We start from the raw sequence: 71,415 nt of genomic DNA on the forward strand, positions 1-71,415 counted from the left end.
CCAAGAAAGATGCCAAGCGGATTTATTTTACCAAGTGGATCATCATGGCCTTCCCATATTGGTCCATTTGATTGACCTTTATTATAATTATGTATTTATTTTATTTTCCGTTGCTACAAACGGGACAGACATGACTGGGGGATAGGACAGGGAGAAAGAATGAAAGAAAGAGAGGGAGAGAAAGAAAACCAGAGGGGAGAAGAGATGGTGAGAAAGGGGGGAAGAAAGAAAGAAAAACATACAAAACACCTGGATCACCTGTATGGAGAAAAAAAAACAGAAGAGAAAGCAAACAAAAAAAGAGCAACATAATAAATACAGCACCATCACAATAAACTAGCTAGCAGTAGATAACAGCAGATACTAAATATTAAACGAGATTGTGCAGCACGTGTGTACACCTGTGTGTACACCTGTGTGGATCAGCATGCTTGTATTCCAAAGGTTTCTCCATGTAACGATCTGCTAGGGAGTGTGGGGAGCCATAGCCCCGTCCCCCAGGGCATGAAGCAGGTATGGAGGAGATCCAGGCCCCAGATATCCAGAGGCCCCAGAGTACAAGGACCCGAGGAGGACCACCAAAAGGGGGGGAACCGTGCCACCCTCCTGGGAAGAGCTGAGTAGAGCCCCAAACGAGAGGTCACCCAGCAGCTACGGAGCAGAGGCCAGAGGGGGTTGCAGTGGCGTGCCCGCGGGCTCTGCCGGCAGCCAGCTGTGCCAGAGAGGACCGAGCTTCAGGCCCAGAGGCCAGAGGCCTGAGGGCATCCCATCCCCCGGAAGGGGCCCAGCCAGGCCACAGGCGCCAGGCCCCGCCAATCGGCCACCAGGAGTGAGCCGGTACATACATGAGCGCCCAGCCCCAGTCGACAAGGACCACCAACACACCAACGTCTGAGGGCATCAGCGGCCAGCAGGGAGTGTGGTGAGGGGAGATAGGCCTCCATACTTTGGAGGGCCTGAGATGTACCCAGAGAGGTTGAGTCTAAGACCCAACCTGACATATAGACACAGACGAACAGGCGCACGCGGACCCAAACGTGCATTCCTTCCCCATATACACAACCAAATACTCGGCACTCACCCAACGTGTAGACAGACACAAATAGACACTGCATCCTTGCAATTCTTTGGTCACTCTCATTTGGGTCTTGAAGTATTTGGAGTAAAAGAGGAAGACTTGTCTGCAAAAACTTACCAAGTGCAGCACAAGCCAGAACTAGAGGAATTTTGTCTTCAAAGTAGAAGTCTTGTAAATCATGTTGGTTGCAAAGGTAAGGCACAACTTTTACTCTGAAGGCGAATGTTCTTGGTTTCCAGTTTGTGTCATGTTTGCAAATTCTTCAATGTCAAAGATTTGCAGCCTCTTTGCGACCAATTTCACCCAGCAACAGCTTACAGCAACCTCCAGGAACCACTCATCAAACGGTTGAGGACCACACACTACCTAGCAACCAGAGTTTGCCAGGTAGGTCTTTAGGTTTGTGTAACTGTTAATGGGTACATCCAATAAGTAAGATCTGCAGTCACTCCTTTTCCTTTACATCAATTCCACTTTGCAGTGCTTTCAAATTCAGTTCTGCAATCATCACCCTGTCCACCGGGAAAAATCTTCATTCCCTAACCAACTGGCGAGTGGCTGCTGGAGGCTGCTGGAGGCTGCTGGAGGCTGTTGCTGAGTGAAATCAGTCGCAAAGAGTCTGCAAATCTGAAAATCCTGTGTACATTACATCGGCTGCCTTTTGCTTGAATGTAGCAATGGTAATATGTGTCGTCCTTGTATAAATAAAATACAGATACTTTTTTTTAAAGAACATGCTGCACAAAAACTCTCCTCGTGTTTCCTTTAGCATAGTTTTTACCAAATTCTCCTAGCGACTGCAATCAACCACTCATCAACTGGTCGATTTGACCTTTGGTTGCCAATCAGTCTCCAATTGCTCTCTAGACTTGTGTGGGGCCTAACCGAGAATGCCAGTTGCCCAGATGTAGTGACTTGTGACACCAAAAGACAAAAAGAAACCGAAGCTTCAAAATGAGCAATCCAGAAACCAGTGAGTGACATCACAGTGGCTACATCTGTCATTTAGATCAAGTTTATGATGATAAATTTTGGTCATAGACATATCTTGACTATATATTTCTGCACACACATTCACAATTTATCTAATTATGTCTTGTGCCTCGGTGCTCTGCGACCTGCACAGTCGTTCTATATTACATATTTCTTCAAATGGGATCAAATCCACAGAGTTTCATATCTGCCTGTTCGCCGCTCTGTGTTTGCTTGTCATGTACTGGATGAGCCCAGGAGGTTTAGCACTGTGGTATAACTCGTGTACACTGCTCATGTCTCTTTCCTGAGATAGCAATATTACAGTGAGCACACAGCACCCTCCTCACTCTCCTTTGTGCTCCCTTATCTATTTCTTCTCTATTGCTTTCATTCATCCTCTCTATCTTTCTCTCGCTCGTTTCAGTCGTTCCTCTTTTCCCTCTGCTCCATCTCAAATGATTCGACTTGTATCTGTCTGCACCTCTCTTTCTCTCAGTTCTTTCCTCCCTCCTTTACCTCCCTCCCTCTCCTAGACAGTTGACTGGTATGGCGACACCAGACTGCATGTATTTTTAGCGCCGCCACAGATGGGGCCATGGCAGCATGTCAGAGACCAGAATGTTCTTTATCTCAGCTGTCAGGCCGTTCTCCGGGATTGAAATGGATCCCAACCACTTAGAGAGGGAAAAGGGGAGAAAGGAGGACTACTAGCTTTCCCTCCTCTGTTTGTACCACTCCTCAAATTGAGGGTTTTAGTCATGTCTTTTGCTATGGTTAAATAACTTCTGCTGCATGGGGAAGGTGCGAATGGAAGGCGGTGAAAGGAAATACTCTCAGCTGCTGTGTCAGCCCCTTTGTGGGAGCTGTATCCAAACCTATGATCGAGAGGAGGTGAAATTGCGGGTCAAAAAAAGATTTATCACAAAGGCGGGCTCACTGAAAGGACCGAGTGCAGCAGATATCACCGCCAGGCTTTGTGATAAAAAGATGTTTTCCAACAGACTGAGTGGAAAGAAGATCCAGCTTTGCTAGTGTCCTATAATCACACAGCTGTGTTTGTTACTGTGTGCTCTTAAAAGGTAAAATAAATGTCTAAAGCAAGCTTTGTGCATCTCTGCATTAACACAGTACACCCCCTGGCATAGCAGTGATTGCGTATAGTAGAATTTAATTCACCCATAGCCTCTAGCCGCAGTGCTGGACAACAGAGAACAGGAAGCGCCCCTTTGTGTCTCTGAAGATCTTTGTTTTTTCCTCTCTTTTGGAGAGCGAGTAGAGGAATACGCTGCAGGCTACAGCCGGGGGTCAAGTGGTTGACTTTGTGCATCACAGTTTGGAGTCTGCAGAGACTCTCCTCTGGCAGCGTTCACTCACTGTAGCAGCAGGCCGGCCGTCCACGTGAATATAAAGGAGTGGCGGGAAACCGAGAGAGGCAGTGAGAGAGGGAGGTGATGGGTGACCGGGTAAATCAATCAGAAATGATCCAAAGTTGAGTTTGTCGGGCTGTCACGTTGTGTCGAGGTCACTTGGATTGTATTCAGCAGCTGTGAACAAAGAGCTAAGGTATTACTTCTAGCATGTCTCAGTAAAATAGACATACTAGACAAAAAACACACTATTTAAAAGTGTTTTGCCTCCAAGTCCTAGACAAATAGCAATAAGTGTATACTGCTTGTCTTGTCAAGTATATGTAAAGCATAAACATTAAATGCACTACACTACCAAAAGTATTCAGTCACTCATCCAAGTCATTTATTTCAGGTGTTCCAATCACTTCCATGGCCACAGGTGTATAAAAGCACCTCGGCATGCAGACTGCTTCTACAAACATTTATGAAAGAATGGGTCGCTCTCAAGATCTCAGTGAAATCCAGCGTGGTCCATGAAAGGATGCCACCTGTGCAACAAGTCCAGTTCCAACATGAATGCAAACCTGTGCACAAAACACAGTCCATAAAGACATGGATGAGCGAGGTTTGGGTGGGAGAACTTGACAGGCCTGCACAGAATCCCGAGCTCAACCCAAGAGAAAACCTTTGGTATGAATTAGAGTGCAGACTGCCAGGCTTTCTCATTAACATTCATGTTTGGGATGAGCCCTCACGAGCCATGTGTCTCCTTGCAATAGGGAACTTGACTCAAGTTGTTGTATTCTGGTTATATTCCTGTACTAAAGCAAGGTTCCTGAGTGTCAGTGTCACTTTGCAGTAAAACTGTTGCCCTGCAGCAGCGAGACTCCACTTAACAGGACTTTGCTCAGAAGAGTTAACTGACTAAACTGAAAGCTATTTTCGGAGGCTCTCTTATTCACATGGGGTCACCACACCAGGTAGCTCCATATGTTTGATTAGGCAGATTCTTACGCCCCACAAAGGATTTGTCTCTCCTATGATCAAACCAGGGACATTTCACTTGTTAGGTCTTGTTGATCATGTAAACTACTACATTGACCTAAAAAAAAGCCTAAATTTTACCTTTTAATTTGCTGCTAAAGTTTTTACCAACATTTACAGTATTCTCTATTTATAAAAACTGTTATTTGTTGTAAAGAGGTTTCTTCTATTTTTATATAAAACAGCAGTTTGTTATTTGCTCCTCATTTAGCTCCTCTCTACTTTATGCTAATTTAGCTAATGTTAGCATGCTAATTCACTAAACTTATTTGGTAAATAAGTACTTAATGCACCAACTAGCCAATATAGGAATCTAAGAAGAATGCCCAAACTTCCTGTATAAAAAGTATAGTCTGTTTACCTGCATGAAGCTAAATCCTGCTGAAACAAGCCTCAGCCTACAAGCAGAAAAAAAAACAGCTTCTGCTACTAAAATCCTGTCCCTTAGCTAAAGATGCTGCATTACTCATATACAGCTATCTGCTTACAGGGATCAAAATCACAGTGAGCATCCTACAAAGCTGATGTTGGCAGTTGCTTGCTGAACACTGAAGTCTTTGGAAAAGGAGATAACAGCTTTGACTACACATACAAATACACAATAATCAACGTATTGCTGGTTTTGTTCTTTTTTTAAATGACATTTTCCGCCAATGAGAACTAATATAAAGTTCCATCATCTTTATCCTTGAAAAATCTTGCTCACAGCAATAATGTTAGCATTATGATAGAGTAAAATTAGGTTTAAGTGCCTGATTTGGTCTCAGCTCGAATGTTATTCTGGCCTAGAAACAGAAACAAATGATCAATCTCACATCTATTTAATGTTTTCCTCCACGAAACCATTTCTCCTGGCAGCACAGTGGGAGGGAGACTCGGTTCAATAATGTGTCTTTCATCGCGAAGCTCTAATCAAGCCCCAAGGTCTCCTTCTGAATCTTGTCGCATTTCGGAACCTCATTTCCATTCCTTGTCCCCGAAGGCAAGGTAAAACAGTCCCGAGGTATATGGGCAAAGGCTCTGTACTTTGTACTGCATGAGTAGCCTTCACCTGCAGCCCGGTCAATTGATATGGAAATGACTGGGAGAGCCAAGTTTCTCTAACTGAAAGGAAATAATGGAGCATACACAGACATAAAAAGCAGAGCGGTAAACAGAAAAACAAAAGAATGACAGTGATGACTGAAGCAAATCGGAAGCTAATCTAATCGTCAGCTTCATTTGCACTTTTCAAAGACAAGGTCACACGAGTCATCAAGATGGGGGGTGGGGAAGGACAACAAACAATCCTGCTCATAAGCGACTCGGGGAAAAAAATGTTACATCAAGTTAAGATGAGTGCTAAAAACTCTGCAATTCAAGGCTTGCAAAACTTTGATGTTATCTTGAAAGCATTTGCATCATAATCAAAAAACATCAAATAGGCTGACAATTTAGTCACAAAGGACTGTTGGTACGAACATTCGCCTGTACTCTTGCGGGAACCTATTGAAGTAAGACTAGCATAGCTGGTTTATAGTTTAATTAGGATTCAGTTTTGATGTATTTTAAAGTCTTAAACCCGAGAACGATCAAAGCCCTTCAGAGGATGCATCCCATTGCAATCTCTAATATTTTCGTGCCATAACAATGTCCTCTTCTCACAAAAAGAAGACTGCAGATCTGGGGGCAACTTCTATCTCTGCAATAAGTCAGAATATGCTAGGAAGCTCAGCAGAATGCCAATCAATATCACTTCCCTGTGACTACAGTAATTATCATCACCATCCACAGGAATAATACCCTGTGGTTTGAGCTCTGCAGAAGGTCAAGAGCAGATTGGTGGCACATGATGTTTCCATGGTAGCAGTTTGTGTGACCTGCGCTCCACCTCGTGCCCATGCATTTAGGGATTTCTATTTATATTGGAAGTCATTAGACTCACCGGTGTGGCACTTTTATCAGAAAATTACAAAAAAGGTGACAAGATTAGCTGAGGCAGGTTCACTGACGTAGCAATTACCATAAAGATCTGATGATGGGCTGAAAGGCCTGGGATTAGACACCTGTGTGACAGTCACTCTAAACTCCTAAATAAGGTTGTTGGTGCAGTTTTCTGACTGCGGAAACACTGATGTTTATCAGGCCATAAATCACCACTTAATTTATGGTGAAGTTAAACTGTATCTAATGGCACTGGGACACAGCTTAACAGAGGTAATTAAAACTAAAAGTGAGGAGTGGAAGTAGGCTGCACAACTCACTGTATCATTTTCCTTTAATAAACGCACCATGGCATGTTAGATCCTCCTAGGATTATGGTACATTTAAACTGCACAAGAACTCCAGGGATCTCAGTGTGTCCAGTTAGGAAGTGCACAGTGTTGTGAACCAATTTCAGCAGCTTTGGTGCAAATGAATCTGACAGCTGGTGCACTGGACAGGCAACAACACAACCCCCAGAAGGGTAATGGTGTTACAGGAAGAGACCATTTCTCCCTCCTTATTCCTCCTGATTCATCTTTTTCTAGTTCTGCTTATTGACTATGTGCACGTTAGCATATGCTACTTCCGGTGCGGAAACTCCTGTGGGAAGCTTTGTTTCCGATGTCCTATTCACGCCCTGTTTACGGTCCAAAACAAGTTAAGCAAATGAATGAATCAAGCGGCGACTTACATTTCTATAGATGTCTTGGGCATTTACCCAATATATCTGTAAATGATGTTCATCGACTTGTCAATATTTTTTCCCCGCGCCTCAGAGCAAAAGAGGAAAGGGATTCAAATGTTATATTTCTCAGCTGTCTCTCGTTTATCGCAGGTGTTATGTTCTAAAAATAACCAGCGATAGGTGAAATCAAGTAGCCAATTTTATTTTTTGACAGTGCAAAACGTTTCGTGGACATCGTGGACATACAGTACTGCACTTCAGAGTCACACTGCCAGTGATCGATGCAGCGATTCTGTACTGTACAGGAGAGACGTCACGGAGGAGATCGTCTGCAGCGATCAGGACGCAGGACACAATGTGATGTAAAAAAAAAAGCCTGCAAACTTGCACTAAAAAAGCTGCGAAACAGCGAGGTGAAAGGTGAACCGCGTTATTAGCGAGGGACCACTGTAATTTTGAAGGTAAGTCACAACATACCCTTCATAAATACTAATGTATAGAAACCCTTACCAGCAATCATTCATTTTTTGTGTGGCTTTTTTTCACGGTTTGTTAACATGCTGTGTAGGTGTGTACTTGACTAGCTGATCTCGACATAACGGGGAAACATCTGGTTTGACTATTCTTCACCTGTAGTTTGAATGCTGAACATTTGCCTGTTTAAATCATAAGACCAGTCACTATACAGAGATGTGCTTCTGAATGTGAGCGATGTGTCTTCTGCTGCAGTAATGCAGTTCTGCTTGTGTTGAGTGATGTAAACAACTGATCGATCTAAACTCTTTAAACGTCAAAACTGATCATTAGATTTTTTATGACACAACAGTGGTGAGTGTTCCCACCTTCTGCTCTTTGTAGCTTAACGCGATCTTTCCGTTTTTGAGTTTTAGACATGATTTTGGAGTATATATATAGCAGTAGCGATTGACCGCAAAGTAAAGCTACCGGAAATGTACAACCCCACATCCGGTCTCAAACCAGGAAGTTAGCATTTTCTCGTGCACAGGGTCAATTGCTAGTGTCCTTGTTAGTGTTGGTAGTCCTGTTTTAGACTGTTTAAAAAGTAGGACATTTTCAATGAATCAACAAAAATCTTTTTTATATTTACTGGACAGTCTAGGCAATGAGCAACCAGAGGCTTTCTCCTTCTTTTTTTTGTAATTTTACACATTTATTTCTTACAATTTAAGCCCAAAGAGTCATGCTGACAGAGTAGATCAGCTTTATCAGTCGAAAAACTGAGAAACTGAGTTGAAACTGCACTTCTTTTTCGTATATTAAGATATCTCCGGGATTAGATGTGTACTTAACCTCATGTACACTAACAGAAAGGGGAGTTTCTGGCACACTTCAGATCAAACTGTGCCGTGTAGGTGGCTCACGCCACGATACAAAATGAGTTTGACGTCCCTGAGTTTCTGCGCTGCAGTACCACGCCTGCCGCAGGAGGTGTCAGTAGTGAGCAAAGCAGTGCGGATGTACCGTCAGCTAAAAGTGAAGACAAAGAAGAGTAAACACCAACAGTGCAGCGCTTGCAAAGGTACCAAGGTGCAAATTTCTATTTTATATTTTCACCCTGTCATAATTTTAAGTTATAAAGTCGTTCATTACTTTATAACAACATAACCATGCAGCTAGCGGCTAATGTTAGCAGCTAGCTTCAGCTGCGTAATCAGAAGCAGCGTAGTTGAGCTTAGCTGTCATGAGTTGGTGTGTGGGGGTGTGGAGCTCTGCCCAGCAGGCTCGATGCTCCGTGTTGTTTTATATTCTATGTTACGGGATCGATAATTTTCTATTTTTAGTCTTGCTTCTATTACACGGTCTTCGTCTGTGCTTCTTGCGGCTTTTATATTGCCTCTTTTCCCTGCAGATTATTTTCTGACCCAGATAAAATAAAAAACAGCGCAGCAGCAGTAACAAGGCTCTGAAAATGGACACAAGAGCCTTGAAGAATCCCTACCCCGACTATGATGGGAGCCTCGCATCCACACAGGCGTTTTTTGACTTTCAGGGAAAGGTAATGCATTAAAAAAGAAGTGTGTTAGCATGTCTTTCATGTCCACCATGATATTTACAGTTTTTGTTTTGTATTTTTTTTTAACCCTTAGCTCACACCAGAGTTTGCCCAGCGGCTGAGCAGCAAGATCAGCGAGCTGTTAGGTGTCATGGAGAATGGGCTTAGGTCTGCTGATCCCAGAGACTGCACTGCTTACACTGGCTGGGCAGGTGATGATAGCATTACACAGCTGGGATAAATAAGTCAAGTAGCAGGGAAATGCACGTAACTGTGCACATGCTGTGAGACTGTTCTGTCGTTTACCTGGTATGCAGCTTTACTTCAGTTAGACCTTCTTTTTTTATGTGGACTACTTATGAACATGAATTAGTGTGTAATTATGTCTTCCAACAGACTGATACCTTCTTCTAAACTTAATTAATTAATTAATAATACATAAGGGCGAGTGCCGTGGTGCCATTTAGCATAACCTTTAACCTCCACTAACTTAACTCCACTAACTGCATGTATTTGGACTGTGGGCAGTCTTGTCTTTTGACCACGCATACACAGGGAGAACATCCAAACTCCACACAGAAAGTCCCCGGCCAGATGGTGGATTCAAACCCTGGACCTTCTTGCTAAGCCAACATTAAGCCAGCTAATGTTAGGCTTGAGTGTCCTAAAAATCGTACTTTGTCTCCAATAAACAGTAGTTTTATAAGAGTTGTTTAAGTGTCCAGGTACAACAATGTTAGAGCTGCTTCAAAGAACATTTTGGTAAGGCTTGCTAACAGAGGCTAACAGCAGCAAAAACAGCAGTGCTTGGAAAAGTTCAGGATATCCTCAAGAACTCACCTCAGTATCACTGTCATCAGACAGAAGGGGGCTTAAAGGACTCATCGACTCATATTAGACTTTTACAGCCTCTTTCAGAGTAAATAAAGGTGGACACTTCTTCTTCGTCTTGAATAGCATTGACAGCTGAGGTAAACAGTACAAATACATTAGGTACAAATAAATGGCAGCCAGAGTTGTTTGTCCTAAAGCAGCGATGGTAGCTAGGATTATGCAATTGAAATGGGAGGGCTAAGAAAACAGAACTCAGTTGACTGAAATCTACTGGCATCTAATTGCAAGATACAGTATACCTTTAAATTAAGAAAAATATCTGGGGCGCTTTCAAACTTTCAACATTGTGTCTTAAAAGGCATCGCCCTGCTCTATCTGCACCTCCACGATGTGTTCAGGGAGCCCTCGTTCCTTCACAAAGCTCTCGAGCATGTCACCCAGAGCCTCAAGTGCTTGACCCGGCGCCATGACGTCACCTTCCTGTGTGGGGATGCGGGGCCGCTGGCCGTGGCTGCTGTCGTCTTCTATCGCCTTCAGAGAGTGCAAGAGAGCGACGAGTGCATCAACAGGTCAGCCTCATATAAGTCGGTATAAGTAATGAATTTAGGTGTACATTAAAGTGTACTACGTAACCACCACTGTGTCTGCAGCAGTCTTCTCCTTTCTTGGAAGGTTTCTCTTTAGGAAAATGTGTTTTGATGCCAGATTTCTTCTCCTGTTTGACAGGTGATAGTTTTCCTGGCCCAAAAAAATGTCAAATGCGCTAAAGAAAATACTGAAAAAGGCTTTTTATTTTATGGATTTGCTGTGTAACGTCACTCCACTGTTACAGAAATGCTCTCTAGCACTCACATTTGCAGCATTGTTTTCCTGCAAAACCTCACCTCCTGTGAAAGACTTCTCCTTGAGAGTCTTCTGTTACAGGTTAGAGGCACGTCTGCCTCTGTGGGGATCTCCTCCATGATGTTGTGAAACACATAGAACACCAGTCTGAGCCTGTGAGCAGCAAAAAGAAACATTTTGTCCCTGTTAATAATTTAGACCCCCACCCCGCCCCCCCGTAGCCATTAAAATATGCAGTTTGTATAGCCTACATCATTTTGTTGCGTGCCAGCATGTTTTCTTCAATACAACTGCACTTAGTATTATTGAGGCTATTACAGCTTTATTAAGTATCTGCAGTATGAATCAAATGCACTCGAATGGAGCCGATTGGACCAGTTTAATTTCCAGCTTAATGGTCCGGATCTAGTTCATTTAACTGCCGGAGCTGGAATCGCATTTATGATATAATTAATTGTACACGCTTATAGGTCGTCATAAATAGAAGGTCTATTTTAAGATGTGGTTCAGTGGTGCAAAAAATCTGTCACAAACTTCCTGTGCCTCTCCACCAGGCTGATGCAGTACCACCAGACGGTGGTGAAGGGTTCGGGCGGGCTGCCAGACGAGCTGCTGTATGGGCGGGTGGGCTACCTCTACTCACTGGTCTTCATCAACCAGCAGCTTGGAAAAGACAGGATTCCAGATGGATACATCCAACAGGTGATTCAGAAACAGTGCGCTCAGTCCAAAGTTTTTTTATTTTATTGTATTTTCTTTGTGAGAGCGACAGTTGCCATAGAAACCGCTAGGTTTAAACCATTTTCTCTCATTTATCTCCACTAATTTATATTTTTGCTTCCTTCCTCAGATCACCCAGGCTGTGCTGGAATCGGGTGAGCACCTCAGTAGGAAGTTCCGGGTCCAGAACCAGAGCCCCCTGATGTACGAGTGGTACCAGGAGCAGTATGTGGGGGCCGCCCACGGCCTGGCTGGCATCTACTACTTCCTCATGCAGGTAGAACAGGATCCTGGTTTTAGATGCAAGTGGAGTAGTCTTGTGCTTGTGCAGGCCATATGGGAAATAATTTTCTGTGGTTTTGCAGTAATTCGGTGTACTTTGTGGTTGTGTATAATGCACTTTCATTCGAAGGGATCTATGGCTGCACCAAGAACTCTGAAAGCTGAAGTTATTAAATTTTCAGTTCTAAGAATCAAAGAAAACATATAAATCCCTCTCCTCGTTTAAGAAGCCAGCCTGCAAATATTTGTTATGCCATCTAAAAAGTTAATTATGCTAGCTCCAAAGTTAACTTTCTAATAAGTGCTCTTGTGCAGCAGCTAATCTGTCTGTTTCTAGGGTACCTCGCGCTCTACCAAAGTTGCCACCTGTCACCTTTTTTTTCCTCCGCTGAACTTGATCTAACCCCTCCTTCACAGCCTGGCTTTGTCTTCTCGGAGGAGCTCGTGCACAGGCTGGTGAAACCCAGCGTCGACCACGTCTGCCGTCTTAAGTTCCCCTCGGGAAACTACCCTCCCTGCATGGGGGACGATCGAGACCTGCTGGTGCACTGGTGCCACGGATCTCCGGGGGTCGTGTACATGCTCCTGCAGGCCTACAAGGTAAAGACTGAGAGCTTGAAAATTTGATTACTCATTTGCAGAAAGAAACACAGAGTCTGTTCAGTCTGTTTGTGTACCAGGTCCTACATGAAACTGCATTTAGTTAGTCTGTTCACTGGAACAGTGTTAAGCAGAAAAGTCAGCAGTTGGCTAAAAGTAAAGCATAAAAGTGCAGTTGTATGGATGTGTTAGCTGTAAGTATGAATTTGAAGATTAAACTGCATTAATATTTTTGTTAACTGTCCATAAAATTAAATAGTTAAACAGTTAAAATGCATAACTGTGCAAAAGTCTTGAGCCACCTTTCAGTTCATTATATTTTGCTCCTTGTCAGCACAAGGTTGCTAGGAAATCATTTCCAGATTTCCTAGCAACATATAAAGAAATGAGGGGTGGCTCAAGACTTTTGTACAGTACTTTAGCTAGGTGAACTGGTGGATAAGCAGTTCAAACCAGTCACTAAACATTGTGGGCAGCTGTTAACTGGAATAGTCACTAAAAGCTGTGGGTAAAGGGTTGAAATAAGTTGTTACTTATGGATGGTTATAAACAGTTAGCTAAGCCTAACTGACAAATTAAAGGGTTTCTGTGGGTACTTGGACAATAAAGGTTAAAAACCACTGTCTGAGAAACACAGGGGTCATCCAAAGACTCATAGTGCCATCTTGTGGTGAAGTAGAGTCATGTTTTAATCTCATAAAATTCTCCCTTTTCCGTCTAAATTGAATAATATTGCCAATGAATGACATTTAAAGGACAAACAGTCCTCACAGAACAGTTTATTTGTAGTATTTCTTAACTTATCGTGCTACATGAGACAGAGGGTATTGTTTATACTGTGCTGCTGAGGTTCTCTTTTTAACTTGGAGGTTTTTTTTAATTCAGATCTCACAGAAATCAAGATCTCTTTAATGCTTATCACAGTTAAGATGATGACATGTCCCTCATTCCAGGCTTTCAGAGTTCCTCAGTACCTGGGCGACGCTCTGCAGTGCGGGGAGGTGGTGTGGTGGTACGGCCTGCTGAAAAAGGGCTACGGCCTGTGCCACGGCGTGGCTGGTAACGCCTACACCTTCTTGGCGTTGTACCGGCATACGCAGGATCCAAAGCACCTGTACAGAGCCTGCATGGTGAGAGGACATAAAAGCTCTTTAATAATGTAATCACTCCTGGGCTGCAGCGGCCATTCGACTGATCAAATAACTGCAAATATTAATTGCGTCGCACCAGCAGTGCATCCATCATAATTAGTGTCCAAAGGCTTGATTAATGCCTCCACTGTCTGACGCTGTAGAGTTATGACTAGGGGTTCCTCATAAGAATAGGACGTTTTTTATCCCTGAAATTTTAATGTGTTTGTAGAAAGCCACGAGAAATCGTTTTATAATTCCATTTTTGAGTCTCTGTCGCATCCTCCCTCGACGCTCAACGACTTTGATGTGAGACGCAAAAGTCATATTGAACTTCAGTTCAAAGCTTAACCAATCAGAACGTAGTTGGTCACTCGCCAGCCCTAAAATTGAAAATTATTCCAGAAACGATGGGCATGTGAGAGGCAGGGCCTTTTATGTTTATTGACAGCAGGTCGGTCGCTGTCTGTGCGAGTTGGCGTCAAAGCGTGGCTCGCTAGCCGCTAGCGAGCTGGTCTTGGATGCGCTCCAGATGGCGAGAGTTCCACGTGTGCTTTCATTAATATGAATCTATTCATAGATGGAAATAGACTCTTCAGATGTGTTCCTGCCTCCAAGCACAACATTGTGGTCGTAATCCGATACATCGACAGATGCTCGGATTTCACGGAGAAGGGCCCGATTTTTAGGACTTGTTGTCATTTGCTCGCTGTTCTCCGGAGACGGATCAGCGGTCCAGTGTCATTACTGTTGTAACATTACTTTCTCTTTCGCTGCAGTTTGCAGACTGGTGTATGAACTACGGCAAACATGGATGTCGGACACCAGACACTCCCTTCTCTCTCTTTGAAGGTAATGCATAATGGCAGATCCAACCTCCCAAAAATATCATGTTATGCATTTTTTTAAGTTTTTGTTACATGTGTCACAGATTACAAGGTAAACTAAGCACTACATTTTTAGTGATGCCATTTTTCTGGGTTTGGTACATTGTTAGATATTTAAGACTTGCTGTTGCCAGGTTGCAGGCATGGCTTACATTGTAGTAAGAATTACAAGTGCAAATAAATGAGTCATGCTGTGAGATTACAGGAGTAGTGCAGTGGAAATTGAATAAGATTATTTTGAAAGGAGCTAAATTGGCTTCTGTGGTAAGAAATATAATCACAGCCAGCTGCTTCACACATCTTCATCTGTCCCTCATACATAAATGCACAATGTACTGCCAGAAGTATTCACTCGTCTGCCTTCACACACACATGAACTTGAGCGACATCCCATTCTTAACCCATCGGGTTTAATATGATGTCAGATCATGCTTTCGCAGCTATAACAGTTTCAACTCTTCCTGGAAGTCTTTCCACAGGTTTAGGGGTGTTTATGGGAATTACTGACCGTTCTTCCAGAAGCACATTTGTGAGGTCAGACACTGATGTTGGACGAGATGGCCTGGCTCACAGTCTCTGCTCTAATTCATCCCAAAGCTGTTCTGTCGGGTTAAGGTCAGCACTCTGTGAAGGCCAGTCAACTTCTTCCACACCAAACGTGCACATCCATGTCTTTATGGACCTTGCTTTGTTCACTGGTGTGCAGTCACGTTGGAACAGGAAGGGTCCATCCCCAAATTGTTCCCACAAAGTTAGGAGCATGACATGGTCAAAATGTCTTTGTAGTCTGAAGCATTAAGATTTCTTTTTATGGGAACCAAGGGGCCAAGCTCAACTTCTGAAAGACAAGCCCACACCTTGGTCCCCCCTCCACCAAACTTTACACTTGGCACAGTGAAGTTCATGGAGTACCATTCCCCTGGCAACCGCCCAACCAAGAGTGGATGGAGAAGTGTGATTCGTCACTCCAGAGAACACGTCTCAGTGTTGAAACCAATTCCATAAAGCTCTCTCCATACTGTTCTTAAACTAATCAGAAGCCACATGAAGTTTGGAGGTCTGTAGCGATTGACTGTGCAAAAAGTTGGTGACCTGCGCACCATCCACTTCAACGCACTCTACCATCTACCACTCTATGGCTGAGTTGCCAGCATTCCCAATTGCTTCCATTTTGCTATAATCCCACTAACAGCTAACTGTGGAATATTTAGTAGTGAGGAACTTTCACGACTGGACTTGTTGCACACATGCCATCTTATCACAGTACCACTCTGGAAGTCACTGAGCTGCTAGAAGCAGTCTGCAGGCCCAGGTGTTTGATTTTATACACCTGTTGCCATGGAAACTTTTGGAACACCTGATTTTGAATGGGTGAGTGAATACTTTCTGCAGTGCAGTGTTAAAGCAGCCAGGGTTGCAGGTTTAACAAAAAGGGTACAAATATCAGCTTTCTAATAATTACATCAACCAAACTGATTCTCTGTTACTAAGTGAATGTAGAAAACTGATAAGCTGCCTTATCAAAGTCAGTTTTTAGTGATAGTGGATGTATCCACTGCAATATTAAATTATGAGATAATGCTATAGCTATATTTGTGTACAACACACAGACGAATGTGTTTTTACTAGAGAAACATGTAAATAAAATACCAGAATCTTCAGTCTTTGGATTTCTGTCCCAACAGCAGAAATGTGGTGAAGAGGTTCAGTTCAGTCTCTAGCAACAGCAGTCAGCTCCAGCTGTCTGGGTAGTCTGTTTTAGAGACGATTCAAAGTCCTGCTTTGGTAATCATTCAAATATAACTGTATTAAAAAAAAACCCAGAATGACTCATAAGTAAAGTATATAATTCATCTGATAAGTGATACATGCATGAAACCACAGCTAGCTGACTGGGGAGGCCAGATTATTGGTCGTGTATCTACGGAAACTAAACTAACTAAACAGTGTCCCTTCTTCTTATCAGGCATGGCAGGCACCATCTACTTCCTGGCTGACCTTCTGCATCCAATGAGCGCCCGCTTCCCGGCCTTTGAGGTGTAGAAAGTGTCCGCGGGTAATGATCCCAGACCCACACTGGAAATCATTGAATAAGAAGACCCACACCGCTCTGCTCTGTGTCACACATGGGCACCGCAGTCATGACGGCTGGCTTTTAATTCAACATTTGGACATTGTGCCATGTTTTTCCTGCTTTTCCCACCTGGAAACGTCATGTGTTATTAACAATACATTTCCTGTAATGTTTTGGAAACGTGTCAAGGTTGTGAGCTTCCCTAGCATGCCCCAGCAACTCCTGCTCTGTGAACTAAAAGGAAGGGAACTAATTTTAAAATGAAAACGTGGGAAAGCTGACTGTAATTTTTTTTAGCACTTAGCTGTATATATCTGTCTGCTGTCTGTAAGTTTAAATGCTTTTGTTTTCTATTGTCTTACTTGTTTTGGGTGTAGAAATGTCTGGTGCAATGCTCCGTTGCATTGCACCAGACATAACACAGCTGCCTAGTTTGTCGATGTTGTGCAGCGGTGAAGAAAAAGCACAGAGGGGCAGCAGAGAGCCACAAAGTTCACTCAGTGGTGACTTCATTAGCAGTGTATTTATATCTCATCAGATGTTTTTTTTTTTCATTATCATTTGGTGTATGCAAGCAAAGTTTGGGTTTAAACTGGCTTTAAGTGATAAATATTGTATTGCAATGAGTTGAATTTTCTCTTTTTCTTCCTCTGTGGGACCATTAGCTCATCTAATCCAGTCTTTTCCATATAAGGCTCATGTGCCAAGCTGAAAACCAAGCAGCAACACAATGCCATCTCTCTTTTTTAAGCTCCCTGCCAGAGCTTCTTTATGACCCAAGGCCAGCTTGGTAGGAGGAGGTGGTGAAGGGGGAGGTGGCTACTGTACCAGGGAGTCTTGAGACCCCAGTCTCCGCAGAGCAAACGCAGCGTAGGAGAAACTCAACACCACCAGTGGGAATGAGAGTAAAAATAGAGCTCATCTGTCCAGGAGGGGAGTGGTCTCCAAAGGCATGTGCTTCACTGTGGTTCACGCGCTCCTACAAGTGTCCTCCAACGTGTCCGTTCTGATGCTCAGCAGCTGATTGCTTTGTGTTACATAGACGATGACAACTTAGGCAGCCTAGCAGCACTATAAGTGTCTTAAGGACAAAAATGTTTTTGGAAATCTGTTGTATTCTTACAACTGGGTGTACTTAAGGAAGATCATAAGCATGTAGTAATATGACAAAAGTCTTGTTCCATCCCTCATTTCTTGGTGTTTAAGGCAAAAACAGAGTTTGCAAAATTCTATCGATCTTGAAAGTCAATATTTGGTATGACCACCTTTCTTCCTCAGCACAGTCTGAACTCTCTTAGTCAGCTTTCTTGTTATTTCTTTTAAGTCGTCTTCAGGAATAGTTCTCCAGGCTTCTTGAAGGACATTCAAAGCTCTTCTTTGGATGTTTAAGGACAGGACTTTTAAATCTTGTCCATCTGTAGTTGATTTTTCAGGCCTGACACTTCTGCTTTGATCCTCGAGTCCAGTTTCCTCAAATCTTTTAAGGATATCCTGCACACCATATGCACTGGAGACCTATTGCTCAACACCAACTGACAGCAAGAAAGTCTCGCTCCTTGGAAGCAAAGTATTATAAATGACTTTTGCACAGTACTGTAGCTGGTATTTATACATAATTGGCATGATATTTTTCATTAATAAGTTTATATTAATGAAACACGCAGGCATATATAGTCTCCCTCGCCTCAACCAATCTGCCCTGAGCCTTCTACAACACTCAGTGTTAACAAACAGGGATCACTGCTTCTAGGCTGTTACCCACATGGAGTCACATGTATGTGACAGCAGAGATGAGCATATATTTAACCTAAAGCATGAAAAAAAAAAACCCAAACAGATTTCTTCTATGAAATTCACAGCTTTCTAAATTTTCAGAACATTTTATATTTGAAATAATAGTTTGTATCAATGGTACTGTCAAGCTGACAAGTAGACTGTCATAAAAACAATACTATACCAGAAAGACTACTGACGATACAGACCCTGAGGCAGAAACCAAGCCAGCAATAAACACACCAGTGATCACTGACATGATTTGAACCAATGAACATGACTATAAAATGACCTGTGAACACCAGAGATTCCTTGTTGTTTGGACCTATGTGTTATTCCAAATAGAAAAAGAACTGCCAGAGGAACTGAACAATCTAAATTAAGGATGGAAAAAGGATACAAGAAGAATGGCGACTGACAGAAAGTCAGTCGAAGCACAGCTGCAGCAATAATTGTGCTAACCAGCAACTGACCTCCTAAAATGACACCATGGGCAGTGCATTACTTGCACAGTCTAGCTCTGAGAAAGCTAGCGCTTCAGATTTGGCACAGGGTTTATAAATGGAAATGGCTCACAACACATAGCATAATGCCATCCTCTATGGACAGCACCCTAAGTGAAGAAACACTGCTGGCTCTTTAAAGGAAAACTCCAAGATTGAATTTTGCTAAAGAATTCCGAAAGAAGGCTTCTGAAAGTTGGGTGCACGCGGTCCACAGACGATTACCATGTGAAAGGTTTTGGGAAGACTGGTAGATTGTGTATATACCAAAATACTGGTTGACGGGATGGCTCCCAGTCTGTAGAGGCCTAACAGAACAATGAGGAAACTGCCAGAATCCCACTACAACCTGTCCTAGTATGTTGTCAGACTTGAATCCAATAATCGCCTTTTTAAAGAGAAAAGCAGAGCAGCTGAAATCAAAGAATATCAGGACTCTGTCAATACTGGCGTCCCTCCAAACAGACAGCAATGAACAAATTATTTTAAAAAATGAAAGATTCGTATGAATCTGACAGCCTCTAACCAATCAAAGACTCCTGTTATCTCTGTTTTCCCTGTCTTGTCTCTATTTCTGCCTCCTTTTCTCAATAGGTTTTTTTTGTTGTTGCATTCTTTGTGCCTGTTTCATGTAGCTGCTATGATGCTATATTACCTACTATCCAACTGTTTACTTTTAGGGTCTGGTCACTATCTCCTACCTTCATTTGTGGTTCTGCCCTGTGATACCAAACTAATTATCTAATTCAAACCAAGAGTCAAATTCTACCCAAAAAAACTTACATTTTTAAAAATTTCTGCGACTCTGAACTGATTGGATGGATGGATGGATGGATGGATGGATGGATGGATGGATGGATGGATGGATGGATGGATGGATGGATGGATGGATGGACGGACGGACGGACGGACGGACGGACGGACGGACGGACGGACGGATGTCAGCACAACTTAGAGTTGGGAGGATGGATGGATTGATTCAATTAGATTTATTATTTATCCTTTCAGAAATTTGTGCTTCGGGGCGACTGTCAGACAAATAACCACAACAACAATATCACAGTTACAGACATTAAAGACATCTATGTCATCCCACATCATAACAAATATCACCTGGATGTGTTCAGCAGAGTTGTACAAGGTATAAACGACCTTGGGGCGCGAGGTCCTCACAAAGCTGGTGTACTGCTGTCTTGACTATGATGACTGTGTGTTACGTCTCTGTGAATGTCTCGCCCCGTCCCATCACTCATGACTCCCAAAGTTGGCACATACTATGCTGTTGCTGACCTCTTACTGCCCATGTTTACAAGCCTACTGAGTTTGTTCTTATAAACTACAGAGAGTGGAAACACCAGACAATAAAAGAAAAAGTTAAAATGCTTTATACAGATAAACGATTAAAAAGAACCTCTATGCATTTATGAATCTAAACTGTTGGGTAATAATTGTATATGAGGATTAGTTACTATTACTTACATAAAGTAAGGATAACCTTGTTGCTTTTGAAATTGTGATTTGTAATAGGTGGGCTATAAATAACTTGAAAAATGAAACTGCACTTGGAGAATCGCAGGTAATGATTTGTGATTTTTTTCCAGTTTTTTAAATTAAGTTTGTTACATCAAAAAATGTATCGAGAAATTCATTTATTAAGATTAATCTTATTGGTTCTTTCTGCTTCGCTGTCAGCACCATGGAGAGCTCTGCTGAAGATGGAAATGAAATTGACTTTTAAAAGCGTAATTTATTGTGCTATGAATGTAGTTCTTAATAACATAACCTACATTATGTAAGCTTAACTTTGCTCCAGTGTATTTGCCTATTTATTAATGGACAAACTGATAAATTTTTAGTTAGTTGAAGCCAGCAAATCTGCACATTATGAACTTATTTGTTACTTGTCCTATTCTGAGGGTAGCGCTGTGAGAGCAGATCTTTTTAAGGTCTTTAGAATTGTTATAAAACCTGTTGTTTTCAGGTTATCTGCCACTCAGTGTCAATGTTTTTAACATATGCCAGAATGGAGTGAACTTTTCAAATGATTTTTTGCCCGTTTCTGTTATTTAACCATAAGAGGAGGAGCGGTGGGGCTGTTTAAAAATACCACCCTGTAAATGAGCTCCTCACACCTGGAGCCCTCCTCAAGTGAGCCTCAAGGAAGCTGAGTTTTCTGCATTTTCACTCACCAGCTGTACATCTCTTTCCAGAGGAGAGAAGTCTAAGTGTCAATGCTGCCGAAAGCATTTCGGTTGAAATTGTAATGCATTCACAGACTCTTTGAAATCTTGCAACCGTTCTTTCAGCCTTCTAAAAATAGCCGTGTCCCCTTCTAAAGGCCTACTCCCACTGCTCCGAGGGCGTACAGCTCTCCTTTCCGTTTGCCCTAAGAAAGTTAAAGATGTTCCAATGTGTCATCTGATCTGCCCATTAGCATATGTGACATCACATGCCCGGAATAAATAAGAGGGGTGCTTTGACCATGGCTAAGGACCACACTGTCTTGGGACTTCAGCTTCTCATCTCCTCCAGCTCCTGCTCTCCAAAATGGTGTGTACGAACTTCTGTTTTGGACCTTTTGGGTGGGGCATTGCTGATGGAGTTACCTTTTTTTCCTTTTAATTGGTTTGGATATGAGCTCGATAATGACCCCAAAACTGAGACTTTTGCTAGTGAGGCAAAATGAAGACTGGCACCCAGGACTAGAGTCTTGGAATGCATTCACATGTCTATGTTTAATGTCTAAAAAGGCTTGTATTCTAATGCAAAGAGGCCGTTTTAGAGTTTCAGCATCCGTCATGTGTTCAGAATCCTTTGGACAGTTACATAAGCCGGATATACTCATTTTGTTTTTCTTTATTTCTCTGTTTTCTGTGTGTTTGTGTATTTGTTAATGTGCCTTTTTAAATGTGACAGACTGAGTTCACACCGGACCAGATTGAGGGTAAGTGAAGAAAAAGAAAAAGAGAAATTTTGCCTCATATATGAAGGCACCAACTTCTCAATCAATGTGCTGGTAGGTATTTACGTCTAGCTTTTGCAATTGTCACACGAACCAAACTCTCAGACTAGCTCCAGGCTTACTTAGATGAACTTTTAATCTGATTAAAGTGCTAGGAAAGTGGAAGCAGAGGATGAAGAGCGCCATGCCATTCTACCAACGTCTCCAGCTGTCGGGAAAGATTTCAGACATGTCTATTCTCAGCCTTGTCTTGCAAGTCGCCATTGTCCTTATTCAGGAGGGGCGTTAATCCTTAGGTCAGGGTTTAAGATGCAGTGCTGGTGGCATCAGCTTACACAAGAATCTGAATCACCCCATACCTTTTTTGTTTAACTGCCGAAAGACATGTCCTCTATAAACATGCCCTACGGGATATATTGGGGTCCCCATTTGGACATGGATACTTTTGTGTAGTTAAAACTCTTCCAGGTGTGTATCCTAGACCTGCAGGCAAACCTTTAACACGTTTTCAATCAGGCTTATTTGTTTAGTGCTGCTTCTGCACATTCTGGTACAGCTATACTATATGTCTAACATTAAGTTCCTTTCCAAGTTACGGTGTTAATTACAGCCCAGTCAGCATTCTTGGGACTGCACGGGGGGCCATGTCGCTATGTCTCTAAATGGCCTGCGTTTCTCTGTCAGGGTGTATCAGTTTGCACGCAATGTTGCTGTAAATGCAAGTGGAGGCAGGAATGTAGAAGGACGGGGTGGGTCGAGTGTGGTGGAAGGGTACAACTGCTGTTCAGAAGCCACACGAACACATTAATCTGTCAAAAAGGTCACTTTGAGTTCCTGGTGGGATTCACAGACATAGCCAACCATTGTCTGGGCCCCCAGTTGGTGCCTTCCTCTTCACAGCTGTCCCTCTCAATTAGCTGAGAACAATGACAGAATTATGTGGCTTTTACTGTCTTTAATCTTCCTCTACATTGTGGCACTGTGCAACTGACATAGACGACTAGTAGTAACACTGTAATAGATAGAGTAGGAAACCCAAAGGGGATGGATCTAACACAGCAAAGAAAACATGGATGTCATGCCATATTATAAAAATAATATCAATTATACCATTTGGATGGAACAAAAAAAAAAACTCTGGCAGACTTTTTTGTTTTAATTCTTCCTTATTGTTGAAGCCTTAACTATAAGTCCTGATGAACTTGTACTCAACTTTGTTTCTCTCCTCCTGGCCAGACTTCAAGGAGGCTTTTGGTCTCTTTGACAGAGTTGGTGACAGCCAGGTGGCCTACAACCAGGTGGCTGACATCATGCGTGCTCTGGGCCAGAATCCCACCAACGGGGCCGTTAATAAGATTCTGGGCAACCCAACTGCTGACGGTGAGACATAAACTGTTTTTTCTAACACAAAAGAGCAGTCTGTGTCATGGTATGTGTAATAATTTGGTGTGCTTTCAACAGACTTGGCCAACAAGAGGCTCAACTTCGACGCTTTCTTGCCTATGCTGAAGGAGGTCGACGCTCAACCCAAGGGAACCTATGATGACTACGTTGAGGGTCTGCGCGTCTTCGACAAGGAGGGCAATGGCACAGTCATGGGTGCTGAGCTGCGTATTGTGCTGTCCACTCTGGGTGAGCCTCCTAAATTTAGAAGCACACACATATAGTTTGCTTAGCATGCAATAGTGAGTGAAATGGAAAACATATCCCTGACATGGATCGTTGTGCATCCACAGGAGAGAAGATGAGCGAGCCAGAGATTGATGCCCTTATGGCCGGCCAGGAGGACGAGAACGGCAGTGTGCACTATGAGGGTAAGACCGGACTTCAAACCATTCCACTTCCTTTTTTTTTTTTGAATTTCCAGGAAGCTAAATATTTGAACTTCTTCCTGCAGCTTTCGTCAAGCACATCATGTCTGTGTAAGAGGCCAGCAGCGAGAGTGCTGAAGAAACTGTAGCTCGCCTACAGACAGCCCCACAGTGTTCGTGACATCTACACTGTTTCAAAGACCAACCACGGAAAGACAAGGACTATGTACAAGGGATGTTGAAGCACGCCCATTTTTTCGTTTTGTTTATTTTGTTTTCTTTTCCATTTCGTCTCTCACCCTCCTCTCTTGGGACATCGCCATCACCTCTCCATTGTAGACCTCCATCACTCGGCCTCTACTTCCCCCTACTGGGGCGCGTCTCCACTCACCACATGGGGTGAGGAACGGGGGAAAAGGGGTGACCACTCATCAAGTGAGGGTAGATCCCTCCATTCCCACCGCCACCTCATTCAGTCACGCCATCACTGGCCCAGCAATGCCAAAGGTGCTGGAGAATGGTTGTGGTCAGAGCGCCAGAGCTCCCTCCTTCCCTGAAAAGTTGTATTTATTTTCACTCTCTTCATTTGAGAATAAACTTTTCCAACGTACATCCCATCTGGGTTGATTCTTGATCTTTCATTGCCCACGTGCTTTGTAGACTGCAAGCCGCAGGTCTCAGATTGAAGAAATTTATGTAAAAAAGTTGATGCTTAACAAAAGGCTATGAATAAGATAGAGCCAAAAAAGAAAGCATAAATTATTAAATACATTTAAAAAGGAAAAGGGTCAGAAAGTGAATTAAGAACTGAAGAATTAGCTTTAAGTATAGCCAAGTAACTATAAACAATAAAATTGTTAAATATACATAATGAAACAATAATGGACACCGATATGTAGCTAAAATAATCAGTTTGTAAATAATTCTGCAAAAATGTATATTAGCTAAAATTATGGAATAACAATACAACAGTCTAATTGTTCAGCTGTTCAATTTTTTAACAATTAGGGTACAGTGAGCAAAGAATGATTAAACAGCTAAAAATCTATCCTAGATATACTGGGGTGATCGCTGTAATACGGTAGCTAGCTAAAATTATGAAAAAGCTATGGGATACTTCCATGTAGCTAGCAGTTCTATTGTTAGCTAACATTATAGTTGAAACACATAACAGTTTAGACAGTTAAAAAATTTAGCTAAATAAATTGGATTTCAATAGTAGTTATACTATAGCAGCTAGCTACTGAATTGGAAACAAAAACTAGAATTTACATTACTAGCTAACAGTACAAGCAAAATTGTTAGCAATATATAATAAAACATAATTTTAGTCCTTTAAAATGACAAAGTCAAAAAGACAGAATGAAGAATAATAAAATACTGTCTACCAGCTACTTTAAAAAAAAAAACACAAATTCTAATTTTATTGGCACTTATTTAAGGTTAGTTTGGTTAATCTAAATGTAGATTACTTACCAAACACACATACAATATATGAGATTTTAAATTGAAATTTTACAAAAATAAATTTCTGTCATATTGGTTCTCTCTAAAAATGAGATATTCCTAGATATCTACATATTGAAAGATATTCATACAATTTATTTAATATTCAAATGAATGTTACACAGAAAGTAACGGTTATGGACTGTAACAGTTAAAACTGAGACATCAGCTGGATTTGATCCAAAGTGGTTCCTTCATTTGTTTTTACGTTCAAAGGACCCAGCCAGCACGAAAAATCATAGAGTCCATGTAGGTCCAACACTAAAAGTGGACATAAAACATTAAAAATCAGACAAAGGGAGAGAAAAAAACAAAGTGGGGGAAAAAAATGAACCATAACATTGTGTGTGTGTGTGTGTGTGTGTGTGTGTGTGTGTGTGTGTGTAAAACTGAATAAATTACTCACAAAAGAACAGAAACACAAAATGCTCCCCCAAAACAGAAATTTTGATATATTAAAGTTAAAGTGCTCTGTTTTTGCCGATGCCTTTTAAAGATTGCTACATATAATTTGCAGTGTTTAAATAAGAAGCCATTCAGCCATTGTTGACTTTTGCCCCACTAAATTTTTTTTTCTTTATTATAGTAAAAATTACTGTTGATTTATTTTGCAATATTCATGCTATAACAGAATGATCATTAATATTTGTTTGTATGTCCCTATGACATCAGCCTAATTTGAGTCAAAGAGTAAATGTTCTTTTCTATCTCTCTATATTGCACCATGTGACAGGAAAAATGGAACAATTTACATTGCAAATTTGTCCAATGTAGTTGTTGTACATTCACTGAAAAACCTTTCCAGTGACTGTAAAATGAAACTTCATGAGAGCTGAATGAGATTTTCTCCACTTTTTAAGAGGAAGAGTCGTTTTGAAACAGTAACAATTTTGTCTGTGAAGGCTCAGTCATCCAGCAACAATTTTCCTTTTTAATGTCAAAGAGCATACTGAGAACATACTGGTACTGCAGAAGATCAATAAAGCTCAATAAACCACCAGATTTCACTCGTTTGTTTTTGGTTTCTTAAAGCAGCCCACTTGTCTGGACCATTTTTTGTTGGGCAAAAAAGTGTGAATCATCTAGTTAAACTGAAATAACATAAAAAGTGTGTGATTATTGAATGAAACATCTCCATTCTGGACTGTGCATTAGATGTTTTCTAATGTTAACAATCCGTCAGGATGTACAGTGCCTCTGGTGCTTGTGTTTCAGTGCAGCAAGACAAGTTTTAACCTGTGTGAGTCCTGCCCCCGTGTGGTGTGATGTAGTAGTAAAGGTGCATACATGAAGCTGCAGATAGTGTTTTTGTTTTTTGCATTTGGGTTTAATTAGAAAAAAAGAAAAAAAAGCTTCCATACTGTGTTATGACTGGCGGGAGCCTTTTTTATCCTTTATGTTTTCTCAGACAAAAGACATACATCAACACTTTTTTGGCCTATAATTTTTTACTTAACTTTATGCTTAAAATTGCCTTTAAAATTATAAATACTGCAGGGAGTGTTTTGTAACTCCAACCAATAGGTGGAAATGCTGAGCAAACACACTTGCTTACACTTCAATAGAAGAAGAAACCTACCCATAAATGATGAGTTGGAGGTCTCACTCTGCTACTGTTTTAATGGACGAAACTGTTGGTTTGTATTTGTTAATAATTCACTGATTAATTGATTCGAAGATGTTGACAAACAGAATAATCTGATCTTGTGTTTTCGGACTAAGACATATGTTTGCATGTCTCTGCGGTTACTGCGAGGTAAAAATGCGCTATTAAAGTTGTTTCTAGTCAGCTGGAGGCGCATCTGTCGATATCAGCGTGAAGAAATGCATTAGAGCTGTGAGCGGAACATTTACGCAGTTTTGGGAAATAGTTTTATTTTGTATGATTATATCTATATTTATCTATATATTTAAGGTGTCGCGGATAAATACAACAAAAATAAAATTATACGTCCAAGACAAAAACTGTGGTATTTTGTAAATACACGCGAATAACGCGAATTCACTGTGTAATTGTGTAACTTTATTAGCAGCGTCCTCCTGTCCATCTCTGCCCAGGTTTTGCGCTGCACTCTGACATCATCATGCCCTACATCGTCAACTACGGCAGCAAGGAACAGATTAAACACTTCATCCCAAAGATGACCGCTGGGAAATGTATCGCTGCCATCGCCATGACTGAGCCAGGAGCAGGCAGGTCAGGACTAAAGCACAAATATAACATCAAGAAATCAGCACACATAATGTCAGGTAGCTGCAGCGACTCAGCTCCTCTATTTCATGCCCTCCTCCAAACGGCTTTCACAAAGGGCAGAAGCTGGAGAAGTTTGGCCTGAAAGCCCAGGTCCTCATCTGCATCTCTGAATGGTTTTCTTGGCATCTTTTTTTTATTTATCAGGGATAGAATGAGGCAGTGGTAATGACTAGTTTACTGGGTTTACTAGTTTACTAAGTTTTGACTAGTTTACTGCTTAATAGTGTTCGTTTCGTGCTCGTTTCATTACATCCTCTCACTTCTGGTTCTTTCAAAGGACACAGCTGAGTTATTCTTCGAGGATGTGCGCCTCCCTGCTGATGCCCTCTTTTGAGAACTTAACAAAGGTTTCTATTACCTGATGAATGAACTCCCTCAGGTGAACACAACATTTATGCCATGTTCATATCAGTAACACTTAATGCCTCCTCTGCAGAAGGACCAGCTCTCTGTACCTTTGACGTGTGTAGAGATCCAGCCTGATTTCACCCAGATGCAACAATTAGCAGAAAGAGCTCTTCCTTACTTTTATTTTTCCTTGGTGTCTTATCATTCATATATGCAACTTCCCAGTCCCCCCAGGTCCTCAGCTTCTGGATTGCTGTCTGCTCTCCTGGCTGGCTCGCCAATTATATTCTGGCAAAAACAGGACTACTTTTAGTCCCTGATAATAAGAGTTAGTTATTGATGTAAACGGAGGAATAAACACATGTGGGGCATCAGCTTTCACAGGAATATACACACCAACGTGACTTTATTAAACTCTCACAGATGCGCTGCAACATGACACGACATGTCCTTTCAAAATAAAATCCCAACAGATGACAATGACGGCATACCTATTAACTAGTCCAACAATACGACCAAGACCAAGATAAATAAAAATGACGAGTGCTGGCTCTGCATAGTTTGTTTACCTGACAGCATTGTTTGGTATGTTTGTCACAAAGATCAACCAGCTGAACTGGGTAGAGAATCAATGAGAAAATAAGTAACCACACAAGAAATGTTGAAGTAATCTGTTTATGTTTTGTGTGTCTGAAAGATGAAAAAGAGAGAAAAAAATAGCTTTAAGCAGCTATAAACATAAAATTAAGAAATTTATTTTAAAAAATTATTATTCTGCTCAAATAATATTTGTTAAAATTATGGAATAATGTTTCAAAACAGATGATTAGGATCCAGTGAAAAAAGACTGATTGAACAATTAAATGTACCTAGCTATATAGCTAGCCAAACTATGTTAAAGCTCCTCATTGGGAAACTATGTGCATTTTATTATCAGTTACTGTGGGACTGTTTGAACTAGGTCAACCAAATTTTGATATATTAAACTTAAACGGATCTATTTTTGCCTGTGTGCTTTAAAGATCACTCCATATCTTTCACAGTGTTTAAATGAGAAGCTGGTGTTAGAGATGCTATTTTATCTCTTTATTATATTTTACCATGTGACAGGAAGAATGCAATAAACAAATAAAGCCAAATAAACCACCAGATTTCCATCATTTGGTTTGTCTTTGGTTTCTTATAGCAGCTGATGCGCTTGCCTGGAACATTTTTGTTGGACACAAAGTGTGAATCACCTTGTTACTCTGAAATAACACAAAAAATCATGCAATTATTTAATTAAAACCCATCTGCTGTTGGCGTGCTTTTTTGGCCTATAAATGTCAGAAAATTGCCTTAAACTCTAAATTACTGCAATGAGTGTGTTCACAATAGGATAACCCCCACCAATAGGTGGAAATGCTGAGCAACAAATCAACAGAAGACAAAAGTTAGCGGTTTCATTCTGCTGGTGTTTTTATGGTAGGGTGACCATATTTTGATTTCCAAAAAAGAGGACACTTGGCCCAGTCATGAATAATTTTAATAATACCGTTTGCTTAAAGAAAACATGAACATATTTAAATGATGTCTTCTCGGTGCAGTTAATGAATGGTGAAATAAAAAATGTCATACAGGCTTTTACAAGTCAACAAGTGCAAAAAAAGAGGACAGCTGGTCACCCTATTTTATGGACTAAACAAATCGTTTGTATTTGTGATATTAACGTAGTTTAAAGGCAAATTCCCGCTTTATTTGGACTCAATCATAAGCGAGACCCACCTCACATAACAACAGTACGTCTCAGGCGTTCACATTTAAAGTCACCCATGAAACAAACCGAGTGATGCTGGATCTTATTGATTTATTGCAAAAGGAATCTGGAAGTAAAAGTTTTCAGGCCTTGTTTCAGTTTTTAAAAGAGGGGAAATTGTTTGGAAGGATTTGGGGGTTGTTTGTTTTGAGCGACGTTCCAGCCCACACACCATACCAGTTGGTGGCGGTAATGCACCTTTCAGTTGTTTGCCAACCGCCAATAAAAATGTAGAAGAAGAAGAAGACGACGAAGAAGAAGAGAGTGACGCCTCTTAGTCTCGCTCAAACGATCTTTTCTCTGTTCGTCTTTTTCCTGTGAAGTTGTACTTTGATTCGAATATGTTGGCGAACAGAATAATCGGAACTTGTGTTTTCGGACTGAGAAATGTGTCTGGAAGAGGACGGCCGCTCTCTGCAGTTTCTGCGAGGTAAAAATGCGCAGTTAAAGCTGTTTCTGGTGAGCTGGAGCCGCATCTGTCGATATCAGCGCAAAGAAATGCATTCAAAGCTGTGAGCGGAACATTTACGCTATTTTAGGAAATAGTTTTACTTTGCATGAGATACATACGCAACTATAAAAAATATTTTAGTTATATTTTTTATAGTTGCGGAGCATTCTTATAGTACAGAAAAAGGTCGGACTGTATTATGTGTGTGTGCGGTTACCTTTGACACACTTTATGGTGACCTGTTGTTTACATGGAGACCTTTAATGTGAAAATATCCAGAATCTCAAAATTTAGTGAACGTTTTAAAATTACAGCAGTCTAAAAATGAAGATACACGAGTTTGGCCATTTTTATCTAAATAAAACATGTTATGGTTGAGAGTTGTTGTTGTTTTAAGTCAAAATTAAATCGTATTGAAGTCTCCACACATTGAAGTGTGCCTAAAGGTAGTTTGAAAGCTTCCCATATTAAATAAACTGTCTGTGTGCTGAAGAGATGTCAACTGAAGCTGATCGGACAGGCTGTACTTCCATGTAATTCCATGTAAAGTTGGTGTAACCTTTATTTAAGGCGTCATTAAGAAATCATTCTTATTTACAGCAGCAACGAGGGAAGAAAAGCAAAGCAGAGGTAGTTAAAGTGTAAAATCTCACCAGTAGATGTCAGTGGGTTGTAGATTGTAGTCAACGCAGTTTGTTTTCTTACCTCTTCCAATTCAAGTCAATAACCTTGGGTGTGGTGGCCACTATAAGACAACCATATTGTAGTAAGCTAAGCGCTCATTTTTGTACACTCTATATTTTAAAATATTTGAATAATGTTAACACTTAGCAATTTATTTACATCAATTAATTATTTTGGAGGATTTCAAATTTTTACCTACAAGTCACCTCAAAAACTGACCGTTATTCATCTGTACTGTGAAGTGTGTACATGTCAGATTTCACTGGAGGAGTCTGTAAAACTTTGTGAAACGAGTCAGATAACAACCCGCGGCATTTCCACCCTCAAGAGACAAAAAAGGGGAACGAGGGCCGGCGTCCAGGTGAAACGGAGAAGGTACCGGAGGCTAGCTGCTTGGCTGTGGGGTGACTCTCGGTGCTTGCGACCAGTTCCTCTCCTGTCGTTTGCTGGGGATGTTACGGCGCCTGGGACCCGAGCCCCATGGCTCGAAAGCAGTTTGCTCACTCTGTGTCCGTCATCCATTTTCCGTTTTGCTGGTGACAGCTACGTCTGCTCATCGATCAAGGTTTTTCCCAACTCTGGAGTCGCCGCCCTGCCCGGCAGGTCCACAGGTTTGCACAGGTGTTTAATTCAAGTACCGCTGCAGTCAGCTGTAGATTCCGCAGATAAACCGTCATCAGTTCAGTTCGCCCTGCTAAACGTTCGCTCTATAACGAACAAATCATTTATTCTAAATGATCTTTTTATTAAAAAGTCTCTAGATTTTATGTGTCTGACTGAGACGTGGCAGCAAAATAAGGATTATGTCCACTTGAATGAAATCTGCCCGTCTGGCTGTTCTGTCATTGGAACTCCGCGTCTTTTAGGACGTGGTGGAGGACTTGCTGCTGTTTACCAGGACAGACTCATATGCAAACTGATGACCTCGGACTTCTTTTCTTCATTTGAGTCACAGATGATGAAGGTCGGTTCTCTGAAAACTTTTTAAAGTATTTTAATCTATCGACCTCCTGGACCTGCTGGGGTCTTTCTAACTGAATTTAACGACCTTCTGACATCGATCATTAAACTGGAGAAGGTTGTAATATTGGGAGACTTAAACCTTCATATGGATGACGCTTCCTGTAACACTGCTGCTGAGCTCATCACTATCACTGAGTCTTTTAACTTTAAGCAGCATGTTTCTGGCCCCACACATACAAAGGGCCACATTCTTGATCTTGTTTTCTCCCTGGGTTTAAATATACATGATGTATGTGTGGAAGATGTCCATGTGAGTGACCATAGTTGTATATTCTTTAATTTGTCATTTTACGTGGATCCTTCACCTCCTAAATTGATGATCCAAAGGCGGATTATAAACCAGGATGCTGCTAGAAGGTTTTCTGCCATGTTTGTCCCTTGCATGGCTCAAAATGATATGGATTCACTTATTTTGTCTTTTAACAATCAATGTAAATCTATTTTAGATACGGTGGCACCTCTGAAACTAAATGTTGTCCATTCTTCAAATTTCTGTCCTTGGATAAATGAAAATATTCGAAATTTTAGGAGATATTGTCGCAAATTGGAACGTTTATGGAAGGCTTCCAAGCTTGAGGTCCATAGGGTACATCTCAAGGAATCAATTTTCTCACTTAACGACATGATAAAAAATGCCAGAACTGAATATTTTGCTAATCTAATAGCTTCAAAAAAGAAAAATCCCAGAGTATTGTTTGATAAAATTAAAAACATTGTCTCTCCTGATATTCCTCATGTACCAGTCTATACTAAATCTGATTGTAATGACTTTTTAAACTATTTTGTTAATAAGGTCGCTGCTGTCAGGTCTAATATCTCGCCATCATCCTCTCAGTATCACACTGACACGTTGCTTACCTCTGATACCTGGTCCTCTTTTACTCCTGTTACCTTACAGGACATCAGTGCTCTGCTTGGTCGAATGAAACTGACCTCAAGCCACCTTGATGTACTTCCTCCATCATTTTTCATTAGTGTGTTTGACTCTATTGGCCCCTGTATTCTGGAAATAATTAATACTTCTCTTTATACTGGCTCAGTTCCCAGCTATTTTAAACAAGCTATTGTTGAACCAATATTAAAGAAACCAAATTTGGACCCATCTCTTCCAAGCAGTTACAGGCCAATATCAAAATTACCATTGGTGTCAAAGATCTTGGAAAAAACAGTTGCAGAACAACTTAACAACTTTTTGGAAAAGAACAATGTTCTGGACATTTTCCAGTCTGGTTTCCGCAAATTGCACTCTACTGAAACCGCTTTGCTTAAAGTGTCTAGTGACATTCTGATGGCAGCTGACTCTGGAGAGTACACCGTTCTGGTTATGTTGGATCTCAGCTCTGCTTTTGATACTGTTGATCACAACATCATGATAAATAGGCTGAAGGACTTGTTTGGGATTACTGGTGTTGTTTTAAAATGGTTTATGTCGTATCTATCTGAACGATCCTTTACTGTCTGTATAAATCATTTGCTGTCGGAAACATCAGTTCTGCCTTCTGGGGTACCTCAAGGATCTGTTTTAGGTCCTATTCTCTTTTTGCTGTATATACTCCCTCTAGGCCACATTATCAGACGTTACAATAATATTTCTTATCATCTCTATGCTGATGACATTCAGTTGTACTGTTCTTTCAAAGCTTCTGAGTTGTATAAATTGTCTTGTTTAAATAATTGTCTGTCAGAAATCAAACAATGGTTAAATGACAATTTCCTTCAGTTAAATGCAGATAAAACAGAAACTTTGATTATTGCACCTGATCGCATGCTCTCAGAAATTAGGCAGCATATCAGTTTTTTAGACCCTTCATTTCAGTCGAGTCTCAGAAACTTAGGTGTTATATTTGACAGTTCAATGTCTCTTGAGAAACACTCTAAACAACTTGTCCGGAACTGTTTTTATCATCTAAGAAACATTTCTAAATTCAGACTACTGGTGTCAAAGGCAGAACTTGAGATGATTATTCATGCTTTTATTTCTTCTCGTTTGGATTATTGTAACGGTCTTTTTACGTGTCTCAACAAATCAGCTCTGGATCGCCTTCAGTCTGTACAGAATGCAGCGGCAAGACTTTTAACTGGTACAAATAAGAGGTCACACATTACTCCAGTTTTGGCTTCTCTTCATTGGTTGCCTGTAAATTTTAGGGTTCATTTTAAAATTTTAGTTGTAACTTTTAGAGCTCTACACGGTGAAGCTCCCCAGTATATCTCTGACCTGTTGAAACCTCATGCTTCATCCCGAGCACTTAGGTCTTCAGGTCAGAGGCTACTGGTGGTCCCACGTACTAGGTTTAAAACACGTGGGGATCGGGCTTTTCGGGCACTGGCACCTAGGCTGTGGAACTCTGCCGTTGTCTTTACGCTGTCTAGACTCTACTGACTCCTTTAAAAAGCAGCTGAAGACATTTTTATACAAACGGGCTTTTAATTAATTTTAACTTGTATGTCTGATCTTATTGTAAAGCACTTTGTGATTTTTATCTGTGAAATGTGCTATATAAATAAATTTTACTTACTTACTTACTTATAAAAGTCGATGCGGCAGTAAAGGTCACTTCTGACCACTGACAGTGATACTGAGATGATTTTATTAAGGATATGTTTAACATTTCTGTCAATAAACACAGCGTTTTTTCCCCAACGTATGCTGGCGTTAGCTGACGTGAGTGAAACGTTCTTTTAAGTGGATCTAAAGTTGTTGGGTGCTTAGCGAATAAACTCTCATGTATGGAAATGTAATCAAACTGTTTATCAGAGGGAAAGCGTGATTGTTAGGATGCTTGAGTCTATCATTAGCATGTTAGCTTATAACAGACCTTCCCAAAGTGTGGGGCCCGCCCCCTAGGGGGGGGGCGCAGAGCCATTGCAAGGGGGGCGCGGAATGAAAAGGGGGAGAAAAAAACAAAACGCTTGGACACTGCTAGCACGGGGCGGCCACAGAAACGCAAAACAGCAGATGAAGCATCGCTGAATATGTTTCCAAACCAACTTCATTCTAAGCCAAAGACTAGAAAATATGGTGAAGCATATCTTCCCTTTGGATTCACCTGCACAAGTGCCGAGGTAGGTCTCCCCTGCAGAATTGGTTTTCCCTGGGTCAGGAGCAGCGCTGGGCTCTTCAAATCATGGACAAACAGTATCCCACATTCTTGATTTTTAGTTCAAACACTTGTTGTAATGACTAACTACTCCTGACATTTTGGAGATGTTAGCTCTTTATACAGTAAAGACAGCGGGATACAAATAATATCAGGCTGATCCTGCCATGATTTGTTCCCCCTGTCTAAATCATGGACAAACAGTATCCCACAGTTGTTTATGTCATGGTCGGACGGTCCTTCCCGGGGCGACCTGCCTGTGTGTTTCTCTCTCTCTCCTCCTCCCCTACCCAGTGGCTGACACACCTGCACCTAATTTGCCACCCAGCTGTCACTGATCATCCTTCGTTGTGGGCTGAGGTATTTAACTGTGTGTCCAGATGGCAGTCGACGCTGGATTGTACTGGAAGCTCGGTAGTAAAGAGTGTCTGTTGACTTGTAGCTTAGCTTTAGCCGGCTAGCCTCCTCACCTGGTGTTTTTGCTCATTTGTAGGAGGAAAAGATACAGAGCTGGAGGTTGGAGAGAAGGAGCCCGCGGGGTTAAGCTATTGGAGGAGAACACACACTTGGATATCACTTTGGGAACTCACCTGCGCACCACTGGGAGTTTGGAGAAGATCATCGTTGGACTTTACACTTCACTTTGTGTTTTGAAACTGTTTTTGGGCACTGTAAATAAACGCACTGTGTACTTTGCATTCAGAGCTCCGCGACTGAGTCTGTATTTTTCCATTACCCGTGACAGTTTATGTTTTTAAAGCCATTTTGCACAGAGAGGCATTTTTTGAAAATGCATTGATAGGAATGTTGAATATTATTACACAGGGAAAAAAACAACTACACGTAAAATAATTACACCGTGACGCCTCTGCCTTTGTAAATGGAGGGACAGTAACTGCTTGTGTATATGTAAGCGTGTAAAAACCGAAGATAGTCAGATTAACAGTATTTTGTCTCTATCTGCCATTCTGCAATTCATCTCATGTAAACAATAACGTGGCGCACAGCATGACGTGAAAAAGGCACATACCTTTGACGTTGTGTGACGAACTCTGTATTCCTCGTCCACATGTAAATGCAAAAAAGGAGTTTTAAAAAAATCTCTGTTTTCGGTGATTCGAAACGCCGTTTCCGTGTGGACGAAACAGCTGCGTTTTCAAAAATACTCGTGTAGGTGTGGATGTAGCGTAAAAGAGTTAGTAGTTTATTTTATTACTACCTGTAATTTATTGCAGATTACTTGTATTTGTTTAATTGTTTACTAAATGTTTGAGGTGTGAAAGAAACCGCAATGGAGCAAAATAAGGGTGTGCGTGCACGTGCACGCGCTGGAGGGGGGTGCGAACATTTTTCTTGTAAAACAAAGGGGGGCCCAGCAAAAAAAGTTTGGAAACCACTGGCTTATAACCAATGTTTGTTGTTGTCTCATTGTTAGCTGTCCAGAGTGTCACATACCTCAGATGATAAAATATATGTATGATCTTTTATATCTTGAGTGTGGTGGTGCAGGTAGGAATTTAAATTTGCCTCCATGCCTATCTGTTCGCTTTTCTTCTGTCTTTTGCACACTACAAATGTTGCTGGTCCTTAGCTACATACATAAAACATAATTAGTTTATGTTCTATTATCAGAATATAACAGTTTGTTTCAAGACTTATCCCAAAAGTTTGATTCTGTTCATCTGGACGTAGCGTTTTCAGTGGGAGAAACATTTCGTCACTCATCCAAGTGACTTCTTCAGACTCAGCTGACTGCAGGTTTCCCCAATCTTATAAACAGTAGATTTGCACAATAACTGAAACCAGACCATTGATGCACCTTTCAGTTGGACGTTGTAGTGCTGTCCTGGTTGACACGCCTCTGCAATGTTGCGTGGAGATCAGGGGCAGTACCCGTGGACTGGCAGACCGGGGTGGTGGTCCGCATCTTTAAGAAGGGGGACCGGAGGGTGTGTTCCAACTACAGGGGGATCACACTCTTCAGCCTCCCTGGGAAAGTCTATGCCAGGGTGCTGGAAAGGAGAGTTCGTCCGCTAGTCGAACCTCGGATAATGCGGTTTTCGTCCTGGTCGCGGAACACTGGACCAGCTCTTTATCCTCTCGAGGATACTTGAGGGTGCATGGGAGTTTGCCCAACCAGTCTACATGTGTTTTGTGGACTTGGAGAAGGCATTCGACCGTGTCCCTCGGGGTGTCCTGTGGGAGGTGTTGCGGGAGTATGGGGTGTCTGGCCCATTGCGACGGGCCATTCGATCCCTATACAACCATTGCAAGAGCTTGGTTCGCATTGCTGGCAATAAGTCGGACTCGTTCCCGGTGGGTGATGGGCTCCGCCAGGGCTGCCCTTTGTCACCGGTTCTGTTCATAATTTATATGGACAGGATTTCTAGGCGCAGCCAAGTGGCGGAGGGCTTTCGCTTTGGTGGCCTCAGAATCTCATCTCTGATTTTTGCGGATGATGTGGTTCTGTTGGCTTCATCAGGTGAGGGCCTCCAGCTCGCACTGGAACGGTTTGCAGCCGAGTGTGAAGCAGCGGGAATGAGGATCAGCACCTCCAAATCTGAGGCCATGGTTCTCAGCCGGAAAAGGGTGGAGTACCCACTCCAGGTCGGGGATGAGTTCCTGCCCCAAGTGGAGGAGTTCAAGTATCTCGGGGTCTTGTTCGCGAGTGATGGGAGAAGGGAGCCGGAGATCGACAGACGGATTGGGGCTGCAGCTGCAGTAATGCAGACGCTGCACCGGTCCGTCGTGGTGAAGAGGGAGCTGAGTGTAAAAGCGAAGCTCTCAATTTACCGGTCGATCTACGTCCCTACCCTCACCTATGGCCACGAGCTGTGGGTAGTGACCGAAAGAACGAGATCGCGGATACAAGCGGCGGAAGTGAGCTTCCTCCGAAGGGTGGCTGGCCTCTCCCTTAGAGATGGGGTGAGAAGTTCGGCCATCCGGGAGGGGCTCAGAGTAGAGCCGCTGCTGCTCCACATCGAAAGGAGCCAGCTGAGGTGGTTCGGGCATCTGACAAGGATGCCCCCTGGGCGCCTCCTGGGTGAGGTGTTCCAGACATGTCCCACCGGGAGGAGGCCCCGCGGCAGACCCAGGACATGCTGGAGAGATTATATCTCTCGGCTGGCCTGGGAACGCCTTGGTATTCCCCCGGATAAGCTGGAGGAGGTGGCTGGGGAGAGGGAGGTCTGGGCCTCTTTGCTTAGGCTGCTGCCCCCGCGACCCGGCCTCGGATAAAGCGGAGGAAGATGGATGGATGGATGGACAGACCACTGAATGAACAATGGGCTGTGAGGTCAGTTTCTTGGTAATTAATATGCAAAATGTCATGACCATTGATCAACAACCACCAATCAAAACCCACTGATCAAAACCCACTGATCAATGGCCATGAGTACCATTCACAGAGAGTTGGGGAATGGCAGCAATCACAGCATTGTAAGATGGTGAAAGATGTACCCTTAGGCCCCCTCCTCGATTCAGAGATGGTCTTTCCCTTTTTACATAAATGGCCTCCTTGACTCCGCGCTCAAACCAGCGTTCCTCCCTGTCCAGGATGTGTACATCCTCATCACTGAAAGAGTGTCCACTGGCCTGTAGATGTAAATAGTCCTGGCCTGACGAGGCAACTCTCCTGTGTTGTGCCATCCGCTTAGCCAGAGGTTGTTTGGTTTCCTCGATGTATAAGTCATGGCAATCCTCCTGGCACTTAACAGCGTACATTATATTATTCTGTGCCAGGGGACCCGATCCTTGGGGTGGAACAATTTTGGTCACATACCTGAATCACTTGGTGTATTCCAGGGTAGCATAACAAACTCCTCTCTTCCAATTCTTCCATGTACAAATTGGCCACGATGGGTAAAACTGGGGAACCCGTGGCACACCCATGTTTCAGCCTGTAGTGCTGACCACTGTATGTAAAATATATGGAATGAAGACACAGTTCCAAGAGTAAAGAATATATGTACCAAAGATACATAAACAGGGAGTGCCATTAAGACCAATTGTCTGCTTGATCAACTTGGTCACCTATAACATCTCAAAGTTTCTAGCTTAGATCCTCAGGCAGCTCTGAACATCACATCCAGAACACCTTTTTATTTTTTTTGAGAAGTTGAGGAAGATGAAACAATGGTCTCGTACGATGTTACATCTCTCTTCACCTGTGTTCTTGTCACTGGATCAGTGGAGGTAGCTCGTAAGAGAACACAGGATGCAATTTTTTTAAAGTTGAAATATTGATACATCAGTTGTTTTTGTTTCTGGTCCTCAGCTGTATGTAATGGTCTGTTTTGGAGGGTTTTGTTTGTTTTTTCTGTCCTTTCTGTGTATGTGTATTTCTTTAATTTAATAGCAGCTTTCATGAAATTCAGGACAGAGGCACAAAATCTGCTGCCACTGCTTTAGCTGAGTGAGTTAATTTGTCATGGAGCTTCCAGGTCAGGCACTTGCTGGCTGTGTAGTGACGCGTGGTTGAATTTCTGTCTCCGCAGATTTCAGCACAGTAAGTCTGAGGAGTTCAGGCAGCCCGCATCCTCAGGCCGACCTGAGACCTCCAGCGCCAAATCGCTGATGGACATCGGGACCCGTCGGATCTTCAATGAGGACCATGACCTCTTCAGACAAAATGTGCGGCGCTTCTTCCAAGAGGAAGTGGTGCCTTACCACAAAGAGTAGGTGGAAGTTTGATGACCTACCAAGAATTATTAAAATAAGCCTTTAATAGCTTTACTTCAACTGTTTTTTGTTGCAGGTGGGAGAAGGCGGGTCAGGTGAGCAGGGAGGTGTGGGAAAAGGCTGGTGAGCAAGGTCTGCTGGGAGTAATGACACCAGAAGAGCATGGTGGCATAGGAGGAGACCTGTTTTCTGCAGCTGTCACATGGGAGGAGCAGTGAGTCGTCCTTCAAACCACCGTTCAATATCTGAAGCTATTCGCCGACATTCAGAGAGACTGAAATATTTTAGCAATGAGTTCCAGCTGAGATGTGATTTTAAAAACACAAGAAAGAGAATTAAGCTTTTTCCAAGTGAGGACATGTGATCGATCCATTGCTGCAGTGCTGCAGTTTTTTGTTTTTTTTTATCCAGGTATGATTTTACCACTTCAGAAAGCTTGGAGAACTGTTGCTCAATACCATTTTAAAAAAAACAATCACAAGAAAGTAGCTTTAGTGATGATGACCAGTGTATTTGCCAGATAGTCAGCTATCTCTTCATCCTTCATCTCATCTCCGCTGTCTGCACCACTACAGAATGTATTGCAACTGCACAGGCCCAGGTTTTGCGCTGCACTCTGACATCATCATGCCCTACATCGTCAACTACGGCAGCAAGGAACAGATCAAACACTTCATCCCAAAGATGACCGCTGGGAAATGTATCGCTGCCATCGCCATGACTGAGCCAGGAGCAGGCAGGTCAGGACTCAATCACAGATGTAACATCAAGAAATCAGCACACATAATATCAGGTAGCTTCAGTGACTCAGCTCCTCTATTTTTTTTCCAGTGACCTTCAGGGTGTGAGGACATATGCCAAGAAGGACGGCAGTGACTGGATCCTCAACGGCAACAAGGTACTGAGTCAAGACTTCAAAATTATCCACTCAATTACATTTAAAGTCCAGTACTGATATTACTCCATCTGACCTCTTCAGGTATTTATTACAAATGGTTGGATGGCAGATCTGGTGGTGGTAGTGACCGTGACCAACCGAGAGGCGAAGACGGCAGCACACGGGATCAGTCTGTTCCTGGTGGAGGAGGGCATGAAGGGCTTTCACAAAGGGCGGAAGCTGGAGAAGATTGGCCTGAAAGCCCAGGTACCAGGGTCATGGAAATATATGAAGTGCCCCTACATCATTTTTATGGTCTACAAGTGTAGGTTTAACTGGTTCCATGCTTCAAAATCAAAAAGAAGTATCTGTCTGAAACAGCTTTTGTGTCTGTGGGATGATCAGACTGCTCTGATTGTTCAGCTGAAGAAACAAAGGCAATTTTGATTGCACATATAACTCTCTTAGCTCTTTAAATTTCAAAGCTTTACTGTAAATTACAGTTTATACAAATGCATGAGGCTAAAAAGTGACAACAGAACTTGGTCATTTGTGCTACTAAGGATTTATACTTCATTACATCCTCTCACTTGTGTTTCTGGTTCTTTCAAAGGACACAGCTGAGTTATTCTTCGAGGATGTGCGCCTCCCAGCTGATGCCCTCTTAGGAGAACTCAACAAAGGTTTCTATTACCTGATGAATGAACTCCCTCAGGTGAACACAACATTTATGGCATGTTCATATCAGAAACATTTAATGCCTCCACTGAAGGAGTAACTCTCCGTACCTTGAACCTGGGTGGAGATCCAGTCTGGCTGCACCCATATTTTTACAAAATGAAATACCTAAAACATCTTTATATTCATAACTTGGACCTACAGACATGTATCTTTGGATTTTTAGCCTCATCGTCCTAAATATGTTTTATCATGTGCTTGTACACATCATCTGCAGATAACGTCTCACTTGGGTTAATTTGACGTCAAACAACCTTTTCCCTTCTCTAGGAGCGTCTGCTGATTGCTGACATGGCCATAGCGAGCTGTGAGTTCATGTTTGAGGAAACCAGAAATTATGTAATGCAGCGGAAGGCTTTCAGCAAAACAATCGCTCACCTTCAGGTCTTTATAGTAATTCTTTTGGTGAATATTTTCAGGATATTTCATGTAAGGATATAGTCTGTCCTGATGAGTTCCTATTAAAAAAGGACCAGTTTATCAAATCATCCTCCCAGTCATCATACTATCTGTTTTTGTCTTTGCGCTCCACAGACTGTGCAGCACAAGCTAGCAGAGCTAAAGACCGAGATCTGTGTGGGTCGAGCCTTCCTGGATAGCTGCCTTCAGCTCCATGCTGAGAAAAGCCTGGATCCTGCCACGGCCTCCATGGCCAAGTATTGGTGAGTTTTTGGAGTTTACCACCTCATGATCTAAAGGCTGAGCTGTGTTGTTGTCACGCGCTGATGTACTTCATCTTATCTGAAGGGCATCTGACCTCCAGAACAGAGTGGCCACTCAGTGCCTGCAGCTCCACGGAGGCTGGGGGTACATGTGGGAATACCCCATCGCCAAGTTAGTATCACGTAAACATTGCAACAGAGAGCTTTGATTGTTTTGGGTTTTTTTCCAGCTCATCAACACGTTTGCGTTTTCAGGGCATTTGTGGACTCGCGAGTTCAGCCTATCTACGGAGGAACCAACGAGATCATGAAGGAGCTCATCGCTCGTACCATCGTCAGCCAGAAGTGAAACTGGGTTGTTGTTTTTTGTAATCTTTTTTTTTTTTTTAAATTTAGGAATTCAGAATCTTCAGGTACAATGTAAAAAGACTGGATCTAGTGTAGCTAAAAACAACACTGGGAACGTGTCCTGATGACAGCCATGCTTTTTCAGTTAAAATTTAACAACATACTCAGAAAAAACAAAAACACAAAAACCCACAAAACTGTCAATAAAGATCTCCAGTTTAGTTTTTTGTTCTGTAGATATTACACTCATATCATTATGTGAATTATTTTGGCTGTGATAGCCGTGCAGTGGAAGTGTGAATGTGAACACCAGTACGTCCACTGGTTTAATTATACTTGAAATTTTCAGATCGATAAAGGGAATAAAAGAACACTGTTTGCTCTTTGCTCTAATTCTGTAAATGTTCAACCACTGTATTCCCCTTTATGACCCTTTTAAAGAGAAGTTTTGAGCAGCAGGTGGGCGGAGCTTCTGCACTCACACGACTATATATGTAATATTAAGGATGGACATACACTGACCTCATGAGTTGAATCTTTGGACATAATAATAATAATTTTAGCATTCAGCATTGCTACAGTACACATATGACAGGAAATACAGAGAATTTCCTTTAACAAAGTTTGTCAGCAATGCCTTGTTTTAGCATTGCTAATGTGGCCAGTCTGCATCAGATTAAAGATATCTGACGTAATTTCCATTATAGGAGGTTTTCTTCAAAATCAGTGTTTGTTAATATGCCCTTAAATGCCTGCTTTCATAATCTGCCACTCTCAGTTAGCGGTCTCATTCTGCTGGTATTTTTATGGTAGGGTGACCATATTTTGATTTCCAAAAAAGAGGACACTTGGCCCAGTCATGAATAATTTTAATAATACCGTTTGCTTAAAGAAAACATAAACATATTTAAATGATGTCTTCTCGGTGCGGTTAATGAATGGTGAAATAAAAAATGTCATACAGGCTTTTACAAGTCAACAAGTGCAAAAAAAGAGGACAGTTTTATGGACTAAACAAATCGTTTGTATTTGTGATATTAACGTCGTTTAAAGGCAAATTCCCGCTTTATTTGGACTCAATCATAAGCGAGACCCACCTCACATAACAACCGTACTTCTCAGGCGTTCATATTTAAAGGCACCCGTGAAACAAACCGAGTGATGCTGGATCTTATTGATTTACTGCAAAAGGAATCTGGAAGTAAAAGTTTTCAGGCCTTGTTTCAGTTTTTAAAAGAGGGGAAATTGTTTGGAAGGATTTGGGGGGAGGGGTTGTTTGTTTGTTTGTTTTGAGCGACGTTCCAGCCCACACTCCATACCAGTTGGTGGCGGTAATGCACCTTTCAGTTGTCAAAGGAGCTTGCAAAGAAAAGCGTCTGGACTTCTTTAAGTTACTTGAAGACGTTTCACCTCTCATCCGAGAGGCTTCTTCAGTTCTAAGGTCAAATGGTGGAGAGTCCCAGATATAAACCTGGTGGGAGCGTCCCCCCACAGAGGGACAAAAGGACCCCCTGGTGATCCTCTAATCGCCTGAGCCAAGGTGTGGAACTGGGTGTGGGTCCCAATCAGCCAGAGTTTCGGGTGAGTTCATTGTGAAACCTGGCCCCACCTTATCATGCGAATTCCTGAGGTCAGATGGCCCAGGGTGTGAGTGGGCGTTAAGGCGTCTGGGAAGGGATCTCAAAACTGGATTATAGATGGCAGAGAGTTGGTGTCGTAAACCACCGCCTCTGTTCAAAGATGGTCGCTCACAGTGGACATAGATGGCTTCTTTCACTCCTCTTTCAAACCATCTGTCCTCTCTGTCCAAAATGTGAACATTGGCATCCTCGAAAGAGTGTCCTTTATCCTTAAGATGCAGATGGACAGCTGAATCTTGTCCAGTGGAGGTGGCTCTTCTGTGTTGTGTTGTGCCATGCGCTTGTGAAGTGGCTGTTTGGTCTCTCCAATGTAGAGGTCTGGGCATTCCTCGCTGCACTGTACGGCATACACCACATTGTTAAGTCTGTGTTTTGGAGTTTTGTCTTTCGGGTGAACCAGTTTTTGTCTGAGTGTGTTGCTGGGTCTGAAGTACACCGGGATGTCATGCTTGGAGAAAACCCTCCTGAGTTTCTCTGATACATCGGCTACATAGGGGATGACAATGTTGTTGCGTCTGTCCTTCTTATCCTCCCTCGCTGGTGTCTGATCTTCTTTTCTGTGCATCTTTGCTGACTTTAAGAATGCCCATTTAGGATAGCCGCACGTTTTGAGTGCTTCCTTTACATGTGTGTGTTCCTTCTTTTTCCCTTCAGGCTTAGAGGGAACATGTTCTGCCCGGTGGTGTAGGGTCCTAATTACTCCCAGTTTGTGTTCCAGAGGGTGATGGGAGTCAAACAGGAGGTACTGGTCCGTGTGTGTGGGCTTCCGGTAAACTTCGATGTTGAGGTTGCCATTCTCTTCAATGTGCACAGCGCAGTCCAGGAAAGGCAAACAGTCGTCCTTTGTGTCTTCCCTGGTGAACTTGATGTTTTTATCCACAGCGTTGATGTGCGCAGTGAAGGATTCCACTTCTTGTGTCTTGATTTTGACCCAGGTGTCATCTACATATCTGTACCAGTGGCTGGGTACTCTTCCTTTGAAAGAGCCAAGAGCCTTCCTTTCCACTTCCTCCATGTAAAGGTTGGCTACAATAGGTGACACGGGGGAGCCCATGGCACAGCCATGTTTTTGTCTGTAATAGCCTTCGTTGTATTTGATCATTGAATCAATATTCAAATACAAATGAGCGACCATCTTTGAACAGAGGCGGTGGTTTACGACACCAACTCTCTGCCATCTATAATCCAGTTTTGAGATCCCTTCCCAGACGCCTTAACGCCCACTCACACCCTGGGCCATCTGACCTCAGGAATTCGCATGATAAGGTGGGGCCAGGTTTCACAATGAACTCACCCGAAACTCTGGCTGATTGGGACCCACACCCAGTTCCACACCTTGGCTCAGGCGATTAGAGGATCACCAGGGGGTCCTTTTGTCCCTCTGTGGGGGGACGCTCCCACCAGGTTTATATCTGGGACTCTCCACCATTTGACCTTAGAACTGAAGAAGCCTCTCGGATGAGAGGTGAAACGTCTTCAAGTAACTTAAAGAAGTCCAGACGCTTTTCTTTGCAAGCTCCTTTGACTACGATGACCTGGATGACTGAGAACCTTCACAGACATACGCACCTTTCAGTTGTTTGCCAACTGAAAATAAAAATGTAGAAGAAGAAGAAGAGCGTGACGCCTCTTAGGCTGTATCCTAATTCAGGGTCTGCAGCCTTAAAGGCTTCTGTCACTACCCGATCTGTGCCGGAAACCCGCAAATCTTATGTCACTTCCTCTCTTTGCCAACATTGCGACATTCAATATATTTGAATGATACGGTTATGCCCAGTTAGCTCTTAGCATTTCTCAACAGCTCTGCCTCCTTTTCGACTACCGGGACATTTAAACAATGGATAATCCGTATCCGCAACAAATTCATGCTTTTCTCAACAGAGAGCGTCCCCCGATTGAACAACAGCGCCGTAAAATAAGAAGAATGGTGCCTAATGACAGAGTTAATAATACTGACTTTTTAATATGTCACGTGAAGATTCAGCAGCCAGATGAAGTGTTTACTGACAATTGACAGTGTAAGCGGACGTCATCATCACTATTCCAACAATCCTCTCCACACAGACAAGCATAAACACACTCGATTATCACTAAATCAAATTTAACACACGTTTGTAATGACGCTAATTCAGTTTACAATAGGGTTCATTCGCTCAGTCAGCAGGTGGCAGTATCCTCGTACACTCAGTCAGCAGGTGGCAGTATCCTCGTACACTGGGGAGTAAATTGCCATTAAACGAACAGAAGAAGAAGAAAACATCTGCACATGCGCGGTACGGATCGGGTAGACCCGATTTGTACGGTCCGACTTTGCACATGCGCAGTAAGGATCGGGAGTTCTGATCTATTACTATTGTCGGGTGAAAAGGGGTGTTTTACTTTTATTTTAGCATCAGCATCATTATTATATCAGAATCATTTAACAAGCATTGCAGTAAACATTGATTGAAGCTACTGACATTACATTAACATTTGTATTACAGTGATTGCTATAACCTGGTGTTAATCTTCTACTTACAGGTGTCAGAATAATCATATGATCTCTCATTGCAGGTGTAAACATAATCATCTTATATACATTGCAGTTTGTTGCTCATTATAGAGTTGTGCTCGAGTTAATAAAGGTCAAAAACTTCAGTCAGCATTATGACTGGCTGATCCATGGTGTGGGATGACTTTGGGCCCAGGAGGTTGCACGCGCTTACATAACACTGATATTATGTGATTCTTTGTGATTTTTATTTAGTTATATCTTTTCATTAAATTTTAAGTAGTGGTAGTTAATTAAACCAACATTCATTTAATATTGCATGCCTGACTCAGAGTATTATATACAGGTCAACTTGATAATTTGCAAAACCTTGCAGCTGTAGTGTTGTGTCTCCATAAGGGACCGTTGGCTCTAAGGAGATAAGTGGGAGCCCGTGTCTGTCCTCGAGAAGAAGAGAATGTTCCTTTGCTGTGTTAAAAGTTGTCAATATTGACTGCATTGTATGAGGGGGCGTTCTAATACCCTGATTTTCATAAAACAATTGTGTGGTGTCTGAGGCGAGATTTGATGCTGTCTGCTGTATGGTGTCCATCTCCCACGCGTGTATTCATTAAATCATCGTTTGACTTGACCCGGCCGGACCAGTGTGGTTATTTTTGGTTTTCCTCTTGTATCCATCCCCAATATTTGAATCCGTAACACTATCTTTTTATTTTTTTCTTTTTGTCTACATTATATTAAATGTTTCATTATCGGAAACATTTTAAGAGATACTTGTTATTCTTAACATCTTAACAGATACTCTGACCTGTAACTACCGTAAAATGCTTCGACCGGAAGTAGACACTTTTCGCGCATGCGGGGTACCGATCGGGTTTCCGGTACGGATCGGGTAGTGACAGCTGCATTTTAAGGCCGATTACAGCGGCGCGCCGAAGGTTGTGACAGACCACGTGACTTTCGCGCATTGCATGCCGGGAACTCGTGGCAAAACAATCCAAGTACCGCATTAAATGCAAGCATTTGCAGCACCGCAAAACGTTCATTCTCCGGTTCCAATGCCTTCTTGGTTTTTCTTTGCCCCCCAAAAAAGTTACGTACAAAACGAAGGAGAACAATGCCGGTCCGTACAAAGACAGACTTGATGAAAAGTCAAAGAAAAGACTTGAGGACAAAATCAAATGAGTGAAAGGGTTAGACCCTTACGAGCACACAGAGTGGACAAAAGGCGTCAGCATGCTGCCCAACTTTCACCACGCTCATATTTATAATTATACGGTTCTTGGAGTGAGTGCAGTAGATTTGGCATGGACGGAAGGAACATGTCCCCACCAATATCCAGCGATTATTGAATTGTCCCCACCAATAATTTGATCGCTTCGAGTAAAGAAAAACAAAAGCAATAGAAAGAAAAAAGCGATCTGTCAACGTCTCATTCACCTAGCGGTGCAGAAAGAGTTAAATTACGTTCTCTCCTGGAGTCCTACCTCATGTGACAAATATGGCCAACGTGATTGGCTGTGCCTTTCAGGGAGCTCTGTTTAGTTTTAGCAGCGGCAAGCCTGTGCTGCGAGGACCTGCAAGGAGGAGAGGAGGATGGCAGCAAAAAGGAAGAACCTGGATATAAGAAAGTATTTTTCAAAGAAACCTGTAAGTCACTTAAAGTCAAGTTCACTCAAAATGTGTCCGTTATAATAGCGTTACAGGCTATGCTAAGCTTTGACCCACATCAGTCTAAAATTGTATTTAACCATGAATAACGTGTTTTGGAAACTAACTGCACAACAGGCAGCACTATTAGTTATCTCAGTCTCAGAGTAGCATTTCTAATTTTGATTGAAACTGTCAGAGAAAACTGTAGCCTCGAGCAAGCAAGGATATTAGTTTACAGAGGCTGTTAAAATTATATGTCTAACGTTATATTCAATTCAATTCAATTCAATTTTATTTATATAGCGCCAAATCACAACAAAAGCCGCCTCAAGGCGCTTCATAGATACAGAGAAAAACCCAACAATCATATGACCCCCTATGAGCAAGCACTTTGGCGACAGTGGGAAGGAAAAACTCCCTTTTAACAGGAAGAAACCTCCGGCAGAACCAGGCTCAGGGAGGGGCGGGGCCATCTGCTGCGACCGGTTGGGGTGAGAGAAGGAAGACAGGATAAAAGACATGCTGTGGAAGAGAGACAGAGGTTAATAACAGATATGATTCAATGCAGAGAGGTCTGTTAATACATAGTGAGCGAGAAAGGTGACTGGAAAGGAAAAACTCAATGCATCATGGGAATTCCCCGGCAGCCTATGTCTATTGCAGCATAACTAAGGGAGGATTCAGGGTCACCTGGTCCAGCCCTAACTATATGCTTTAGCAAAAAGGAAAGTTTTAAGCCTAATCTTAAAAGTAGAGATAGTGTCTGTCTCCCGAATCCAAACTGGAAGCTGGTTCCACAGAAGAGGGGGTATAATGTTGGTGACACAGTAATTTCATCCTAATGGTACTGGCATATTCATAGGGTTCATTTTTGAGACAAAATATCATGAGGTAGTCTTGATTTTTTAAATACCCTACAAACATTACTGATGAGTGAAGCTCTGCACAAATTGACAGAAACACTGAAGCAGCTACACATTTTATTCTTATTGTCATGTATGTCCTATTTGTCAGGTGACAGAAGAACCAACACAAAGCTCAGAGAGTAATGGTGATACAAGATCACAGGTGAAATTGGATGATGACTTGGTGGGTCATTACTGAATTTGAAGCTAATTTTATTTTTCTATGATACCTGATTTATATGGAATATGGCTGAAGTAAAGTAAAGTCTAAAATACTTGGTCGTTTGTTTAATAGTAATTTTACATTATATAATTCATATTCATATTTTTGTTTAATTTAAGACTAAAATTAAATTAAATGAATGAGAGGTAAAACTTGAGGGGGTAGGGACAAATAAGTGTATACTTCTGACTACTCCTTTTCAAGCAAAAAAAATGGAATGATATTTTGTAATGATTGTGAATGTACATGTTTAAAATAAAAATGAACTGAACTAATTCACATATAAAACTATGAATTGAAATTTTAAATGGTTTAAAAGCATGTAGAATAGCATATGTAGGCAAGTATATTTCTCCTTTTTTTTTTTATCAAGAAGCAAAGACAAAAAGGAAAAAAAGAAAAGAAACAGGGCAGGGTTCGGTGGTTGAATCATCCGTCCCCACCAATGCCAAAACCAAATCTACACCCTTGATGTCAAGCTACATGAACTAGGAGATTTACTGCAAGAGATTCAAGGCGCTAAGGAAGACGGCCATCTGCCTGGTCTACTCTATCTGGACACTTCTCGTGGAATTAGCCCAATCATAGACAAACTCCCATATGGACTTCAGGAGAGGTGGATGTCACAGGGCTATCAATATAAAGAGAACAACCAAGACTGTTTCCCATCCTTTGAGTACTTCTGTGAATTTATATGTAAAGAGGCAAAGAAATGCAATGATCCAAGTTTCCACCAGCAAAACTTAAAACCAGAAAAACCTTTTGCAAAAAACTTAAATTCCAGCAAGCCAATTACTGTACACAAAACCAATATTTCTCCCCCTAACAAGGATTTTAACCAGAACCGCCCATTGCATAACAAGCCACACCCGCTCAAAAGATGTAGAACATTTAGGAATAAACCACTGGACGAAAGGAAGGCCTTCCTCAAAGAGAAAAGATTATGGTTCAGATGCTGTTCTTCACACACTTATCTTGCGAAGGAATGCAAATCTTCAGTAAAGTGTTCTGAATGTCACAGCACAAGTCACGACGCAGTCATGCATCCCGGTCCTCCACCACAGACCAACAAGGCTCCACCTCCGGCACAAGAGAATGGCAGGGAGAGAGAAAACAGTCATGACACGGTTGATGTCAGAACAAGCTGCACAGACGTGTGCGGTCCAGGTCAGTGGGGACGTTCATGTTCCAAGATATGTCTCACATGGGTGTACCCTAAAGGTTACAAGGACAGAGCTGTTACGGCATATGTAATACTAGACGATCAGAGCAATCGTTCTTTAGCCAAGCCTGAGTTCTTCGAACTTTTTGACATTAAAAGTGAACCTTTCTCCTACAATCTTAGAACATTCAATTCAATTTCAATTCAACTTTATTTATATAGCGCCAAATCACAACAAATGTCGCCTCAAGGCGCTTCATAGATACAGAGAAATGCTCTGGTGTTGTAGAAACATGGGGTAAAATAGCTGAAGGCTTCCATATTGAGTCACTGGATAGGTCAGTAGTTATCCCTCTACCATCGCTCATAGAGTGTCAGGACATTCCTAACAATAGGAATAAAATCCCATCTCCCAGCGCAGTGCTACACCAGCCGCACCTCCATACCATAGCAAAGTACATCCCAGAGCTAGACCCTAAAGCCGAAATACTCCTGCTACTAGAGAGAGACATTTTACAGGCACACAAGGTCAGGCCGAGAATTAATGGCCCTCATAATGCCCCCTTCGCCCAGCGCCTAGACCAGGGGTCTGCAACCTTTTACACCCAAAGAGCCATTTGGACTCGGTTTCCACGCAAAAGAAAACACTGGGAGCCGCAAATACTTTTTGACATCTAAAATGAAGATAACACTGTATATATTGTTTTTTACCTTTATGCTTTGTGTGAACAACTAAGGTGTGTTGCTTATGAAATCCATGAAGTGCTACAGAGAAAATTACATTTTATTTATGTAATCAACACATTTTGAACTCTTAAAGAAATATAACAAAAGGAAAGACACCAACCTGAACTAAAATGATCCATGTAGCAAACAAAAACTGTTCTCAGCCACCACCCTTATATCGCCTTTGGGCTGTTGGAGCCTTGACCTGACTTTTAAAAAATAATTGGTAAAAAAGCACTATGCTGCTGAAAAATTAAAAATAGATATTTGCAAAATTCTGCCTAAATATGTATTTTACCAGGTTAATGCGTGCGGTGGGGCGTGGTCTGCAGCGCTGCTGCAGGGGAGGCAGACGCACCTGAGCCACACCCGCAATCATGCCTCGCTGCCTTTACGTCTGCGCTATCTGTGCTGTTGTGTTGTTGGTGGTGTATGTCGGGCTGTGAGGTGAAAAGCTATAGCCGGCTGTATGCGTACAGCAACCGTGTGTGAAAAGTGGTCAATAAAGAGATGCTGAAAAGCGTGTTCATGCAAACATCGTCGGTCTGCCGTGATATGTTTAGAATAAGACTTATGGTCCCGAACCTCTGCGCACAGCGTCTGTTAATCGGGGCTGTACGAAGTCAGTTTACGCAGGACTGTAAGCTGTCATCTGTCAGGCGTGAGCGGTGTTTGTCTTTAACATAGTTCATGGTGGAGCTGCTGACATAATGTGGATCCGAAGATCCATAATTGGCCTACCTGGGGTCGAAAGTCTCGATAAATGCACGGCGTTTCGGCGGGTACACCGGCTTCCGCGAGTGTGACTCTTATTTTGAGCAATGAATAAATAATAGAATATAATTTTATTTTTATATTTCAATATCACAATAATCTTCCAATTTAGAACTACAAGTTAAAAAAAAGAACTAAACACAAATAAAATACACTTAAGCTAAATACTAATTTATTTTCCCAAACCACGCGGAGCCGCAGTATAAGGACTAAAGAGCCGCATGCGGCTCTGGAGCCGCATGTTGCCGACCCCTGGCCTAGACCTAGGGTGGGTTGTAGTTGGGGAGGTCTGTCTGGGTAATGTTCATAGGCCTACAGTCAGCACCCTGAAGACAGTCGTTCTGGAAAATGGCCGCCATACAGTTTTCAAACCATGCAATAGCCTTCTGCAACTCAAAGAAATGCCACACACAAACAGGCCAGGTAAAGCGCCTGAACAAACTCTGGGTCAAACGGTTTTTAACCGGACAGATAACAACAACAAACCAGCTCACTCAATACAGAACACTCTCTTTCTAAAAATGATGGACAATGCTATGTACAGAGACGTGGACAACAGTTGGGTCACCCCACTTCCATTTAAGGAACCCCGCCAGCAATTACCAAACAACAGACAGCAGGTGGCCACAAGGTTCTCCTCCTTAAAACGCACCATTAATAGGAAACCTGAAATGCGGGAGCATTATGTGGCCTTCATGGAAAAAATCCTCTCCAATGGTCACGCCGAGGTGGCCTCCCCACTGGAAAAGGGAGAAGAGTGTTGGTATCTTCCAACATTTGGAGTCTACCACCCACAAAAACTCAATCAGATCAGGGTTGTCTTCGATTCTAGCGCCCAGTACTTGGGTGTCTCACTTAACACTGTCCTCCTTACTGGCCCTGATTTAAACAACACACTTGTTGGAGTTCTTCTCCGCTTCCGGACAGAAAGTGTTGCAATCATGGCAGATATACAGCAAATGTTTCACTGTTTTATGGTACGCGAAGACCACTGCAACTTCCTCCATTTTCTGTGGCAAAGGGACAACAACCTAAACAAAGAAGTTGTCGAGTACCGGATGAAAGTCCACGTGTTTGGCTACTCAACATCCCCCGCTGTTGCCATTTATGGACTACGCAAGGCCATCAGAGCAGGTTCGAAAGACTATGGTGCAGATACAGTAAAGTTCGTGGAGAGGCACTTTTATGTAGATGACGGCTTGATCTCTGTCCCCTCTCCTGCTGAGGCTATAGACTTGCTTCAAAGAACACAAGCCTCACTCGCTGAATCCGACCTGCGCCTGCATACGTTTGTTTCCAACTCTCAGGCAGTTATGCAGGCCTTCTGCCCAGAAGATTGTGCTCCTGTCATTAAAAACTTAGATTTAAGTGGTGAAGAGACACAATCCCAGCGAAGCCTTGGACTCATTTGGGAAATAACAAGAGACACATTCACTTACTCAGTGGCCACCTCAAGCAAGCCATTCACTCGCCGTGGCGTATTGTCCTCTGTCAATAGCGACTTCGATCCCCTGGGCCTATTGGCACCCGTTACAATCCAAGTAAGGGCCCTACTCAGAGAGCTTACTTCAGAATGTTCAGATTGGGACGTACCCCTTCCAGAGGACAAATAAAGCAGATGGGAAATGTGGAGAAATTCCCTTCAGGATCTAAGAGAACTACATGTTCCCAGAACCTACACATCCACCTCACTAAGTCGAGCAAAGCGAAAGGAACTGTGTTTATTCTCAGATGCACCTACTAAGGTCATAGGAGCTGTAGCCTACTTAAAAGCAGTTCAAACAGATGGGAAGGTCGAGGTTGGGTTCATAATGGGCGAAGTAAAACTAGCATAATGTTTGTTTAGCATAGTGGCCTCCCGAGGCCAGGCGGGGAATGTGTTGCCCTTAAGGCATTTCTCTGAATAAATAGGTTCATAAGTTTGAAATAAATAATTCTAAAAAGATTTGCCATTAAAAAATTAATATGTGTTGTTAAAATTAATAATTCATGCTTTACATGCGTTTAGTTAAAAGGAAAATATCGCTAAAATGTATTTCCTGTTCTGGCGGGGCACTTCCGGTTCCGGTCAAGCACTTCCGGTTTTGGTCACGCACTCGGTTTTGCTGAGAAACAGGCTCCTCATGCTAAAGGCAGTATGGAGATGTAATCAAATGCCATCTACTCCGAATTATCAGGCTGGAACGCCTAAGTTATTTTATATGACAGTTTATTCAGATAGCTTTGGATATTAATGTATATTTTGCTAACATGAATGTTTTAGTGAGAGTAATGCACTTTATTGGTGTAAACATGCTTCTGCCTGTTGAGATGGAGTTTATGTTCTGTCATTTCAGTTTTCACCACATGTTCATGGAGACAATTAAACAAGCTGCAACTAAACTCCAGGGTCTTCATTTGTGGTTTAACTCGGTGTCACCAACATCCTCGTTGAAAACACTACAGGAGCATAGCGCGACAATTTCTGTTCAGCGCCAGACTTGCTTGTAACCTATATCACCAATTATGTTATAAAAATGACATATTAACTACTACAAAACACGGACCTTTGTGGGAATGCTTGGAGCAGACAAACATGTGAGCTGGAGTGTTCTGGGACGTTATATTTGGTCTTTGAATGGCTGCAATCCAGACCATCCGTCGCCTCTTTGTTACTTCGGAAACGTGGCTCGAACAATTTCTCTTCAACGACGTAATCCGATAACAACTGATCTCTTTACCCGTCGGCTTCCCATGGCTGACATGCGACCGGCTATTACAGTTAATAATACAACAGCTTCTTGCCATTTTTTGTGTTTCTTTTTATCGCTGTGTAACTGATTTCAATTGAAAGCCTGCGTGCGCTAGTAACTCTTGCCACGAGTTCCCAGAATTCTTTGCGGTTTTGCCCCTGAATGACGTCACATTTTCAATCTCTATTCAAGGCTGCTCGAAATGCGGCCCTCAAATGCGTCCTTCATTTCCCTGAATTTTAAGGCTGTGGCAGTGTAGACTTCATGGCCCAACATATCCCACAATTCATAGCGCGGCAGTCGGTGTGGATAATTTTGCCACAGACGGCAGAAGCGGAGCGGCTGAAGAGTAAACTGTGAAAAGTAAGTACTGAATATTATGTTACTTATTTATGTGCAAATGTTTAATAATGAGGACAAATAAAACATTACTGTTGGCCACATGTCGGCAAAGTTATTTGCCATTAGCGATGTTTGTACTTTCAGCTTTTACTTGCTTTTAAAGCCTTTAAAATATAATAATACAATAGTCAACTTTAATCTTACAGAGAATGTGATGATTTTGTGGATAATTAAAGTCAGTCATATATCCACAAACACAACAAGCTGAAAGTCAGTGATGCTGCTCGGTTTGCAGTCCTGAATATCACGGCACAAGCAGGATTCACTGCACTGTTTTTTGGGGGGTTTTTTGTTTTTTTTGCCTGTCCCGTTTGGCTCTTTTGCCATCAGAATTATTGTCTAAAGGCGAAGAAAGATGCCCAACGGATTTACTTTACCAAATTGACCATCCCAGCTTTGCCGTAATGGTCCATTTGATTCACCTTTTATTATTTATTTTATTTTCACTTGCTGAATACGGGACAGACTTGACTGGGGGAAAGAAAAGGGAGAAAGAAAGAGGGAAAGAGCAGCTGAGAAGAGGGACGGGGGAGAAGGGCAAAAAACAAAAACCAACAGAATAAGCAGAAAAAAAAAATACATATATCGATCACCTGGATCACCTGTTGAGAAAGAAAAAAGAAAACAAGCAGAAGAAAACGAGAGTAATAGAATAAACAACATCACAATGATATATGGGAATATGACAGTAAATACTAAATATTAAACATTATTGTGCAGCACGTAAGATCGACAGCACAGTGTGCTTTGAGGTAGGAGCCAAAAAGGGTGTAGTTTGTGTGTGTGATCACCTGTGTGTACACCTGTAAACATGGACGCGCTTGTTTTTTTTTTTTTTTAAAAGGTTCCTTCATGTAATGATCTGCTAGAGGGTGTGGGGGAGCCACTGCCCCGTCCTCCAGGGCATGAAGCAGGTATGGAGGAGATCAAAACTCCAGACATCCAGAGGCCCCCAGAACACAAGAGACCAAGGAAGACCAACAGAGGGGCAGCCGTGCCACTATCCCAGAAAGAGCTGAGGAGAGTCCCAGATGAGGGGTCACCCAGCAGCCACAGAGCAGAAGCCAGGGAGGGTTGCAGTGACGTGCCCGTGAGCTCCGCTGGCAGCCAGCTGTGCCTGAGTGACCGAGCCCCAGGCCGAGAGGCCGGGGGCACCCCACCTCCGAAGTGGCCCGAGCGAGCCCCAGGCTCCAGGCCCCGATAAGCAGCCGCCAAGGAGTGAGCCGGTGTGTACCTGGACGCCCGTCCCCGGACACAAAGAACCACCAACGCACCGATGTCTGAGGGAGTCCGCCCCCGGCAGGGGAAGTGGTGGGGGGAGATAGGCCTCCAAACCTTGGAGGGCCTGAGATGTCCTCAGAGAGGTGGCGTCTGATACCCAACCTGACATATAGACACAGACATACAGGCACACACAGATACAAACATCCATTCCCACCCTCATGCTCTCATATGCACTTACTCCACACTCAACCAACGTGGAGACAGACATAAAGAGACCCTGTACACACAATCACACTCCCCAAGCGTACTCTACGAACCGGGTCTAGGTACCCTTGCCCCTGGAGGGGGGAACTGCACCCAGACCCAGGTGGTGCTACCCTTTTCCCTGCTGTGGGGAGAAGCAGACCGCCCCGACTCCACAGCAGCAGGGAGGCCCCACATTCCAAACCCCAGTCGGACAGCCAACTCCTCCTCCTAGCCCCCCCGCTCCAGCAGGCCGCAGAGAATGGGGGTGAGAGAAGACTCCTAACCTCCTTCCACCCGCTCATTGTAGTGTTGATGTATGTGTGTTCTAAGGTGCATTTAAAACCCAGGAGGGCATGGAGCTACCTGCCAAAGAGCAGCAGGTAAGCGCATAGCCCCTCCTGCTAGCCCTCAATGTCTACGTGTATTTAAAATTGAGAGGTGGGCAACGACGCCAGGGGTGAGGTGTACACCCTGATGGTAATTTGGATTCTGTGTAGCGTGCCCACCCCCAAGATCCTATATGTATGTGTAATGAGAGTGTGAGTAATGTGAATGTCTAAGTTGTGGGATAAAATTGAGGCAGAGGCAGCCAGAAGGGGACAGAGGGGGGGGTTACCTCCTCTGCACCCTGGTGACACACCCCTACTCCAAGGCCCTGCATGTGTGGGTGGTTGTGGTGGAGCGGGAAGAGGGAGGCAGCTGGAGATGGGGAGGGAAGGAAGGGAGGGGCAAGTGACCCCTCCCTGGGGTCAGCTCCCCCGCTGACCCCAGTAGGCACCCCCATATTCCACGACCCGCCAGGGAAAGGGGGCCCAGGCCCATCCGAGCCCAGTGCAGCAGTGCAGCCCCACAGAGCCCGGGACAGTCCACCCAACCCCACCACAGAGAAAACTGCACCCACCCCATCATCCACTCATCTTCCAGACTACATAAGACAATAGACGCCCAGGCTGAGATCTTTCCCGACCCAGGACCATGGCAGACGCTTTTGAAGCATTCATGTCGTTGGATGTTTGAGCTGATAAATGGTAGATCTGAAATCTCTAGATTATTGCAAAGTGCTTGTTCTACATCTAGCCAAGGTTCATCTAAGAGGGTATGTTTTAGCCATCCTGAGATAAACTGAAGCCTGTTGGCTAAGAAGTAGTGCTGAAAGTTAGGTAGTTCTAATCCTCCTTTATCCTTGGTCTTTTGTAGTGTGTTTAAGCTTATACGTGGGGGCTTATTTTTCCAAAGGAATTTGGACATATATGAATCTAGAGATCTGAACCAATCTTGCGGCGGTTTAGTTGGGATCATTGAGAATAAATAATTTATTTTTGGTAATACCATCATTTTTATAGCAGCAACCCTTCCCATGAGTGATATGGGTAGACATTTCCATCTAGCCAGATCCCCTTCTACTTTCTTTAAAAGTGGGATATGGTTTAATTTAGTTAGATCTGCAGCTTGGGAGAAATATTAATACCTAAATATTTTATATTTCCCGATTGCAGTGCAGTAGAAGAGGAATTATGGAAGGAGCAATTAATCGGAAGGACTGTAGATTTTGACCAGTTAATTGAGTAATCTGATATTCTTACAAAAGAGTTTATCAATTCAATCACCCCAGAGATATTGGTTTGTGAATTTTGGAGAAAGAGTAACACATCATCCGCATAAAGGCTGATTTTATGTTCCACGTTCTTGCATTTTATGCCCTTAATTGCTGAATTCTGTCTAATTGCTGCTGCTAGTGGTTCGATAAAAATTGCAAACAATGAAGGGGAGAGTGGGCATCCCTGCCTGGTGCCCCTCAGGAGACATAAGCTGGAGGATGTCTGGTCATTTGTTCTGACGCAAGCTGTTGGGGAATTATATAATATTTTTAACCAGTTGATGAAAGAACATCCAAAACCAAATTTGTGTAAAGTTGCAAATAGAAATTTCCATTTAACTCTGTCAAACGCTTTTTCTGCATCTAAAGAAAATATTGTAGTTTCAAGGTTTTTATTGTATGAGTAGTCTATCAAATTAAGTAATCTATGTGTATTTGTTGATGAGTGCCTACCTTTTATGAAACCAGTTTGGTCAGGATGAATTAATAGGGGGGTTATTTTCTCTAGTCTCTTCAAGAGAGCTTTGCAGATTATTTTGAGGTCTACATTTATAAGGGATATTGGACGATAGCTTGAGGGATATACAGGGTCTTTGCCTGGTTTTAGCAGGAGATTAATGTTTGCAGAATTCATATTTGATGGAAGTCTACCCTTTTCTTTGATTTCTAACAACGTTCTGTAAAAAACTGGTGCTAGAATCGTCCAGAATTCTTTGTAGAATTCTGCAGGAAAGCCGTCTGGACCTGGAGCCTTATTATTGGGCATACTTATCAGGGCTTCCTGGAGTTCACCTGATGTCAGTGGCGAATCCAAGACGAAAGACCAAGACAGACTTTTAATTCACTTGAAAGCCTGATGCTTAACATTGTCCACCCCAGCTGTGAAACTCAGAAACCAGTCTTACTTGTTATCATCTATCGTCCACCTGGGCCTTACACAGAGTTTCTGTCTGATTTCTCAGACTTTATATCTAATTTAGTTCTGAGCTCAGATAAAATAATTATTGTGGGTGATTTTAACATCCATGTTGATGCTAAAAATGACAGCCTCAACATGGCATTTAATCTGTTGTTAGACTCAATTGGTTTCTCTCAAAATGTAAAAGAACCCACCCACCACTTTAATCACACTCTAGATCTTGTTTTAACATATGGCATAGAAACTGAACATTTAACAGTGTTTCCTGAAAACCCTCTTCTGTCTGATCATTTCTTGATAACATTTACATTTACAATAATTGATTACGCAGCAGTGGAGAGTGGACTTTATCAAAGTAGATGTCTTTCTGAAAGCGCTGTAACTAAGTTTAAGAATATAATCCAGCCACTGTTATCATCGTCAATGCCCTGTACCAACACAGAGCAGAGCAGCTATCTGAACGCTACCCCAACAGAGGTCGATTATCTTGTTAATAATTTCACCTCCTCACTACGTACGACTCTGGATACTGTAGCTCCGGTGAAAACTAAGGTCTCTAATCAGAAGTACCTGACCCCGTGGTATAATTCTCAAACACGTACCCTAAAGCAGATGACTCGTAATCTGGAGAGGAAATGGAGTGTCACAAATTTAGAGGATCATCATTTAGCCTGGAGAAATAGTTTGTTGCTTTATAAGAAAGCCCTCCGAAAAGCCAGAACAGCTTACTACTCATCACTGATTGAAGAAAATAAGAACAACCCCAGGTTTCTCTTCAGCACTGTAGCCAGGCTGACAAAAAGTCAGAGCTCTTTTGAGCCAACCATCCCTTTAACGTTAACTAGTGATGACTTCATGAACTTCTTCACAAATAAAATTTTTATCATTAGAGAAAAAATTACCAATAATCATCCCACAGATGTAATATTATCTACAGCTACTCTTAGTTCCATTGATGTTAAGTTAGACTCTTTTTCTCCAATTGATCTTTCTGAGTTAACTTCAATAATTACTTCCTCCAAACCATCAACGTGTCTTTTAGACCCCATTCCTACAAAACTGCTCAAAGAAGTCCTGCCATTGATTAATTCTTCGATCTTATATATGATCAACCTATCTCTAATAATCGGCTATGTACCACAGGCCTTCAAGGTGGCTGCAGTTAAACCTTTACTCAAAAAGCCATCTCTAGACCCAGCAGTCTTAGCTAATTATAGGCCAATCTCCAACCTTCCTTTCATATCAAAAATCCTTGAAAGAGTAGTTGTCAAACAGCTAACAGATCATCTGCAGAGGAATGGTTTATTTGAAGAGTTTCAGTCAGGTTTCAGAGTTCATCACAGCACAGAAACAGCTTTAGTGAAGGTTACAAATGATCTTCTTATGGCCTCTGACAGTGGACTCATCTCTGTGCTTGTCCTTCTTGACCTTAGTGCAGCATTCGATACTGTTGACCATAATATCCTGTTAGAGCGATTAGAACATGCTGTAGGTATTACAGGTATTGCACTGCAGTGGTTTGTATCATATCTATCTAATAGACTCCAATTTGTGCATGTAAATGGAGAGTCCTCTTCACACACTGAGGTTAATTATGGAGTTCCACAGGGTTCAGTGCTAGGACCAATTCTGTTTACATTATACATGCTTCCCCTAGGCAGCATCATTAGAAGACATAGCATACATTTTCACTGCTATGCAGATGACACCCAGCTCTATCTGTCCATAAAGCCAGATAACACACACCAATTAGTTAAACTGCAGGAATGTCTTAAAGACATAAAGACTTGGATGGCCACTAACTTTCTGCTTCTTAACTCAGATAAAACTGAGGTCATTGTACTCGGCGCTGAAAAGCTTAGAAATATGGTATCTAACCAGATTCTTACTCTGGATGGCATTACCTTGGCCTCCAGTAACACTGTGAGGAACCTTGGAGTCATTTTTGACCAGGATATGTCCTTCAACGCACATATTAAACAAATATGTAAGACTCCGTTCTTCCATTTGCGCACCATCTCTAAAATTAGAAATATCCTGTCTCAGAGTGATGCTGAAAAACTAGTTCATGCATTTATTACTTCCAGGCTGGACTACTGCAATTCATTATTATCAGGATGTCCAAAAAACTCACTGAAAAGCCTTCAGTTAATCCAAAATGCTGCAGCAAGAGTACTGATAGGGACTAGAAAGAGAGAGCATATTTCTCCTGTTTTGGCTTCCCTTCATTGGCTTCCTGTTAAATCCAGAATTGAATTCAAAATCCTGCTCCTCACATACAAGGTCTTAAATAATCAGGCCCCATCTTATCTTAATGACCTTGTAGTACCATATTACCCTATTAGAGCACTTCGCTCCCACTCTGCAGGCCTACTTGTTGTTCCTAGAGTATTTAAAAGTAGAATGGGAGGGAGAGCCTTCAGTTTTCAGGCCCCTCTTCTGTGGAACCAGCTTCCAATTTGAATTCGGGAGACAGACACTATCTCTACTTTTAAGATTAGGCTTAAAACTTTCCTTTTTGCTAAAGCATATAGTTAGGGCTGGACCAGGTGACCCTGAATCCTCCCTTAGTTATGCTGCAATAGATGTAGGCTGCCGGGGGATTCCCATGATGCATTGAGTTTTTCCTTTCCAGTCACCTTTCTCACTCACTATGTATTAACAGACCTCTCTGTATTGAATCATATCTGTTATTAATCTCTGTCTCTCTTCCACAGCATGTCTTTTATCCTGTCTTCCTTCTCTCACCCCAACCGGTCGCAGCAGATGGCCGCCCCTCTCTGAGCCTGGTTCTGCCGGAGGTTTCTTCCTGTTAAAAGGGAGTTTTTCCTTCCCACTGTCGCCAAAGTGCTTGCTCATAGGGGGTCATATGATTGTTGGGCTTTTCTCTGTATCTATGAAGCGCCTTGAGGCGACATTTGTTGTGATTTGGCGCTATATAAATAAAATTGAATTGAATTGAATTGAATTGAATCCAGTGCCATTGCTTGAGAGTCTAATAATTTTGGGAGAGTTATGTTGTCTAAAAACTGATCAATTTCCTTTTTAGATGGGTTTATTTGTGGTGAATACAAAGTTTTATAGAAATCCCTGAAAATGTTGTTTATTTGTTTCGGTTCATATATTGTGTACCCAGATGAATCTTGAACAGCACATATAGTTGTTTTTTCTTTATTTATTTTTAGCTGGTTTGCTAGAAATTGACCGGATTTATTACTATGTTCATAATTTTGTAAGCGTAGTCTTTGTACTAAGAATTTTGTTTTTTTTATCAGTTATCTCATTTAATTCTAGTTTTGTTTTGCGTATTTTGTTCAGTGTTTCCTGATCTTAAAAACACTTATGATTGGAGAGAGACTCTAAAGAAAAAATCCAAATTATTTTGTATGGAATTGCATTATTTGTGTTATTTATTTATTTTTGTTTCTCAAAGGTTATTCTTTGACCTGGATACAAATGCAGTCCAACCAATGGGATTGTTTGTCCCGCCTTGTGTTTTCATGTTTGGTTGTGCTGCTAAGGCTGCTTAGACCACACGCGCCATAGCTGTACCTGTGGGGAAAACGTGGTAGCTGTTGAAACAGCGAAGCTGTTGGCGTCTGCTTGATTAGCCGCCAGATTTGGATAGCCGAAGCTAGTTTTATGAGTACGAAGTGCTTTGCACTGGTGAGTAACCAAACTGTTATAGCCACTGATCGGCATCCTGAAATGTTAACGTTGTTTGCTTCAAAAAACAAACGCTAATGGTGACAGTACTATGCAAGTAGCTAGAGGGTATTAGCCAAACACACACTCCCGTTGTTAAGTGTTAGTTGAGAACTTATTAGCTGTTGTTAGGTTAAGGAAAAAAACAGTATGTCTGTCTGTTGTATTGAAATGTTTTATTGTGTTACTTTTATTCATCACTGTTGTTACTTGACAGTGAGCAGAGTATATTGAGTTTGCTACTTTTAATGAGCAGTGTGAATTGCTTTAATGATTGGTGATAGCTACATTGCCATGTAATGAAAATGCTTAGAATTTGATTAGTTGTACAACATTAGAAATTGAAACACATTTTGTTCATGCTTTATACTTTAAACAGAAGTGTTGTTAGTTAAGTGTGAACAATGTTCAGTTGAAGTCATTCTGACCTCACTCTTAGGTCAGGTTTTTTGAGTTGGAGAAAGGAGCCGAGACTCCCGGAGAACTTTGGATTACAGACTTTGTGGAAATCCACAGAAGAGGAATAATTTTCCATTGCAATGGATGGCGAGCCACAGCCCATTTGGAATTGAATCTTGAAGTCTGGTTGCCTGAACTGTGGTAGGACAAAACAGTGCAAACCATACATCGATCGTGGACTGAACTCACACCAATAACTCACCAGATCACCAAACAGGCCTGATCTGGATCCTATTGACACTTTAAAAGACCCGGGTCTAACATTCTTTTCTGTTTTTATTTTGGGTATCTGTGCGCGCACACACAATTTTGGTTATTATTGTAAATGCAATACAGTGCACAAATTTCAAATACAGTTGAACCATTGCTTCATCATTTGCAGTTGTGTTTTCATTGTGGTTACCCATCCTCTGGGCTCCTGTCGTTCCTGAAGTCTTCTGATTTGCCCATTGTTTATATATTTTTTTTACATACTGGTTACACCAACATACACTGTCAAAGATACTTGAGTGTAGTGATGGGATTTCCGGCTCTTTTTAGAGAACCGGCTCTTTCGGTTCAGCTCACTAAAAAGAGGCTCCGAACCGGCTCTTCAGGTTGTTTTGTTGCTTTAATTAATTTATTATTAACAATAATATAAAATTATGCACAAAAGGAATTACTAATGTAAAAAAAAGTGGTTTTATTTATATATGTTTATATATCCGGTGGCCCCTAGAGACAAAACACGTATAAACTCCAAAACACATTTCTAGCATGAACTGAACTTCCAAAACAGAGCTACCTAGATCACTTAAATTACACAATTGAAAGCATGAAAGCATATGTGTACTGATGGTGTATTTATACACAAGCATTCATATATAGTCAAATAAAAAAAAATGTTCATTTACCTGTTATTACCACACACCAAATCCGGTCGTTGGTACTTGCTGGCTTGTGTAGCTACTAGGTAACAAAAGCTCAACACTGCCCCTAGCATCCTGGAGCACTTCTGTTGTCTTTTGTATGTGTTTGGAGTTTTTATGTGCTTCTGAGTTTGTACGTGTTTTTACGTGTTTTGGAGTTTTTACGTGTTTTTACGTGTTTTGGAGCTTGTACGTGTTTTGGAGTTTATATGTGCTTTGTCTGTAGGGGCCACCGTAAATATACTTATTCACTCCACATAAAATGTAATAAATAAATCATATAATACAAAAATCAACTATTCACATTTCAACTTTTAACTATTTAAATTTTCAGCTTTTTCCTTTTACAAATTTAAAGTGAAACAACACAAAACACTGCAAACGACAACACAACTAAATATAAATTAAAATATAAAAACAAAAAGAAGATGCATATTCTCTGTCATATGGGCCTGAATGAATAAACTTTCTGAATCCTTTATCATCTGCAACTGAAAATAGTTGTGGATGATTACTATACCTTTCTAATGTGACGTTGTTGTCCCTGGCTCTCTTTCTCTCTCTCTCCCTCCTGCTCTGTTCCTGTGCTACTGTAAGTGTAACTACCGCCCCGCCCCCCTTTTCCCAGCGTAAAGCACAAGGCTCGCATGCTGAGTGAAGCGGAAAAAAAGTGCGAGAGAGAGGGTGAGAGAAGGAAAAAAAAAAAACCCCACGGTTCGCGATAAGGAGCCGGCTCGCGTCGTTCATGTCAAAGAGCCGGCTCTAAGAGCCATTTCGTTCGCGACCGACCCATCACTACTTGAGTGTCTTTGAGTGAAGATTTAAGGTGATAGGACATCCCATATGGAAAAGATATATATAAATCTTATAAAGTTTGTATCTGTCTTGTGTGAAACTTGTATGAAAAGCATACAAGAGTAAAAACAGATATAAGATCCCTTGAAAAATTATATAATGAAACTTGTATGTTTTGGATACTTACTAAAACAATATATGAAAGTAATGAGAAAGTGGCCACTTTCATGAGTTAAGTCATATAAGTTTTTACTATTTCTTTTCCATATGGGATATAAATAGCTGCAACTTGAATCTTTACTGAAGCTCAGTATTTGACACAGAGTTCACTCACATGAATTTCACTCACATGTGCTGTACCAGTGTACCTGCACATGTGATGTGACAATAGAAGTGATTTGATTTTAGAGTTCAAACTCACTGCTGCAATAACTAATAATGATTAATATAATAACTATAATATTGGCCATATCATATTTACACTGACTTTAGTCAGTGTCATGTGTGTGTCATGTGTGTGTCATGTGTGTGTCATGATATGAGTGAACAGTTGTTGTTTAAGGTGCAGTTCATGTGGAAGCCACCGGAGGGTGGTATGGAGATAATAAAAAAGTGATGGCTAAAACCCAAGACGGTGTCATGTCTGCTCCCTGAAGTAATATCGTAACATGGTGTCAGAAGTGAACCAATAAGGCTATACAAGAGTGTCGCACACATGAAAGGGCTTAAGCCGCCAGCTGGACTTGATTTGCTGCAAGGGAACCTCTCGGAAAATTGGAGACGGTTTCGGCAACGGTTCGAGCTGTATCTCGCGGCTACAGGAGGTGCTAGCAAGCCACCCAAGGTACAGTCTTCACTATTTCTTCACGTTGCTGGAGAGGAAGCGGTTGAAGTGTACAATACCTTCACGTTTACGGAAAATGGTGATGAGCATAAGCTGACGAAAATAATGGAGAAATTTGAGGAATACTGTAACCCAAAGAAGAACATAACCTATGAAAGGTACAAGTTTTTCATGTGTGTGCAAGGGGATATGCTAATTAGCCAGTACATCACGGAGCTAAAGCTAAGGGCAAAGTCATGTGAATTTGGACAACTGCAAGAATCCCTCATCAGAGATCGCGTAGTGTGTGGAATTACATCGGACGCAATGAGAGAAAGGCTGTTAAGAGAAGATGATATTACTCTCGAAAAAGTAGTTCAGCTTTGCATTGCGGCTGAGACCACAAAAGCTCAAATCAAGCAAATGCATGAGGAGGATCACAATGCTTAAGTCTCTGCACATGAAAGTAAAGACGTAGATGCAGTGAGACATAAGCAGACATGCAAAAAAGACAGACAAAGTAAGATGAAACCGAACGACAAAGACCAAGCAAGCACGTTTAATTGCAAACAATGTGGAACTAAGCATGCATCACGCCAATGCCCTGCTTATGGCAAACAGTGCAAGAACTGTGGGGAAATGAATCACTTTGCCAGAATGTGTAGATCGAGAAAAGTGCACACTGTCGCCGATGAAGCCACGGATCAGCAGGCAAGTCTGTTCATTGGGGCTGTAAATGCAAAAACACAGACACGAACAGATGAATGGACTGTAGAAATAAAAGTTAGCCACAAACCTGTGAAATTCAAACTTGATACTGGTGCACAAGCCAATGTGGTTCCATACAGTCTACTACGAAGAATAGGAAATAAGCAAATGCTTAGACCCACAAATGTCAGGTTGTCAACATACACTGGAGACAAAATAGCAGTTAAAGGAAAGTGCACTTGGGCAATGAAATACAAAAAGAAAAGTTTTGTTTTGGAGTTCATTGTCGTAAAATCAGAAACCAAGCCAATTCTGGGAATTCAAACATGTGAAGAAATGGGACTCATCAAGAGAGTGATGGCACTGAATAAAAGTGATGAAATGGACATCTTCAAAGAATTTGCTGATGTGTTTGAGGGCATAGGTTGCCTTGAGGGAGAACACACCATTCAAATTAATGATAGTGTAGCACCAAAAGTTCATCCACCAAGAAAAATCCCTGTCACTTTGAGAGAAAAACTCAAAGTAGAACTGGACAGAATGGGAAAAAATGGAGGTGATTACAAAAATTGAAGAGCCTACCCAGTGGGTAAATCCAATCGTCATTGTGGAAAAGGCTACTGGACTACTGAGAGTCTGCCTAGATCCACGTGATCTCAATACAGCAGTCATGAGAGAGCACTACCAGTTGCCAACAGTTGAAGAGATAACGAGCCGACTGGCAAAGGCCAAATACTTCACTGTGCTGGACGCAAGCTTAGGATTTTGGCAACTTAAATTGGATGAAGCCAGCTCTCGTCTCTGTACATTCAACACACCTTTTGGTCGTTACAGATTCCTTCACCTGCCTTTTGGAATTAATTCAGCTCCAGAAGTATTCCACAGGACGGTGAGGCAGCTGTTTGAGGGGATTGATGGCGTCGAGACGTACATAGACGACCTTTTGATCTGGGGAGAGACTAAAGTACAGCATGACGACAGACTGAGGCATGTGCTGGAGAGAGCAAGAGCAAAAAATTTTAAGCTGAACAAGGACAAATGCAAGGTAGGCCTGGAGAAAATTAAATACCTTGGCCACATCTGCAGATGGTTTGAAACCAGATCAGAGCAAGATAGAGGCAGTAAAGAAAATCCCTACACCAGAGTGCAAAAAAGATGTGGAGCAATTTCTGGGTATGGTGACATACCTAGCAAAGTTCATTCCAAACGTCACAACACACAGAGCCATTACGCAGCCTTACCAGAGATGATGTTGCATGGCAGTGGGAAGGTGAGCATCAGCACGCGTTCAACAAATTGAAAACAATTCTTACTGAAGCTCCTGTGCTCAGATACTATGATGTACAGCTTCCAGTAACACTATCTGGCGATGCTTCTAAAAGTGGACTCGGTGCTGTCTTACTACAAGATGGCAAGCCAGTTGCTTATGCATCACACTCATTAACAGAGACTGAACAGCGTTATGCACAAATAGAAAAGGAGATGTTGGCAATTGTGTTTGGTGCAGAGCGTTTCCATCAGTATGTGTATGGAAGAGAAGTGAACGTGGAGTCAGATCACAAACCACTAGAAGTGATAATGAAAAAGCCGTTGAGCAGTGCTCCAGCAAGAATACAGAGACTCCTAATGAGACTGAAAAAATATCAGGTACAAATACAGTACAAGCCAGGAAAGGAAATGTACATCGCAGACACATTATCCAGAGCATATTTGCCAGTGACTAGCTCATCTGATAATGAGATAGAAGACCAGGTGCACATGGTAATTTCCAACTTACCTGTGACAAGTGCAGAACTAGAGGAATTCAGAAAGGAAACAAGGAATGATATGACACTGACTAAACTTACAGAGACAGTTCTGGATGGATGGCCAGAAACAAGAAACCAAGCTGCAACAGAAATCCAAGCGTATTGGAATTACAGGGAACAAATTTCAGTAGTGGATGGAGTTCTGTTCAAAGGAGAGCAGCTTATTGTTCCTGTAGCACTGAGAGCAGAAATGCTAAAGCGCATTCACGAGGGTCACTTGGGTATTGAAAGCTGCAGACGCAGAGCGAGAGAAGTACTCTTTTGGCCTTGAATGTCACAGAGTATCACAGAGATGGTGAACTGCTGTGATGTGTGCAGTACTCACCAGAAACGACAGAACAAAGAGCCACTACATCCACATAGTGTTCCAGAAAGACCCTGGCAGAAGATAGGTGTGGACCTATTTACCTTTGACCAGCAGGAATATCTCCTCTTAGTGGATTACTATTTCAAGTTCATTGAGGTTGAGTGGCTGAAGTCAGACACAAGAAGTGCAACAGTTATCACTCATCTTAAGTCACAATTTGCCAGACACGGAATTCCTGAAACGGTGATTTCAGACAACGGACCACAGTTCAGCTCCTGTGAATTCCAAGACTTTGCAAAAGAGTGGGAGTTTTGTCACAACACTACGAGTCCCCACCATTTAGAGTCAAACGGAATGGCAGAGAGAGGAGTACAAACAGTGAAACTCTTGTTAAAAAAGGCAAAAGCCGAGGGGAATGACCCGTATCTATCATTGATGAATCTGAGGAGTACACCGTTGGAGGACATTGGAGCGTCACCAGCCCAGCTGCTAATGGGTCTACGCATAAGGACAAGACTTCCAACAACATCGCAAAGATTGAAACCCCACATGGTCACTAAGACAGTGCAGCAGTTGTTAGAAACAAGACAACAGAAACAGAGAGAATACTTTAACCAAGGAACCAAAGCACTTCAGCAACTGCAGGTTGGTGACACTGTCAGAATGTGGCAACAGGGTGTATGGAATCCAGCTCAGGTGACAGGTTTATCTGAACATCGAAGATCTTATGTTGTTCAGATGCCTGATGGACAGACATATAGAAGGAACAGAAAATTTCTAAGGCAGTCAAGGGACAATCAAAACGTGACACAGCAAAATGTGTGTGATAAAACACAGCGACAAAGTGAGATGGACATGCAAAGTAGAAATGTCACTCCCACAGAGTTACCAAGTTCCCCACCCAAAACTGCGAGTGGACGTATTGTTTCCAAGCCCAGAAGGCTTATTGAGGAATAAAATGAACATTATGTTTCGAGTATATGCTTTGACTAAAAAAAAAGAAAAAAAAGAAAAAAAATGGGAAGAAAAAATGTTCACTAGAGAGAAATGTGAGTATGCCAAGAAGCATTTTTTTTCTCCCTTTCTTTTTTTTCCACTGGTCATGGGCCTTGAATGGTGTTGTGACTTACTTTGTTGTTTGCCCCTGTTGTTGAAAGAAAAAAAGGGGGGGGGGGGGGGGATGTCATGATATGAGTGAACAGTTGTTGTTTAAGATGCAGTTCATGTGGAAGCCACCAGAGGGTGGTGTGGAGATAATAAAAAAGTGATGGCTAAAACCCAAGATGGTGTCATGTCTGCTCCCTGAAGTAATATGGTAACATCATTAACAACATTAACTATTTGTTATTTACTAGCTAATCTTATATGACTGTTCAGTACAGATATGAACCCAACAATCATGTTTTACAGTCCTGTGGTCTCAGCCTCAGATACTACTTAAATCACACAAAGCTCATGTAGAAACAAGCGAACAAAACATGTTCTTCATTTCTGTCAACCACACGTTTCCAGCTATCATGGTTGCTAGGCAACCTGGGCAGCGCGACGGAGGCTAGACCGTCCCATTTCACAAGCCTCACACTTCAGGCCTAAGCGCTCTTTGTGTACGCGGCCCTTGAGGACCGTTGAGGCTGCGTACTATAAGGCTGCAGACCCTGAATTGGGATACAGCCTTAGTGTCGCTCAAACGATCTTTTCTGTGTTCGTCTTTTTCCTGTGAAGTTGTACTTTGATTTGAATATGTTGGCGAACAGAATAATCGGAACTTGTGTTTTCGGACTGAGAAATGTGTCTGGAAGAGGACCGCCGCTCTCTGCAGTTTCTGCAAGGTAAAAATGCGCAGTTAAAGCTGTTTCTGGTGAGCTGGAGCCGCATCTGTCGATATCAGCGCAAAGAAATGCATTCAAAGCTGTGAGCGAAACATTTACGCTGTTTTAGGAAATAGTTTTACTTTGCATGATTTTAGTTATATTTTTTTTTATAGTTGCGGAGCATTTTTATAATACAGAAAAAGGTCGGACTGTATTATGTGTCTGTGCGGTTCCCTTTGACACACTTTATGGTGACCTGTTGATTACATGGAGACCTTTTAATGTGAAAATCGAAACCAGAATCTCAAAATTTAGTGAACGTTTTAAAATTACAGCAGTCTAAAAATGAAGATACACGAGTTTGGCCATTTTTGTCTAAATAAAACATGTTATGGTTGAGAGTTGTTGTTGTTTTAAGTCAAAATTAAATCGTATTGAAGTCTCCACACATTGAAGTGTGCCTAAAGGTAGTTTGAAAGCTTCCCATATTAAATAAACTGTCTGTGTGCTGAAGAGATGTCAACTGAAGCTGATCGGACAGGCTGTACTTCCATGTAATTCCATGTAAAGTTGGTGTAACCTTTATTTAAGGCGTCATTAAGAAATCATTCTTATTTACAGCGGCAACGAGGGAAGAAAAGCAAAGCAGAGGTAGTTAAAGTGTAAAATCTCACCAGTAGATGTCAGTGGGTTGTAGATTGTAGTCAACGCAGTTTGTTTTCTTACCTCTTCCAATTCAAGTCAATAACCTTGGGTGTGGTGGCCACTATAAGACAACCATATTGTAGTAAGCTAAGCGCTCATTTTTGTACACTCTATATTTTAAAATATTTGAATAATGTTAACACTTAGCAATTTATTTACATCAATTAATTATGTTGGAGGATTTCACATTTTTACTTACCAGTCACCTCAAAAACTGATCGTCATTCATCTGTACTGTGAAGTGTGTACATGTCAGATTTGACTGGAGGAGTCTGTAAAACTTTGTGAAACGAGTCAGATAAAAGTCGATGCGGCAGTAAAGGTCACTTCTGACCACTGACAGTGATACTGAGATGATTTTATTAAGGATATGTTTAACATTTCTGTCAATAAACACAGCTGTTTTTCCCCAACGTATGCTGGCGTTAGCTAACGTGAGTGAAACGTTCTTTTAAGTGGATCTAAAGTTGTTGGGTGCTTAGCGAATAAACTCTCATGTGTGGAAATGTAATCGAACTGTTTATCAGAGGGAAAGCGTGATTGTTAGGATGCTTGAGTCAATCATTAGCATGTTAGCCTATAATCAGTTTTAGTTGTTGGCTCATTGTTAGCTGTCCAGAGGGTCACATGTCTAATCTTCTGACATTAAGTAACTGTGGCAGAGAATAAAAAAGCATGTTTAGTGTGTTTGCATCC

At 42.0% G+C, this 71,415-nt stretch overlaps 4 protein-coding genes across 6 annotated transcripts in view; all 4 read left to right on the top strand.

Moving 5' to 3' along the window:
* Positions 1 to 8,536: 8,536 nt before the first annotated feature.
* Positions 8,537 to 17,120, top strand: lancl1 (LanC antibiotic synthetase component C-like 1 (bacterial)). 3 transcript variants are annotated; one of them, XM_006800253.2, is made up of 10 exons: positions 8,537 to 8,636; positions 8,967 to 9,113; positions 9,205 to 9,322; positions 10,303 to 10,513; positions 11,342 to 11,489; positions 11,638 to 11,784; positions 12,207 to 12,389; positions 13,343 to 13,519; positions 14,299 to 14,371; positions 16,373 to 17,118. In XM_006800253.2, exons 2-10 carry the CDS (start codon positions 9,027 to 9,029, stop codon positions 16,447 to 16,449), a joined length of 1,221 nt encoding a protein of 406 aa, XP_006800316.1. In that variant the 5' UTR covers positions 8,537 to 8,636; positions 8,967 to 9,026; the 3' UTR covers positions 16,450 to 17,118. The 3 variants fall into 3 exon arrangements, with proteins under 3 accessions (XP_006800316.1, XP_035767723.1, XP_087692647.1); XM_035911830.2 differs by having other exon boundaries at positions 8,561 to 8,644; positions 16,373 to 17,119; XM_087836521.1 differs by lacking the exon at positions 8,537 to 8,636 and having other exon boundaries at positions 8,991 to 9,113; positions 16,373 to 17,120.
* A 4,035-nt stretch (positions 17,121 to 21,155) lies between these two features.
* On the top strand, positions 21,156 to 24,139 carry mylz3 (myosin, light polypeptide 3, skeletal muscle). Its single transcript, XM_006800252.3, has 6 exons — positions 21,156 to 21,306; positions 21,673 to 21,700; positions 22,955 to 23,098; positions 23,180 to 23,350; positions 23,455 to 23,532; positions 23,616 to 24,139. Exons 1-6 carry the CDS (start codon positions 21,304 to 21,306, stop codon positions 23,642 to 23,644), a joined length of 453 nt encoding a protein of 150 aa, XP_006800315.1. The 5' UTR covers positions 21,156 to 21,303; the 3' UTR covers positions 23,645 to 24,139.
* A 5,545-nt stretch (positions 24,140 to 29,684) lies between these two features.
* On the top strand, positions 29,685 to 43,372 carry LOC148096111 (long-chain specific acyl-CoA dehydrogenase, mitochondrial-like). Its single transcript, XM_087836727.1, has 11 exons — positions 29,685 to 29,862; positions 39,188 to 39,367; positions 39,448 to 39,585; positions 39,947 to 40,111; positions 40,203 to 40,269; positions 40,351 to 40,515; positions 40,862 to 40,963; positions 41,257 to 41,370; positions 41,521 to 41,648; positions 41,734 to 41,820; positions 41,904 to 43,372. The coding sequence occupies exons 1-11, from the start codon at positions 29,774 to 29,776 to the stop codon at positions 41,995 to 41,997; spliced, it is 1,329 nt and encodes a 442-aa protein (XP_087692853.1). The 5' UTR covers positions 29,685 to 29,773; the 3' UTR covers positions 41,998 to 43,372.
* A 26,382-nt stretch (positions 43,373 to 69,754) lies between these two features.
* The window catches only part of LOC148096112 (long-chain specific acyl-CoA dehydrogenase, mitochondrial-like), a 6,264-nt gene continuing 4,603 nt past the window's right edge, over positions 69,755 to 71,415 (top strand). Inside the window, exon 1 of the mRNA XM_087836728.1 lies at positions 69,755 to 70,032. Within this exon, the coding sequence (XP_087692854.1) occupies positions 69,944 to 70,032 (89 nt within the window). The 5' untranslated portion in view covers positions 69,755 to 69,943. The remainder of the gene's footprint in view (positions 70,033 to 71,415) is intronic.

The sequence above is a fragment of the Neolamprologus brichardi genome, chromosome 23 (assembly GCF_056152115.1).
Source record: "Neolamprologus brichardi isolate AB-2024 chromosome 23, ASM5615211v1, whole genome shotgun sequence".
NCBI classification, from domain to species: Eukaryota; Metazoa; Chordata; class Actinopteri; order Cichliformes; family Cichlidae; genus Neolamprologus; species Neolamprologus brichardi.

Coding starts and splice junctions, on each gene's coding strand:
- lancl1 (XM_006800253.2), top strand. CDS start 9,027: ATGGACACAAGAGCCTTGAAGAATCCCTACCCCGACTATGATGGGAGC. Junction 9,323..10,302: donor TGCTTACACTGGCTGGGCAG/GTGATGATAGCA, acceptor GTGTCTTAAAAG/GCATCGCCCTGCTCTATCTG. Junction 10,514..11,341: donor AGCGACGAGTGCATCAACAG/GTCAGCCTCATA, acceptor CCTCTCCACCAG/GCTGATGCAGTACCACCAGA.
- mylz3 (XM_006800252.3), top strand. Junction 23,351..23,454: donor TATTGTGCTGTCCACTCTGG/GTGAGCCTCCTA, acceptor GTGCATCCACAG/GAGAGAAGATGAGCGAGCCA. Junction 23,533..23,615: donor CGGCAGTGTGCACTATGAGG/GTAAGACCGGAC, acceptor TTCTTCCTGCAG/CTTTCGTCAAGCACATCATG.
- LOC148096111 (XM_087836727.1), top strand. CDS start 29,774: ATGTTGGCGAACAGAATAATCGGAACTTGTGTTTTCGGACTGAGAAAT. Junction 40,112..40,202: donor ACTGAGCCAGGAGCAGGCAG/GTCAGGACTCAA, acceptor TTTTTTTTCCAG/TGACCTTCAGGGTGTGAGGA. Junction 40,516..40,861: donor AGATTGGCCTGAAAGCCCAG/GTACCAGGGTCA, acceptor GTTCTTTCAAAG/GACACAGCTGAGTTATTCTT.